Source organism: Peromyscus eremicus, chromosome 23, assembly GCF_949786415.1.
Source record: "Peromyscus eremicus chromosome 23, PerEre_H2_v1, whole genome shotgun sequence".
Classification (NCBI taxonomy): Eukaryota; Metazoa; Chordata; class Mammalia; order Rodentia; family Cricetidae; genus Peromyscus; species Peromyscus eremicus.
Window position 1 is genome coordinate 13444001 of NC_081438.1, and position 60948 is coordinate 13504948.

The 60948-nt window shown below is 48.6% G+C and overlaps 1 protein-coding gene across 1 annotated transcript; it reads left to right on the plus strand.

Moving 5' to 3' along the window:
- Positions 1-6186: 6186 nt before the first annotated feature.
- Mlxip (MLX interacting protein) lies at positions 6187-60641 on the plus strand. The gene is made up of 17 exons (XM_059248811.1): positions 6187-6749; positions 47178-47284; positions 47941-48026; positions 49282-49371; positions 49730-49771; positions 50065-50236; positions 50915-51004; positions 51595-51686; positions 52884-53538; positions 54300-54421; positions 54528-54684; positions 56156-56280; positions 56815-56913; positions 56999-57126; positions 57290-57413; positions 59369-59498; positions 60062-60641. Exons 1-17 carry the CDS (start codon positions 6337-6339, stop codon positions 60181-60183), a joined length of 2754 nt encoding a protein of 917 aa, XP_059104794.1. The 5' UTR covers positions 6187-6336; the 3' UTR covers positions 60184-60641.
- The last annotated feature ends 307 nt before the right edge of the window (positions 60642-60948 follow it).

The window sequence follows — 60948 nt, forward strand, 5'->3', positions numbered from 1 at the left end:
CCTTCCTGCCATGATGGACCATGTCCCTTCAAACCAAGAGTCCAAATCAACTTTCCTTCTATTTGTTGTTGTTGAGACACTATCTCATGGAACTTGGGACACACTGTTTTGCCAAGGATGGCCTTGCATTCCTAATCCTCCTGTCTCTGCCTCCCAAGTGTTAGGATGACATGCATGTGCCACCACAATGCCAGGAGTAGGGTCTCTGTAGACCAAGCTGGCTTGGAAGTAACTTTGTTGCCCAGCCTGGCCACAAACACATGGTAATCCTTAATCTCCTGAGTATTAGGATTATAGATAAATGCCAGGTTGAGTAAATGTTGGCATGTATTTATATATTCGTATTGGGGATTGAGCCTAGGACTTTGTGTGTGTTAGGCAAGTGCTCTCTACCACTGAACCATATCCCCACACCCTCTTTTCATTCACATCCCACATCACTTTACAAGTGATGTTGTAGAATATTTATTTAACTATGTAAAGATGTGTTGCTTTTGTTTAAGTATGTAAAGATGTGTTTCTTTGCCTGCCTAAGGCACCTGATTGGTCTAATAAAAAGCTGAACAGCCAATAGCATGGGAGGAGGTATAGGTGGAACTTCTGGACAAGGAGAGTAAGTAGGAGGAGGAATTTAGGCTCAGAAAAAAAGAAGAAGAAGAAGAAGAAGAAGAAGAAGAAGAAGAAGAAGAAGAAGAAGAAGAAAGAAAGAAAAGGAGATACCAGGGGCCAGACAGACAGACACAGAGGAAGCAGGAGGAGAAAGCAGGAAAATAGGACATACAGAAGAAAAGAAAGGTAAAAATCCCCGAGGCAAAACATAGATGAACAGAAACAGGTTAAGTTAAAAGAGCTAGTAAGGCAAGCCTAAGCTAAGGCTGAGCATTTGTAATTAATAACAAGTCTCCATGTCTTTATTTGGGAGCTGGTTGATGGCCCAAAGAAAAGTCCAACTACAAAATGAAGTAAAATTAGTGCATGGGCCTGGGGAATCTCTGTGGGTTTGAAGCTAGTTTGAAGACAGGCTGGTGAGGAGTGAGTTCCAGGGACTGGAGAGATGGCTCAGTGGTTAAGAGCACTGGCTGCTCTTCCAGAGGACCCGGGTTCAATCTGCAGCATCCACATGGCAATTTACACCTGCTTATAACTCCAGTTCCAGGGGAACTGACACTCCCACACAGACATACATGCAGGTGAAACACCAATGCACATAAAATAAAATAAATAAACATTGAAAAAAGAAGAAGAGTGAGTTCCCAGGCCAGCTTGGGCTACATAGCAAGACTCATCTCTAAAAAAGAAGGATCGATGAAAGAAAAGAGGCCAAGTGTGGTGGCGCACGCCTTTAATCCCAGCATTCAGGAGGTAGAGGCAGGTGGATTTCTTGTGTGTTTAAAGACAGCCTGGTCTACAGAGTGAGTTGTGGGCCAGCCAAGGCTAAATAGTGAGACCCTGTCACAGAAACAAAAAAGAAAGAAAAGGGGGAAAAAATGAAGCTGTACTGCATCATTCTTATATAAATTGACAGATAACATGACCACTCCGTGGTATGGTTAAGGGGAAGGTTTTTATTGTAGATCTAAGAGAGAGAACAGCCAGAGGCATCTGGAAAGAGCGAGAAACAAATAGACTGAACATGGCCCAGAGACTGAACCTGGCCATGAGAAAAGCAGGAGCAGAGCAGAGAGAGTGGTGGGCAGAGGGGTGGGGTAGGGGGGAGATAGAGGAAAATAGGGAGAGAGAGACAGAGAGAGAGAAGGGGGGACATAGAGAGAGGGAGAGGCATAGAGGGAGAGAGGGAGACAAAGAAGGAGAGATGAGGTGGAGACAGACAGAGTATAGCAGGGTTATAAGGAGAATGAGCCACTGTGGGGAGGGGAGCCCTGAGCTGGGGGAGTTTAGGGTAGAGGAGGAGGTGAGAAGAACTAGGATGCTGGCATGGACTGTGAAATGTATAACAGGTCCTTGTGCTACTGAGGGGACCGGAGGCCAGCATGAGCTTTGGTATGCTAATAAGCACCAGAGATGGCCATTTGTCCCTGCTGTCTTTTGGAATTTGGGGGAATTTGGTGTTTCCTTTGGACCTGACAGTGTTAAATTTAGAAAGCTACTGCAAAGGATTATACAAGGTGGTTTCTGTAAACCCAGCACTCAGGAGTTGGAGAGAGGAGGATCAGAAGTTCGAGGCCAGCCTCTGTTACATGAGACCTCCTGTTGGGGAATATTATTTTCAGGTGTGTTACTTTTGTTTATGTTGCATTTGTTTAACTCTGTGAAGCTGTGTTACTGTGTCTGACTAAAACACTTGATGGTCTAATAAAGAACTGAACGGCAACAGCAAGGCAGGAGAAAGGATAGGTGGGGCTGGTAGACAGAGAGGATAAATAGAAGGAGCTAGCTGGGAGGAGAAAAGGAGAAGGAACAAGAGAGGAAGGAGGAGGACTCCAGGGGCCAGTCACCCAGCTACACAGCAAGCCACGGAGTAAGAAATAATGAAAGGTATACAGAAATAGAAAAAGGTAAAAGCCCAAAGGCAAAAGCTAGATGGGATAATTTAAGTAAAGCTGGCTAGCAACAAGCCAAGCTAAGGCCAGACATTTATATTAAGAATAAGCCTCTGTGTGTGATTTCTTTGGGAGCTGGGTGGCGGGCCCCTCAAAAGAACAGAAACAACAACAACCCCCCCCCCTTTTTTTTTTTAAAGATTTCTTTTATTTTATGTGTTTGAATGTTTTGTCTGCATGTCTGTGTACCACATATATGACTGGTACCTGTGTAGTTCAGAAGAGGATATCAGATCTCCTGGAGCTGGAGTGACAGACAGTTGTGAACCACTGTGTAGGTGCTGGGAATTGAACCCAGATCCTTTAGAAGAGCAGCCAACGCTCTTAACCGCGGAACCATCTCTCCAGCGCCAAAACCTCATCTTGGAAAAAAAAAAAAAAAGTGAGGGGCTGGAGATAATGGCTCCCAGGTTAAGAAAGCAGGCTGCTTGTGATATCCAATCTTGGTTGTCATCTCCACACACTTACAAAGAAGGAATCTCAGTTAAGGAATTGTCTATCAGATTGGCCTGCGGGCAAGTCTGCAGGGCATTTTCTTGACAGCTAACTGATGTAGGAGGGCCCAGCCCACCATGGAAGGAAGGTATCATGCCTCAGCAGGCAGCCCTTGGCTATATCCGAGAGGTTGCTGAGCTGGGCGGTGGTGGCACATCCCTTTAATCCCAGCACTCGGGAGGCAGAGGCAGGCGGATCTCTGTGAGTTCAAGGCCAGCATAGTCTACGGAGCTAGTTGCAGGATAGCCAAAGCTACACAGAGAAACCCTGTCTGAAGAAAAAAAAAAAAAAAAAAAAGCCAGGAGAAGCAAGCCAGTAAGCAGTGTTCCTCCATCGCTTCTGTTTCAGGTCCTGCTTTCTGGTTTGTGCCTCGGCGTCCCTTGATGGACAGTAACCTTTAAGCCAAATAAGCCCTTTCCTCCCTAAGCACTTTATCACAGCAACAGAAACCAGAAAGACATGGGTACAGAGAACATGGCGCACTGCTGTGATGGACCTAACCATGTGGCTTCTATGCCTTGGACTATTTTGTGAGAAGAAGCTGGACGATTTTGGAGCTGTAGGTTGAAAAAGTCATTGAGTGCTCAGAGGTGAGGGAGCCATTGTGAGAGGCTGGATAATGTTGAGAGAAATGGGGATAACGGAGGCCTGGCTTGTGAAGTTTCAGAGGGAAGCGAAGACAATTATCAGAACTGTTCCTGTGACATTTTTAATCAGGAATCTGTGAGAGTGAATTTTTTTGTTTTACTGGCACAATGGATACTGGTTGTTGAAAACCACTGTCCCTTGTACCTAGGCTAGTCTTGCACTCTTGCTCAGTGTCCCTAGTAGCTAGGGGGACTACCTGTGCCAGCCATAACCCCACTATGGTTTTCAGGTTTTTGGTTTTGTTGTTTGCTTCTTACTTTATGTATGTATGTATGTATGTATGAATGAATGTATGTATGTATGCATCCATTTATCTATCTATCTATCTATCTATCTATCTATCTATCTATCTGAGAGCTCTGTCTGCATGAATGCCTGTAGGCCAGAAGAGGGCATTGAGTCCCATTATACATGGTTGTGAGATACGTGGGTACTTTTGTTTTGTTTTTTTTTAGAGACAGGGTTTCTCTCTGTAGCCTTGGCTGTCCTGGAACTCACTCTGGAGACCAGGCTGGCCTTGAACTCACATGGATCCACATGTCTCTGCCCCCTCACCCCCGCCCCCAAGTGCTGGGACTAAAGGCACCATGATGCCCGATTTTTCCACTTTCAAATATAATATCACACATGAGAACTGCATTTACATCAGTTACACCCCACCCTCTTCCCCCTCCTACTCCTCTCTTGGCTTCTCACCCCCTCTGAAATATGACCCCTTCTTCTTTAATTATTATCTTGAAACATGTAGGCACACATATGCATATATAAATATAGCCTGCTGGGTCCATTTAGAGTTGCTCTGTGTATTTAGTGGTGACTCTTTGGATAACCTTTCTGTCTTCTCCCAGAAGAAGACTGGTTCTTCCTCTCTCACGGCCATTAATTGCCTTAACTCTTCATTTAGGAGAGAGGCCTTGTGATATTTCCCCCATCCATGTTGGTATGTCAATTGGTGTCGCCATTTTGTAGGTCTTGTTTAGGTCATGGGGATTTCATGGGTGTAGCTTCCCTGTTTTATATAGAAGACATCCTGGACCTCTCCTCTCTTCTAATCTCCCAGCTTCTACTTTTTTTTTTAAAGGTGGATCTTTCTATATGTAGTCCTGGCTGGCATGGGACGCCCTATATAGACCAGGTTGCTCTTGAACTTGGATTGATCCTCCTGAGTGCTAAGATACTGGCCTTATTGTTTATTTAAAAAAAAAAAATCTTTCGGGAGGCAGAGGCAGGAGAATCTTTGAGTTCGAGGCCAGCCAGGTGTACAAAAGGACCTACATAGAGACCCTGTCTAAAAAAGTCTTTTTTAAAATATATTTATTTATTGTGGGAGACACGGATGCCACAGTATGGAGGTCAGAGGACCGTTTGCTGGAGTCCTTTTCTATCATGTGGGTCCCCGAGCTGGAACTAGGTCAGGCTTGGCAGCAAGTGCCTTTACCTGCTGAACCATCTCACTGGACTTCATTTAAAACAAAACAAAACAAAACAAAAACAACAAAACTTGCTTTTTTTTTTTTTTTTTTTTTTTTGAGACAGGGTCTCATGTAGTCCAAGCTAACCTAGGATTTCGGGAACTTCTGATCCTCCGGCCTCTGCTTCCCTCCAGTTGGGATTGCTGGCATGCGCATGCATTACCATGACTGGCTCATTGCTATTTTTAGGTTTGATACAACTTTCTGAGGCATAGGAATTGCTGTAAAGAAAGCCCAGGACTTCCCCTTTAGGAATTTGGTTTCTGGGCCAAACTTCAAAACAATAGCGACAGTATTTTGATTTATAGCTGAAGTTGCTGGGACTGGAGGCAGACTGCTGATCCACCGCAGGGCTCTATGGCGATGCCCAGGGGACATGCCTTAACCTGGGAGAGCCAGTTTCCGCCCCTAAGGATGGAGGGAGGACTCCGTGAGCCATGCTCCCTCCCGGTCGGTCTTGTCGGAACGTTAGGCACATCCCTTAGGAGTTTCAGGCGACTCAACCTTCGCATCAACAAAATGGGGACGGGGGATCTTAACGCCCTACAAAATCAGGAAGACTTTGGAGGACTCAGTTCCGGGTATGGAGGGAGAAAGCAGGCCAGAGAGGGAGGAGGGAGGACGACGGAGCCCCACCCCTACCCACCACGTGGAGTGCCAGCAGGGAGGCCTCGGGGGCGATCCCGAGCTCCGGGCGTGGCGGAGGCGGGGCAGGGGCTGGGGCCAGACCTACCGAAGACAGAGCCAATACCTCCCTGCGCCCAGACACTAGGAGGGGCGCGGCAGCCTGGCTTTCTGGTCCCTCCGCTCCGGAGCCTGCCCGGAGGGGAAAGAGGACAGCCAGGGGCCGGCCAGGGAGGCGTGGCCTCCGGCTTTTTTTTTTTTTTTTTTTTTTTTGTCCGCCTAGATAAGAAAAGGTTCCCCTGCGCCTTTAAGAGGTAGACGCCGGCATCTGATTGGCTGAGACGGGCCGTGACGTCACGAGGAGGCCGGCACCCTCCCCCTCGGGCGGCGCGTTCCCGGGCAGTCTGCGCGAGGGCCGCGCCGCGGCCGGCTACCTCCTCCTCCTCCTCCCCCGCCCCGTCCCTCCTCTGTCCCCTCAGCCTCTTCGCTCCACGTCGTCCCGGCTCCCGGGGGATGCCCCGGACCAGGCTCTCTTCATGGCTGCCGACGTTTTCATGTGTTCTCCGCGTCGGCCCCGCGGTCGGGGCCGCTCGGTGCTGCTCAAGCCTCAGGGGCCGGAGGACGACGACGACTCGGACACAGACGAGCCGTCTCCGCCGCCCCCCTCCGGCGTGGCCACCGCAGCCCGGGCCCACGCGAGCGCCGCACTGTTGCCGCCCCGGGCCGGGCCGGGCCGCGAGGAGCCTCCGCGCCGCCAGCAGATCATCCACAGCGGCCACTTCATGGTGTCCTCTCCGCACCGCGAGCACCCGCCCAAGAAGGGCTACGATTTCGACACGGTCAACAAGCAGACGTGCCAGACCTATAGTTTCGGCAAGACCAGCTCCTGCCACCTGTCCATTGATGCCTCGCTCACCAAGCTCTTCGAGTGCATGACCCTGGCCTACAGGTAAGGGACCCGGTGACGCCCCCTCCCCGCTCCCGGACCTGGCCGAGCCTCCCCCCACCCCCCGGTCCCCCGCGCCCCCCAGCTTCACTCCAGCTTCTCTTTGACAAAACCATCGTGGCCGTTTAAGCTTCACGCTGTCCCTTTGGGGGCTGCTTCTAAGAGGATTTGTAGGTCTGGGGTCTCCCCCCCCCCCCCGGTTGGGGGAGGCGCCGGGGTTCTGGCCTGTAACCCCGTCAGCAGTGTCTGGGTTCTTCCGGCTTCGGTTCCCCATCCAGGCCCTCCCCTCCCCTGGTGCCCGTGGGTCCGGTTTTGGACAAGAATTAGGTGCAGCTACAGTTGGCGTGTTGTTTTACCTGGCTCTGTGGACCCCTTCCCTCCCCTGCTTTGTGTGTGTGTGTTTCCAGCACCACCCAACGGTTAAGATCACCTGTCCAGGGTGTTTAGGGCGCTGGCTGCCACTAATGATTGTGTAACGCCTCGGAGCCTATTTCCTCGTTTATGAAGAGGGGGTGACGGTGGTATCGACCTCCAGAGGGCTGTGCCAGGGGTGGATTGAGATAGGTGGAGTGTGTCTTCGGCACTCCTTAAATGTTAGTGACTTTTCCTGATTGTCCCTGGGTTCTCTCCCATCTTGTACTGGGAAGTTCTGAGGCAGGGCTCCTTGATGCACTTTAGAAGGACTTGTAGAGTTCTCACTGCTGGAGGTGCAGTCCATTTCCCTGGCAAGTTGGAAGGTTTTTCTTTTTCTTTTTCTTTTTTTTTTCTTTCTGAGCCAGGGTCTCGAGTAGCCCAGGCGCCTCTCAAACTTGGTTTTGTAGCACAGGCTGGTCTTGAACTCCTCCTCACCTTCCTGCCTCCACTTCCCCAAGTTCTGGGATCACAAACCTATGCCTCCCATGCCCAGGTCTAGCTCGAGGCTTTTCTGGTTGGCGCTAAAATGATGTATGTTTGAGATGTCTGTTTGTACGTCTGACATCCCAGACACTGTCCTGAAACGGGGATTGGGCTTTGGATAGAGATCCCTTTTTTCAAAGTCACAGGCATGCCTTTCCCGGGAGGGTTAACCTTTCTTTCCACCCTCTTCACTCTTCGCCAGTGCGTCTGTTAGGCATTCAGTTTGGGTAGTCTTTCTCCCTCAGCCACAGGCCTTCTCTGGACCCCTGCTAGTGGTGGGAGCTGACCAGTGTGGTGGTGTAGCTTCTGTTGGGATCCCTGCGGATGGGGCTTCTTGCTGTCCAGCTGGAGCATGGGAGAAGTTTCCCAGGCGACTCTAGAGACCGGGGAAGGAGGAGTAGGAATACTCCTAGTCCTCTTTGTGTTATCTTGAGACCTGTGTATCCAGGAACTCACTCTATAACCGAGGCTGGCCTCGACCTTGCAGGACCTCTCCTGCTTTGGCCTCCCAAGGGCTGTGATTACAGCCCCGTTTTGGTTTTGCTTTTGAATTAATTTTTAAAGTTAGCCTGCAAAATAGTAGGTTTCGTATCACATTTTCATACATAAATATCACACGTTATGGTGTTTATTGTTTCGGTTTTTGAGACTGCTCATGCATGCTTCGGGAGGCTGGTCTTAGATTCGTGGGTTCAAGCAACCCTCCCCCCTCTCCTCCCTCCCCCCCCCTCCCCTCTCAGGGAGATAGATAATGAGCCCTGATAAATCCAAATTAAAAGCATTACTCAATTGCCTGAAGTTAAAATAGTAGATAGTTGGCTCTGGATGGCATTTTCCCTTCTGGAATAAATGATTAGTCAACTTGTTCCTTTGTTGTGTCTCTGAAATGCACCCTCACCCCGTTTCCTCTTGTGGAGGTTTCCCTGATGGCTTACTCCTGTGGCTTAGCTCTTCCGTCTAGCACCCTCACATGGCACATTGGTCAGTCTTGGCTCTGCTTCTTAGACCTTGCCAGGGTGAGCTGGCACTAAGCCTGTGAAGATAGTCTCTTTTTAAACAAACAGACGACAGTGGAGTGGAAGCCCTGGGCAACTTCAGTCTCTTACATTGAGCGCCTGTACTGGAATCAGACTCAGTTCGATTACAACGTTAAGCTACTCTTTGAGAAAGGCTTTTCAAACAAAACCAGAGGCAGGAGACAGGAATGTGTTTTATTAAGAGAGTAATCCTCTTCCCCCCCCCCCCCCCCCCCCCCCCCGCACTTTAATATAAACTTCTCCATGTATAGGGAAAGAAAGCTGTTTGAGCCATTGGAGGCTTGGGCTAGAAAGGTCTCACTTAGTAAGCTCTGCCAAAGGGAAAATAAGCCAGTCTCCCTTTGCGCTCTATCTGGATAACCTAAAGGATTATTCAATAACACCAACAGTAATCCCACCTCCCATTTTCTTTCAGAAATATTTTGGCACCTGGCCATTACTGAGTTAATTTTCTTGATTGCAAAACGTATTAATAGTTTGGTGTAACAAGCTTACCTTGCTCTTTGGTCCCTCCAGCCTCCCGGGCTCACTTGCTTCTCTTACCACACTCTGCATGTCTAGCCTAGCCTCATGTCTAGCAACAGTAACCTAGGTTTACCGCCGAAGGTTCCTGGATGGGCATCTGCTGTTAACTTCCTATGAAGATGTTCTCTGGGTCAATCTGAGGCTGGTGTGGCCCTCGCTGAGTTTAATGGGCAGTGTGGACATTCGGTACATATTAACTGAGGAACTAGAGGAAGCTGGGTTTCTGAAGTCAGCTTACCTGTCGTGGCCACCAGCTGCTTTCAGAGAAGCGAGCTCCCAGTGGGGGAAGGAAAGCGTTCAGAACCGCTTTGGCTTGCCCTTGCATAGGCTCAGAGCCTCCACTTCGTGTCCAGGTTTCTTCTGCGTGGCCTGGGAGGAAAGCCAGCTGGGTCTTCTGTGTGACTGTTTCTGGCCTAGGTTCTTTCTAACTCCAGCTTCCAGCCTGTTCTGTGGGCTCTTGGTTCTACTGCCTAGCTCTCTGGTACACTCTGTGCTTTTTTTTGTTTTGTTTTGTTTGGTTTCCTGTTAACTGCTGCCTCCCAGCTGTTCCCAGATGAGGCTCAGCAGCTTTTTGGAGGAGGAACCAAGTACAGAGGAAGTTGTTATTTTTCACCCAATCCTGAGAGGTGGTCTAAGAATCATGAGCAGGACCTAGCAAAGGCTTTTGTTTTTTGTTTTTTTGTTTTTGTTTGGAGTGGAGTTGGATTTGTTTTGTAGGTCAGGCTGGCCTGAAACTCATTGAAATCCTCCTGACTCAGCCTCCCTAGTGCTGGGATTACAGAGGTAGCTGAATGGTCTGACCAGACTCTGGCGATGCAGTAGGTTTGGGGGTCCTGGGGATTGTGAATATGTTCATTGGTCTGCTTGGTAAGTGGTCATAAGATGGGATTCCAGTTTCCTCAGGGCTTTTTAAAAACTCATGTCCTTCCCACTCTGGTAAGTAGCCCTGTGGGGAAGCGTGTTCATTTGGTTCTAAAACATGTGCTCAATTTCTAGGACATCTTGGGCAAAGAAATTGCCTCTCTTCAAGGCAAACTTGTGTGACGGATGACAGGCCAGAGCAGCCTGGCTTACCTTTCCTAAGCCAGCCTGTCACTGCTCTAGAATGAAGTGGATAAAACCTCCCTGCAGGGTGGAAATGAGGATTAGCTGTGATAATGTCTGACTGTGTCTGGTACCTGGCAAACTACAGGCAAAGGGAGATTTATAAAATTGAGTGTAAAGGGTGGACAGTGTAGAATTTTATTTTTTTTCTTTTCATTTTTCTGTATTAAGAAATTTTCTACTCACTCTATCTACCACCCACAGATCCCCCCTCCTCCCTCCTCCCACCCTCCAGCCCTCCCTCCCAAGCCACCCCACATCCCCACATCCCCCAAATCAAGGTCTCCCATGGGGAGTCAGCAGAGCCCAGCACACTGAGCCTAGGCAGGTCCAAGCCCTATTCCCACTGCACCAAGACTGTACAAGGCGTCACACCACAGGCACCGGGCTCCCAAAAGCCTGCCCATGCACCAGGGATGGATCCCGATCCCCCTGCCTGAGTGCCCCCCAAACAGTTGGAGACAAACAGCCGTCTTCCATATCCAGAGGGCCTAGTCCAGTCCCATGGGATCTCCACAGCCACCAGTCCACAGTTCATGGGCTTCCACTAGTGTGGCCGGTCATCTCTGCACGTCCTCCCATCATGATCTCGACGTACCCCCAGTGTAGAATTTTAACTCTGTCCTCTGTCAATTTATGGTTGAGCTAGACTGGTGCCTACAACCTAAGACAGAAACTTCATGAGTTCAAGGCTAGCTTGGGTTGTCCAGGGCAACCCTATCTCCAAACAAACACCACCACCACCACCCAGACATCTATCAAGACTGGAGTTTCAATGTGTCTAATTGGAGTCTTTCAGTGAAGCTTTCAAAGGCCGGCCTGACAAATACTGTGGAGAAGCATTCTTGATTGGCCTGGGTCTCTCCAAGGCCCTAGAGTGGAGCTGGGCACTGTAGAGCACGGTTCATGGTTCTTGCCCTTTTAACATTTTAGGGAATGTCATGCATGTACGCCCCCCATACACACTCTGAGCACATCTAGTGTGTAGCTTTTTGTGGTTGGTTTTGGTTTCACTTCTCTTTTTGGTAACTTCTTTTGGTGTATATCAGAGAGTAGCCAGTGGTCTTTTGAAAAAAAAATGTATTACATTTATTTATTTATTTAGTAGGTATGTGTGTAAGCTGAGATCAGAGGGCAGCTTGTAAGTTTTCTCCTTCCGTTATGTAGATCTCAGACAGCAAACTCAGATTGTCGGCCTTGGCAGCAAGCACCTTCTATCTGCAAAGCCATTTTGCTGGACCTAGACGGGGTCTTTTTTGTATTTAGGCATAAGTAGTAGTTTTTTGGCAAGTGGCATTTAAGTGGATATTTGAACAGACATCCACTTAATGTTTTCTTTTTAAACATTTATTTAGTGTGTGTGCGCGCGCGCGTGCGCGCGCGTGTGTGTGCGCGTGCGTGCGTGCGTGCGTGCGTGCGTGCGTGCGTGTGTGTGTGTGTGTGTGTGTGTGTGTGTGTAGGTCAGATAGCAATCACTCAAGAGCTGAGTTCTTTCTGCCTCTCACATTGTCAGAGTTTTTTAACCCTCCGAGCCATCTTGCCAGCCCTGGAGATTTTTAATTTAGAAATTTTTAGGATCTAGGGTATGTTTTCAGGATGTAGCTCTCCTGTGTGTCCTGTGTGGTAATTGTTCATGGCCCAGGGTGGAAAGCTGTGCCGGACTTGAGGAATAACAAAGACTAAAGAATTAGCCCACCATGTCCTACAAATTTTAGATGTCCAGTAGAGAAATCTTTTCTCTTTGAGGCAAGGTCTCATATAAACCAGCCTGGCCTTGATCTCATGTAGCTGAGGGGGGAAAAGGAACTATCATTTTTTTTTTCTTTCCTCTGTGTGTGTGTGTGTGTGCGCGTGTGTACATGCAGGTGTTTTGTGTATGTGTTGATGTGTGTGGCAGCCAGCGCACAGCTTGTACCTTGGTTCGTATGTGGCAGTCAGAGGACCAACCTCTGCTGTCTGTCCCTCGCTGCCCATCTTGTTTAAGACAGGGTTTCTTGTTTGCCCCTGAATACACCAGGCTGGCCGGCTTTTGAGCTGCTGGGGATTTTCCCGAACCCCCCCCCCCCCCAGGAGTACTGGGATTATTACAGACCTTTGTTGTGCTTGGGTCCTGGAGAGCAAACGCAGGTCCTCACACGTGCCCACCACACACTTGATCTCCTGAGCCATCTCTCCAACCCCAGTCTTGAGCACTAATCCTTCTGCCTGCGCCTCTGAGTGCTGAGGTTGCAGGTTTGTGCTGCCACACCTGTTTTGTTGTGTTTTGCATGTGGCACTGGAGATCAAACCCAGGGCACTGTGCCGGGGATGTAAGTACTAGGCAAGTGCTCTACCAACTGAGCTACAGATGCCGCTGGAGCAGCAGTTCTCAACCTGTGGGTCCTCATATCAGAGGTTTATATTATGATTCATGACAGTAGCAAAATCGCAGTTAGGAAGTAGCAGTGAAATAATTTTATTTGGGGGTCAGCACACCGTGAGGAACTGTATTAAAGGGTCACAGCATTAGGAAGTTGAGAACCACTGCTCCAGAGGAATCTTAGGATAGGCCTGGTAATAGGAATCATTTATAGATAGAAATGACTTAGTTTTACAGCTCCGCTCCTGTGTCACTGATAAGCTGTTTTTCTTCTCTTTCTTTCTCTTAGTCTTTAGTCACTAGACGGTGGGCCTGCTATTACAGAGTGTTCGCTGGCCTTGGCTACAGAGACAGTAATGTGAAATCACTCAGAAACCAGGGATGAGGGAACAGGCATGTTAGTTACAGGCTAGATGGAAGGGCTGTGATAACAGTGAGTTGACTTAAGTTGGGCAGTATTGGGAGGCGTGTCCACGCCAGGGCAAGTGTGTATGTGTCTGTGTCCATAACCAGTGTGTGGATGGTTTTGCTGACATCAGAGTCTGTGCTTATCCTTTCTCCCCTGTGTTAATTATCGAAAACCATGAATTCTCTTCCCTAAAGAGAAGCCTCTGTTCCTCTTAGTCCAGGTCCAAATTTCCATTTTAAGTAGCGTCTACTCGTTTATTGGCAGCCCAACAGAAGGGTGAGGAAGAGTTAACAGACTTGGAAAGAAAGCTGAGGATGTCTCATTTGGCATAAGTGAGTTACGGTATGGGGTAGACACCTAGAGACCCAGCACCCTTGGGAAACGGGAGCTCAAGCTCATGGCGGCTGTACATTGACTTCAAGGCAGCCTGGTTGCCAGGAGACCTTGCCTCAAAAACAAACAAAGGAACAAATAAATATGGACCTAGAAGTTAAGGATTGAGTTTGTTTGTATGTGTACATGTATATGTAGCATTTGTGTGTGTGTACATGCAATTACACATGTACATGTGTGTGTAGACATGCAAAGGCCAGAGGTCAGAGGTTAGTATCCATTATCTTCCTTGGTTGCTCTCTACCTTATTACTTTTTAAATTCCTCCCCAGCCCCACCTTGTTTTTTGAGGTACGGTTTCTGGCCGAACTCAGAGGCTGGCCAGTGAGCTCCAGGGATGTGCCTGTCACTGCTCCCTCTGCAATATAGTTACAGAGGTCAGAGGACGACTTGGAGGAGTAGGTTCTCTCCTTCCACCATGTGGGTCCTGGGGATTGAACTCAGCTCCTCAGGTTTAGCTGCAAGCCCCTTTATCCACTGAACCATCTTGCTAGCCCTGAATCCCAGGATCTTACGCATTTCAAATGATTGCCTACTGCTGAGCTACACCCTCAGACCAGGAAAAGTCTCTTGAACTGAAAAGCCCCCACTCATCCACTTACTAAAGCCTGGGATTCCATGGTAGAGGAAACGAAGGTGCCCGTTCCTCTGCTGCTGTAAGGCACCGGGGGAACCCAGACGGGAAGGTGGGTGTCTTAGGCTGCTTAGAATCCTATCCCCACTGGCTAAACCCTGTGCTCCTTCAATCGGAGCCTTCCTTCCTCCAGCGAATGACCCTCTGACCCTTTGGAAGGCTGCCACTCTTGTTTGATTCAGCCGTGTGTATGATGATGGCGTGGTCCTGACTAACTACGGTCTTCACCCTGAGTTCCCTTGGAGCCTGAATGCACCTCTACCACAGACTCTGTGATTAAGAACTGGACGTTGACTTGAGAGGGGATCCTCCAGAGTCTGGAACCAGCTTTATAAACTTGCCTTGGTTGAATCCTGCCGCTCTTCCTTTCAGTTCTTTGAAGGTAACTGTGTAGATTGGTGCTTTAGGGAACGCTGCTGTGGAGGGAAACAGGACGAGCCTTTGTTGGCGGATGTTTGTATTGTTGCCTCCTTGGGTGGTATGACAGGCAGGTTCACAGTGCCCTTAAAAGATGTCTGTGTTGGGGCTGATGAGACAGCTTGGTGGATAAAGGCATTTTACCAAACCTGACAACCCACATGATGGAAAGGGAGAACACACTCCCAGAAGAAGAAAGAACCAACTCCTGTAAGTTTTTCTCTGACCTACATGCACGCGCGCACACACACACACACACACACACACACACACACACAGAGTAAATAAATGTAACAACAACAAAAAAGGTGCTTACGTCTCAGTTCCTGAATCCTGTGAATATGTTGTTACACAGCAAAGTGGATTTAAGGCTGCAGATGGAATTAAGTTTGCTGATCAGCTAAGATTATCCTGGATTATCTGAGTGGGCCCAGTGTAATCCCGAGGGTCCTTAACCAGTAGAAGAGAGAGCTGGGGAGGTCACAGTAGGAAAAGACTCACCCTGACGCAGCTAACTTTGAAGAAGAGGAGGAAAGAGACTGCGAGCTGAGGGATGTGGGGAGCCTTAAGAGCAGAGGTGACTGGGGCAGCATCTCTCCTTGCGTCCTAGGAGGGATGCAGGCCTGCTGAGTCCTGGCTTCAGCCCGTGAAACCTGAATTTGATATTTGACCGTGAAGATTATGGAATAGTAAATTCATTGCTGTGTCACAGTGTTATAGCACCAATGGGAAAGTAAGGCATGTTACTTTCGAAAGTTTCTACATGGCCCTGGCTGTCCTGGAACTCACTACACAGAGGCTCCCCTGCCTGTCTCCTGAGTGCTGGATCACAGGTGTGCATCACCATGCCCAGCTGTCCTGGAACTCACTACACAGAGGTTCCCCTGCCTGTCTCCTGAGTGCTGGATCACAGGTGTGCATCACTATGCCCAGCTGTCCTGGAACTCACTACACAGAGGTTCTCCTGCCTGTCTCCTGAGTGCTGGATCACAGGTGTGCATCACCATGCCCAGCTGTCCTGGAACTCACTACACAGAGGCTCCCCTGCCTCTGTCTCCTGAGTGCTGGATCACAGGTGTGCATCACCATGCCCAGCCTTTTTTTTTTTTTTTCCCAGAGAACCCTACTGATCTGCCTATCTCTGTGCCTCACAGTGAGGGATTGGTTGTGTGCACAGCTATACCCAGCGTTCTTATGTGGTGCTGGGATCTGAACTCTGAGGTCGTTAGGCTTGCTGCGCAAGTGTTCTTATGCTCTTACCCACTAAGCCGCCTTCTAACACCCTTTTTCTTCTTTCCATTGACAACTTTTCACTGAACTTGGGACCCTCTTGTCTTCGCCTCTCAAGGGTAGACAGTCCAGTTGTGTGGCACTGAGCCTGGCATAAGCTTCTGAGAAAGTGTTTCTAAGCACTTAACCTCTCTTTTTTTACTCACTGAGCTTGGTAAGAATGTCTTCAAGCCTTCTTCCTCCACAGAAGAGCATGCAGCCCACCGTGGAACGATCGTTACACTGAGTACATTGGGCCCGGCCAAAGGAAGTGCCTGTAAAGTGTATTGTGTCCTTGTTCTCTGCCTGGTATAATTTCTGTAATAAGGTATTGTAGAAAGTCATTTGATGTTTTTGTTTGGGTAACTGGGCATTGAACCTAGGGCTTAATGCACTCTGGGGAAGTATTTTCCCTCTGGGAAACATCTCCAAACTTTTTACCTTTTATTTTGCGACAGAGTCTCACTAAGTTGCCCAAACTGGCCTGAACTTGTGGTTCTCCTGTCTCAGCTTTCCAGATAGCTGGGATTGTAAGTCCAAGCCACTGTGGCTAGCTTCAGCTTGGTATTTTTGTTTGTTTGTTTCTTTTTTCTTTTTTGGGGGGGCGGGGGTTCGAGACAGGGTTTCTCTGTGTTGCTTTGCGCCTGTCCTGGAACTCACTCTGTAGCCCAGGCTGGCCTCAAACTCACAGAGATCCGCCTGTCTCTGCCTCCTGAGTGCTGGGATTAAAGGCGTGTGCTACCACCACCCGGCTTAATTTCCTTATGTTTTTGAGACAAGGTCTCATGTGTGTGTACGGGACGGGGGGAAAGGGGGAGAGAGAGAGAATGTACACGTGTGTGTATACTCAGGCCACATGGAGGCGGCCCTCTCTTGATGTTGGTTCTTGTCTTCCACCTTGTTTGGGACAGGGTCTCTTGTCTGTCACTGCATGTGCAAGGCTACCTGCCTCTCAAGCTGCTAGGGATTCGCCTGTCACTGCCTCATAGCTTGCTCTAGAAGTGCTGGGGTTACAGATGCTGACTCTTTATCCAGCTTTATGGGGATCCTTACTTTACCCATTGAAGCATTGAGGTCATCCTCAGCCTGACCTTTAACTATTTTTAAAATTTATATCTTGACTTTAAATTTTTTTCTTCTTTTAGATTTATGTTCATGTATGTCTGTACCATGTCATGCCTGGTGCCCATGTAGGTCAGAAGAGTGTGTCAGATCCCTTAAAGCTGAGGCCATGAACAGTTGTGAGTTGCTGTATGGGTACTGGGAATGGAAGTGTGATTCTCTGGAAGAACAGGTGCTCTTAAGCACTGAGCATCTCACCAGCCCTCTCACTTTGAACTCTTGGTTGTTGTTGTTTGTTTGTTTTTTTCCAGACAGGGTTTCACTACATAGCCCTGGCTGTCTTGGAACTTACTATGTAGACCAGGCTGGCCCCAACAGAAATCCACCTGCTTCTGCCTCCTAAGTACTAGGACTAAAGGCATTGGCTACTATGCCTGGCTGACTTTGAACTCCTAATCTTCCTGTTTCTATGTCCCAAGTACTGGGATTACTAGCATGGGCCAACACACCCCAGTGAATTTGACTTGTTTTGAAAGATTCCTATAATGGCCCATGAAAGATTCAGATTATTCCTTCTCCAGAATCACATTACCTAATGGGTATAAAATGTGCAGTTCAGGCAACCAGTGTCTGTGGTGATCTTCCGTCTCCTGTTGAAACTTCTTTGTGTGGTTAGAATTCCAGGCCACAAAGGCTTGTGTTTCAGGTCGAGCTGTTTGGGTCACAGCTCTCTGATGCCGACCTAAGGAAGGGTGCTTGTTATTCCACACCAATTTTAGCACCTCCTGGACTACCAGAGGGCTATGGAGACTGGAGCTGGAGCCAGCAGGAGAGAGAACCTTCTTTACTGTTCTATCAAGAAATGACTTTCAGCTGGGCAGTGGTGGCGCACGCCTTTAATCCCAGCACTCAAGGCAGAGGCAGCGGATCTCTGAGTTCGAGGCCAGCCAGGGCTACACAGGAACACCCTGTCTGGGGGAAAAAAAGTGACTTTCCTTGAGAGTCTCACTCCTGCTGTCTACCAGTGCCCCCTCTTCCTTCTCGCTCGTCCTGTGCTGCAGAAGCTTCTGTCTCCTTGAGTCTGCACGGCCAGCACTTCCATGCAGAGCTCGATAAACTTCCTGTTACCACGAGTGCTCTTTGGCCTTAGTAAAGTAACCCTGGAGTCTCCAATCTCGATGCTTGAGAGGGAGGCAGAGAGGAAGGCTAGGTGGCTCTCTCACTGAGCAGAACCTCTCCAGCCACAGAGCTGCAGTCTAGCTGTGATTTGGGTTTGTCCGCTGCCAAATCAAGTGCTCCAGTCACTGCTAGTCTTTCTCTGTAGATTTGTCTTTTCTAGAAATTTCATAACCATGTGATCACATAATAGGTGGCCTTCTGAGTCTGGCTTCTTTGACTTACTATAATGCTTTCTTTTTATTATTATTATTTTTTCCTTCAGTTTCTGACACACTCTCATGTAGCCCAGTTTGGACTCAATCTCAGTATGTATGTAGTACAAGAATGACCTTGAACTCCTGATTCTCCTGTACTGATCTACCAAGTGCTGAGATCACAAGGAAATGAGCCCATACTCGGCTTTATATGTTTTCAGAGTTTGTCTGTGTTGTAGATGCGCCACATACTTTATTCTTTCTTATTGCTAAATAGTATTTTATTCATAGATATACAACTTTTAAAAATGTTTTTATATGTGTGTTTTTTGTGTGCATGTATGTCCATGTGCCACATGTATACCTGCTACTTGTGGAGTTCAGAAGAGAACATCGAATCCCTTGGAACTGGAGTTACAGTGGGTTGTTAGTCACCGTGTGGGTACTAGGAATTAAACCTGGGTCTTCTGGAAGACCAGCTCTTGCTTTTAACTGCTAAGTCATCTCTCTCCCCAATATACACCACTTTTTGTTAATTTATTCGTGGACATACTTCTGTCTCTGTCTCTGTCTCTCTCTCTCTCAAACAGTTTTCACTGTATGACCCAGACTGGCTTGAACTTGCGGTATTCCTCCTGCCTTAGCCTCCTAAGGACTGGGGTTGTAGACATAAGCTACCATGCTTGATGATAGACGTCTGTGTTGTTATTGTTAGACAGAGTCTCAACTACGTAACTCTGGCTAGCCTAGAACTCATTAGTGTAGACCCAGCTGGCCTCAAATTCTCAAGATCCTCTACCTCCTTTGTGCTGAGACTAAAGGCATGTGCCACCACCCCTGGCTACAGACACATTTTGTTTTTAAATTTTATTTTGTGTTTGTGCACATGCAGCGTGGGAGTCAGAGGTTGACATCAAGTGTGTGCCGTTACTGCTGTCTGCCGTATACTTTGAGGAATTCTCTGAACCTGAATCTGATGGTTTGGGTAGACCAGCTGGCCATGAGCACCAGAGTTCTTGTTGCCACCCTAGTGCTATGATTGTAGCTGTGTGATGCCCTTGCCCAGCCTTTTCCTGTGGGTTCTGGGAATCAAACCCAGCTCCTCATGTTTCGTGTGGCAGGCACCTTACCAAATGGACCATCTCCCCAGCTCTCAACAAACATGTTTTCGAGGAGATTTGGAAGTATTTCATTATTTGGATATTGACTTTCCATATTCTGTAACATGATCTCTTATGGAATCAGGTAGGAGCTTTCTTACAGAGTGTGGTGGTTTGAAAGAAAATGGCCACCAAAAGGAGTGGCATTGTTAGGAGGTGTGGCCTTGATGGAGGAAGTGTGTCACTTTGGGGGCGGGCTTTGAGTCTCTTTTGCTCAAGCTTCTCTCAGTGTGACAGTCAGTCAGCTTCTTGTTGCCGAAAGATATAGGACTCTCTGCTCCAGCACCACGTCTGCCCATGTGCCACCATGCTCCCCACCATGATGATAATGGACTGAACCTCTGCAATTTTAAGCAAGACATCCCAATTAAATGTTTTCCTTATTAGAGTTGCTGTGGTCATGGTGTCTCTTCACAGTAATAAAAAAAAACCCCTAAGACACAGAGCAAATGTAAAATATCTATGAAGCATGTGAAATGACATGGGACTAGAAGCCTTAGGTCATGTGGCCCTGGATAGGGGCTTCTTATTTGGCTCCTCTAGGTCATGATGTCCAGGGAGAAAAAAACAAAAACAAAAACGAGCAAGGTAGATTAGAATCATGGTTACCACACTGATTTTTCTTCCACAGATAGTAGTTTCTGAGTGATATTGTCCTAGGAACAGATTGTATTCAGTAATAAAAAAATAGGGCTGGAGAGATGGCTCAGTGGTTAAGAGCACTGGCTGCTCTTCTAAAGGTCCTGAGTTCAATTCCCAGCACCCACATGGTGGCTCACAACCATCTGTAATGAGATCTGGTGCCACCTTCTGGCCTGCAGGCATACATGCAGGCAGAACACTGTATACATAATAAATAAATCTTTTAAAATAATAATAATAATAATAATAATAATAATAATAATAATAATAAAACAAAACAAAAAGCCAGGCGGTGGTGGTGCATGCCTTTAATCCCAGCACTTAGGAGGCAGAGGCAGGTGGATCTGAGTTCAAGGCCAGTCTGGTCTACAGACTTGAGTTCCAGGACAGCCAGGGTTACCCAGAGAAACTCTGTCTCTAAAAACCAACCCAACCAAGCAGCCAAAAAAAAGTAGGGTTGGAGAGTTGCTCAGTGATTAAACATGAGCTGTGTTTCCAGAGGACCTGGATTCGATTCCCAGCACCCACATGGCAGCTTACAACTGTCTGTAACTCCAGTTCCAGGGGATCTGATACCCTCTTTTGGCCTCCTCAGGCACCTGCACACACATGGTGTACACATACAAGTACAGACAAAACATACATATACATGCAGTAATAAAATATATTTTAATAAAAAGAAGTAGAACTGGAAAGATGGCTCAGTGTTAAGAACACTGACTGCTCTGCTGAAGGATCTGGGTTCGATTCCCAGCGCAACATGGTAGCTCTCAACCTTCTGTTCCAGGAGATCTGATGCTTATTATGGTCTTCACAGGCATGAGACATACACACACAGTGCAGGTACATACACGCAAGCAAAGCACCTCTGTACATAAACTAAAATGAATTAAAAATTAAATAAAGGAATGTATAAAAAAAAAAGAAGTAACTACTATGTGGAACAACATGGTTGAATTTAAGAAGCCTGTTGAATAAAATGAGTTTAAGAGACTGGGGATTTAGCTCAGTTGGTAGAGTGCTTACCCTGGCAGTCATTAAGTCCTTGGTTTGCTCTCCAGCTGTATACACTAGCCCTGAGGCAAAGGCCTCTCTTTAATCCTAGCACTCAGGGAACGGAGGCAGAAGGATCAGAAGTTTAAGGTCATCCTTGGCTACATCCTACAGGTTTAGGATTGGCCTGGGATCATGAGAAACAGCCTTAAAAAAAAAAAAAAGCCGGGCAGTGGTGGTGCACACCTTTAATCCCATCACTCGAGATGCAGAGCCAGGCAGATCTTTGTGAGTTCGAGGCCAGCCTGGACTACAGAGTGAGATCCAGGACAGGCACCAAAACTACACAGAGAAACCCTGTCTCAAAAACAAAACAAAACAAAACAAAACAAAAACCTCCTTTAAGTGTTTGACGCAACATAACGCAGTAACCCAGAAGAGTATCCAATTCCATTTATATGCAGTTCTAAAATGGGCTAAAGATCAGTGCTTGTGAATGATAGCATAGGCCTGTAATGCTTGTGCTCTGGACGATCCAGAATTCAAGGCCAGGCTAAACCACATAGTTCGTTCTAGGGCAGCCTGTGCTACACGAAACCCTCTCAAAGAAAAAGAAAAACTAGTATTTACTATTGAAGGAACTAGAGCAGAAGCTGACTGGGAATAGATACAAGAGATGTTTCTGGATGATGCTGATTTATAGCTTATTTGTTGTTTTGATTGTTGTCCACGTTTATTTTTTTTTATTTTGTGAGAGTGCATGTGCCCTACCCGTGTGTGTGTGTGTGTGTGTGTGTGTGTGTGTGTGTGTGTGTGTGTGTGTTTTGCAGGGTACATGTGGAGGTCAGAGGAAGACTTTGTGGAGTCAGTTCTTTCCTTCCAGGAATTGAACTTAGGTCATGGGACTTGCAAGGCAAGAACCTTACCCTTGGAGTCATCACTCTAGCTCTCTTGTTTTTGTTTTTGAGGCTGGGTCTCACTTTTTGTTTTGTTTTGTTTTTTCGAGACAGGGTTTCTCTGTGTGTAGTTTTGGAGCCTGTCCTGGGTCTCACTCAGTCCAGGCTGGCCTCGAACTCACAGAGATCCGCCTGGCTCTGCCTCCCTAGTGCTGGGATGAAAGGTGTGCACCACCACCACCACCTGGCCTCCCAGGTTGATCTGGAACTCCCTGTAACCCAGGCTAGCCTCAAACACAGAGTGAAACTTCTACCTCAGCCCTCCAAGTGCTAGGATTTTAGTCACGAATGACTTGCTTATTGCTTTAATTTACTTTGTCTTTGTGGGGCTGGGTATGAAACCCAGGGCTTCATGCACTGTACCACTGTACCACTGAGTGAGCACTGTACCACTGAGTGAGCACCATACCACTAAGCTATATCCCCAGCCCTACTTTGTTATTTTGAGACAGGATTTCACACTGTAGCCTAGGCTGGCCTTGAACTCATGAGCTTCCTCATTCTGCCTCACAGGTGCTGGGATATGCTTGGCCATTAAGACGGAAAAATAAAACAGTTCAGATATGTCTGCATGTTTTAATATTATCTATATGGACTCTCATTTGGAACATGCAGGACTAGATGTCCTCAATATGTCAATAACTAGAAATTCCATTATTCTGTTTTCAGTGTACCCAGTAAGTACTGAAATAGTTAGGAAGTGACCTTGTCTGAGGCTTCCCCTAGAACAGGGAAATGGGAATTAGTTTCTGCACCTTACACAGGAGCTTGCCAAATTACTGTCTGTAAAATTATCCCTTTATGACCTTTCTCGTAATATTGTTTATCTAGGTCAGAAGTCACGAACTCCAATGTCCACAAGGGCCAGGGTATACAGCAGGCCGTCTCAGAGCAAGAGGCCCTCTGCTGTTTTTTCTTGTCCTCTTTTGGAAGTCACAGTTATAGGGAAATAGTTATTAGGAAAATGTATAAGCTGCAGGAGACTTGGCCTCAGTGATGAGAAGGCAACAGGAAGTGGTGGGAACTCTTGTAAACTAGAGTCTTGGCCTGAGAGAAGTCACCACCTCGTTCCAGGTGTTTCTTGCTATTCGGGAATATGAGCTCAGTGTTAAATCTGGCATATTTGGAAAGTTGGAAGAATAAATCTGGATATTTTTTCTCTTTCGAAATTGTACTCTTTCCCTGGATTACAGGGCTCCCAGGCCCAGAGATCTAGACTCTTAGGAGGGCTCTACTTTTAACTTTTGCTTTTGTTTGTAAAAATCTAAGGTGTAGGCTTAGTTATCAGATACTGGGTGTGTGTGTGTGGGGGGGGGGCGACTGAGTTGAATCTTGGTTGAATCTCGGTTAGATTTAAATGTTTGAGTCTTGACCTGCATGGTAGAGGTGGTGTGCTCTTTGCCACCGTTTGGCCTGGCACAAGACCATTCTGTAGGGTCCCTACTGTTTGTTTATCTTCTTATCTGTTTGAAGTCACAGGATCATAATCTCTGATAATAAATCTGAGGCTGTCTAGTGAACCCCAAAGATGTGCACGCTTCCCAGAGGCCATTATTACACTGAGTTAGGAGGTGCTAAAGCCATGGTCTTGCCCTGGAGACAGAAGGTTCACTCCATTTTGTCAAATTCTTGGACTCTCGGTTGACCTTAGTTTTACGTTATCTCTGTCTCGTTGCCATATGTGACTAGAGTGAGGTGGTCAGAACTTAGATTTCCCTTGGTCACAGTTGAAGCAAAGCTGTGACTTTTAAGTTAGGCTGTGATGGACTCCTGCTTACTTCCCGACCCACATACTTCATGAGAGTCCATGGTGCTGCCGTGCGTGCGTGCGTGCGTGCGTGTGTGTGTGTGTGTGTGTGTGTGTGGTCTGTGCACTTGTGTTTGGGGTTGCTTATACAGCAGTGGGTATGCCCTCTCAGGGTCCCCTCGACATGTGCCATACTTCATGAGAGTCCATGGTGCTGCTGTGTGTGTGTGTGTGTGTGTGTGTGTGTGTGTGTGTGTGTGTGTGGTCTGTGCACTTGTGTTTGGGGTTGCTTACACAGCAGTGGGTATGCCCTCTCAGGGTCCCCTCGACATGTACCTGACTGACTGTACATTCATTCACTTGTGCAGCACACCTTGGAGAAATTCTGTCCTTAGGCTTTCTGTTTCTTTGATCTGATTTATAATGATATTGGCAAATAACTTTGTGACTTTTAAGTGCCGTTGCTTCTGCTTCTGAGAAGATTAAAATAGAATTTGTTTTTATCAGAGATGTAGTGCTTTCTCTGCAGAGATGTGTTCGCTGAACTCTGGGTAGCTTTTCTCAGCTTAGACACTTACTTGGAGTTTGGCTCCATTTTCAGACCTCTTTCCAGACTTAACTCAGCGTTGTTTCTCTGTGTCCATAGTATTTCATTTATTTGGTTTTGGTTTTCGTTTTGTTTTTTAGTGAGGCAGGGTCTTAACATTGTAGCTCATTCTGGTCTGAAACTCACTGTGTAGCCCAGGCCTGTCTTAAACTGTGGCAATCCTCCTGCCTCAGTCTCCTCACTGTTGAGGTTACAGGTATGAGCTGTCAACCCAACCATTGTAATTTTTGAACATTAAGAGATACCCTTTCAACTTTAAGAGATGGCTCAGGGGGTAAATACGCTTGTTACCAAGCTGAGTTTTCTTCCTGGGACCCACAGTGGGACCCACAGTGGGAGAACTGACTTCCCAGAGCTGTCCTCTGACCTCTGTGTGCTTGCTGTGACATGTGACTGAGTGGATAAAATGAATAGATAAAACATTTTATAAACCCACCTTTTCCTTTTAAACTGCACTTTTATTTTACTATAGAAAATTTAGAAACTATGGATATAGATAAAAGAAAAGCTAAAAATTGGAGCACTTAGGAACAACCTTTCAGCTCCCCAGTGTTTATCCTTCTACACCTAGTTTTTAAATTGTTTTTGGCATGCTGAGTGTACACTCTTTTTCCTCTTAGCAGATTGTGAATACCTCTCCAAGTCCCCAAATGCTCATCAGCAATGTTTTTATTGAATCTTGTTGTAGGATATGTTATTATTTATTTAATCTCTGTTGATCCTTGAGAATATTTTCATGGTAATTTTTTGTAGTGCCCCAGGGCCCCTAGTGTTTTATTTGGTTTTGGTTTGTGAAGAAAGGGTATCATGTAGCCCAGGCTGGCCTTGAACTCACTATGTAGCCAAGGATGGCTTTGATCCTTCTTCCTCTTTCTCCTTAGTGCTGGGATTATTGGCATTTGCCACCTCTTGGAGTTAGGCCCTGTTCTGTTTATCCCTGTCATATATTCCGGGTTGGCTCCATTCTCTGAAATGCCCCCTGCCTCTCCTTCCTTACTGATAGGAACATTTTTGGCAGTACCCCATATCACTACATTAGGTACCCTCACCTTGTCACCAAACCCTACCCTCACTTGGGAGTGTGTGTGGTGGCTTTAGGTGCACAGCTGAACAGTGGCCTCTTCTGTGCCCTAGGTGCTGATTTGAAGCTTCTTGTGTTTTCATGCATGTCTCTGCAGTTGGCAGAGGGGCTGGGGACAGTGGCTGCTCATCAGCTTGCAAGTAGCTGCTTTCATGTCCCTGCTGTGACCTGGTGGCTGACAGACCCCAGAGACACTGGAGCAATGTCTTTGGCCCTGAGGACTGTCCCTTGACCTTCCATTGTTCTGGTGGGGTCAGGGTTTGATGAAGAGTGTAGTGGTACAGTGGCTGCCCGGCAGCTAGCCGACCTGTGCTTTTGGCTTGCTGTAGGTTCTTGTTCTGGAGAGTTCCAGGCTGCACTCTGGCTGATTCAGGAAAGGAAGAGCCGACTGAACTCTGAAACTATTTAAGCACTTCGTCGTCGGGAGGAGTCCTGAGACGCTGACTGGCCTCCAGCTTTGGCAGCCATCTTTAGAGCTGCTTAAGGAGTTGTGTGGTGTTGGCTGTCCTACCAACAGCACTCTGGGGAGTGCTGGGCGGAAGGCCTGTTGAGTGGTCTGTGGTTGTCTGGCTTGCCCTGTATTGAGGTGAGGACCCAGGAGAAAGGTTCAGAGCCCAGGTGTCCATGTCCTGCTGTTCTTGTCTTGGCCTCTTGCTGAGGGTTCAGTGATTGCTCTCTTAGGATGGCCCTTGTCTCCTAGACAGGTTTCTGTTACTCTTTAGTTGTGTGTGAGTGTTGTTTCGTGTGTGATGGTAGTGGTCAAACCCAGGGCTTCATACATGCTAAGGGCACCATCTACCCCTGAGCTCTAACCCCAGTGCCCACTGGCGAAATCCATTGGTTTTCCCTCAATGAGAAGCGCTAACAGAGATCAGTGGTGTACACTTTTAATCTCAGCACTCTAGATAGAGGCAGAGGCAGGTGGATCTCTGTGAGTTCCAGGCCAGCCAAGACTACATAGTAAAAAAGGAAAGAAAGAAAAAGGGGAGGTGAGGAGAGCAACCCTGATAGGAAACTGTTAGCAGGCAAATCTGCCCTCACAGAAGCACAGCACACACTTATCAAGTCAGCTGTGGTGTCCTTGCTGTTGCCCTTGCACAGTACCTGAGAGCAGCCAGGCAGGTGAAGCTTGCCTGTGCCATGCACAGCCTCTCCAGCTACCAGAGACCTGTAGGTTGCAGGGAGCAGGTGTGGCCATGTGTGACCACCTGCGTCTTCCAGATAAGTCTGTTTGCTTTTCTTTGTTCTTGTGCCCGTTGCTGGCTCCTTTGGTGCTCTGGGTGTATGTGAAGTACAGGAGGTGACGATCTCATTGGTAAAGTGGGGACACAGTGAGCAGAACAGGGTGTGGTGTGAGAAGTACTACAGTCTGCTTTCCTCCCCCGGCTCCAGAGGGAATGTCCTTCTGTTTTGTGTCTTAGCAAACCCCAAGGCAGAGCTTTTAGGGCCTACAGAGACGAGAGCAGCCACCCTAACTTGAGAGCACACATCAAGGTCTTGACTGTTCCCCTCCCAAGTGCTTGTAACGTAGGTGGCAGTACTGTGGAGACCATAATGTTTCAGCCCTGCTCCCTCTTGGCTAGGATTCCGGAGAATTATCAGCAAGTCAGATTTAAATGTGTCCCGGGAGCCCGAGAAGGGCTTCTGAGGTAGGAGACAGTGCTTAACAGCTGGCCGTGGTGATGTGTCATCTCCAAAGGGCACTCGGAGGCCTCCTGTGGGTTGGCTAATGTTGGTTTATGTGCATAATTTGTTTTCCTCTCTTTTAGAGCGATGTCTCAAAGTCCCAGGGACTAGAGGATAGAAATTAGGAGGGGGCAGGTTTCCAACCAGCTCTCGTCGGCTCTTGCAGTCTCCTGACAAAGCCACCATTGTTTGGAATCAAGCGCCAGTTGGTTTGGTTTGAGTCGCTCTGGTGCCCTGAAACTGGCTTCTTTTTTTCTACCTCCACTGCCCTCTTCCTGGGGGGCAGGCCTGGAGGAAGGAGGTCCAGCAGTCCCCTGGGGAAAACATTCCCTTTGCCATCCTAGAGCAGACAGCTGTGGCTGGTGCACATGGTCATCCCAGTCCTGTCCTGCACCTTGGCGGGGCTGTAGCAGTGTTGCCGCTTATTAATGCCCCTGAAGCATCGAGTTTCCGGGCATCATGCTGCCTGTTGGTGGCCTTGGCCTTACTTGGCTCTGGCCTACTTCATGCAAGGACCACCTGCTCTGGCACGGCTGTCTGCTCGCTGTTCCCACTGCCACCACTGACCTCCCAACCGACTTTTTGGCCTGATGCCTGTCACTATCTTGTGTACATGCTACAGAGATAATCAGCAAAAGCCAGGAATTCCTCTGGCTGAGCTCCTGAAAGACAGAGTGAGAGCCTCAGAGCCCCATTTGGTTTCCGAGCTGACCTCAGAGTGCATTTGCTCATCTCCACTCCTCAGTGCAGTTTCGTGTCTCAAATCTGACTCCAGACGTTTGGGAGCTCCCAGCCCCAGAGGAGAACATTAAGCACTCTGCTGAGTGGAGGTGGCCTCCTATGATGGTATTGGTAGTGGTTTTCTTGTATGTATGGCAAATATAACGGAGCCATCTCCCCGGTCCCCTAATAGAGTAATTTCTAAGAATTTCCCACTGTTAGAATGTGTATGCTTTTGTGTGCAGTGCTCCTGGACTCTTCGGGAGTCTGTGTGCAGTGCTCCTGGACTCTTCGGGAGTTTATGTGCAGTGCTCCTGGACTCTTCGAGAGTCTGTGTGCAGTGCTCCTGGACTCTTCGGGAGTCTGTGTGCAGTGCTCCTGGACTCTTCGGGAGTCTGTGTGCAGTGCTCCTGGACTCTTCGGGAGTTTGTGTGCAGTGCTCCTGGACTCTTCGGGAGTCTGTGTGCAGTGCTCCTGGACTCTTCGGGAGTCTGTGTGCAGTGCTCCTGGACTCTACCGTGAGTCACACCCCAGCTCCTGGCTTTCAGACGCCTGTCTCTCCACAGCAGTGAGTTCACAGCTTCCTCTCTCTGTCTAGAGTCAGCCACGGTCTGTTGGTTTGCACACTTGTTCTTAGTGAGGACTTAGAAACTCCAAGTCAAGTGTCCAAACCTTGATCATCATCTTGAATTCCTTTGACTTATTTGTGTGTAAACGGCTGTGAGATAATGCTTCTTTTCTGTAATAATTAAAGCTGCTACTGTCCAGTCACATCATTCAGAGTGTTGACCAGACAGTGTCTGGTGATAGAGACGATCAAAACAACAAGACCACACACGGGCAAGGGCAGTAACCCCGAAGACACAAGACTCAAGTGGTGCCGGGTGAGATACCTCACAGAGGTCTGCCTCTGTCGGGCATTTTCTTGCCACAAAAGCTAGGATAGTGCTGGTGTTGGGGGTACAGTGCTAGGAACCACTCACTTTGGGGTCCTGTCACAGATGTGACGCCGTGTCACCCTGCGGCTTTTCTTCTTTGGTGGTGTGTGCATGGTCTAATAAACAAGAAAGACGTTGTCTTGTGGTTCTTCCTTTTCTGCCTTGGCTACAGTGGCCCAGATGCCTTTTAATTGTCTTAACAGTTCTAGAGAGCGCAAATAAGTGTCACCTGAGGGCATAAATCCTTGTTCCGAGATACTGGTGTGCTCCAGATGGAACAGCCAGTTTGCTCTAACCATTTGACATCTGTGAAATTTGGCTCTCACAGTCCAAGTGAAATTCAGAAAGGTTAGCTGTCTGCCCAGACCCTAGAGCGACAGTGGGGACACTGATGACCCTCCTCCCCTCTGTCCTCTGGCCAGGCATGACAGCAGGATACTGCAGTGTCTTCCGATTAGAAAAGCTGCCTCTTGCTCCTGGTTAGAAGGAACTCTGTGTTTCCGGGAGTGAAGGATGTCCTGGCTGAGGTTTTGCTGATAGGTGAGGTGGGTCTTCAGGACAGGCTCAGGGGACTAGATCAGGTCCCTGCCAGGTCTGGGACTGTCAGATAAGCTCTTCTGTAGGCTGAGGGAGTGCTGCTGGCCCTTACGCCACACAGAGCTACAGAAACTGCAGTCAGAAGCTTCACTTCAATTAGACATAATGGCTCAGGCAGAGGCAAGAGGATCACTGCAAGTTTGACACCAACCTGGTCTCTCCGCGGCAACTTTTAGTGTAACCACCTCTACATACTGAGACCCTGTCTCAAAGCAAACAGATGGGAGGGGGTGGCTTAGTTGGTGGCATGCTTTTTGGACAAGCATGAGAACGTGATTTCAGACCCACAGCACTCACATAACAATCTCGGTGCAGCTGCATGCATCTGTAATTCCAGCACTGGGAAGGCAGAGACAGGAGGATCCCTGGAATTCTGTGGGCAGCCAGTCTAGCTGAATTGATGAACTCCAGGTTCAGTGAGATACCATCTCCAAAAACAAACTTCTCTTATGTGTTTCCATTATCTATTAAGATGGGAAATATCCATTTATTATTATCTATTAAGGTGGGTTAATAATATCCAAAGGGCTCAGGTTGTAATTGGGATGTGATGATTAAACTGGACGTCAGCTTGCCTCCTAGCTGCTGTCTGAATTGTTGAAAAGGAAGGAATTTATGACGGCAGCCAAGTCTTAGAAACCGTCTGTGACATACTCTAGAGGACCAATTCGGGGGGTGGGGAGGAGATGCTTAAAGACAGGTGCAGATAGCCCAGGCTGGCCCTCCTGCCTGTACCTCCCTCAAGCTGGGATTACAGGTTTGTGCCACTATGCCTGACTAGGAAGGACAGATTTTATTGGAATTTTGGATTGTATGAAGAAGGCAGTGCAAGGTTTATGGTTGTTTGCTTTGCTGAATTGCTCTCCTGGGAGATAGTCAAAAGGCTGTGGTTAGGGTGTTATATACCCAGCTAATACTTTTTTGTTTAATGTTAGCTGGTGTGATCTACCCAGCCACCCCTACTTTGGGCACCTCTTGTTTGTGAGGTGTTTTTGTTGTTGTTGTTGTTGTTGTTGTTTGTTTTTGAAGAATTCTTGCCATGTAGCTTGGGCTGGCCTGCAGCTTTCTAAGTAGACCAGACTGGCCTTGAACTTGTGGTAGTCTGTGTCTCTGCTTTCTGAGTACTGAGATCACAGGGTGTGCTACTGTGTTTGGCTCATTTGTGGTTCTTACATGCAGCATCTCTCTGTGGAGTGTACACTTCCAGGTTCTTAAGGCTGGAAAGCATATTGAATTCTTTCTGGTCTAAAATGAGAAAAGCCGTTAGAAGCCTATTTATAGGTCTTGGCTACCTGGGGAGTGTTACTTTATCCTTGAGACTGATCAGTCAGCTTCAGATTTCCCTGACTGCTAAGTAGGTTATGGAGCTGGCAGCCCTCTAAAGTGACTAATGATGGCGAAGACATGCTAGCTTCATAGGAGCTCAGAAATGTTTTGTATTAGTTGTGGTCCTCTAGAGGAACAGAACTTACAGGTGAATAATATTCAAATGCCTTACAGACTGTGGTCCAGCTAGTCCAACAATGGCTGTCTACCACGGAAGGTCCAAGAATCCAGTAATGGTTCAGGCTACAAGGCTGGATGTCTCAGCTCATCTTCAGTGTATGCCAGTGAAGAGAGCTAGAGCAAGCGGGCAAAGAAAGCCAGCTTCCTTCTTCATGTCCTTTATATAGGTTGTCAGCAGAAGGTGTGGCCCACATTAAAAGTGGGTCTTCCCACCTCAAAAGATCCAGATGAAAAGCGAGTCTTCCCACTTGGAATGATTTAATTAAGGCAAAACAAAAACAAAACCCCTCACAGGAGTATCCAGCCACTGAAGTTTTAGTTAATGACAAATGTAGTCAAGTTGACAGCCAAGAATAGCCATCACAGTTTCCATGCAGGACTTCTGCCTGTTCCTTTCCGTAGCTGCTTTCTAGAGCCTTCTCTCTGCAGTGCACGCTGTTTCTGGACTCACTGCCTCTGTGAGCCAGGTGTCTGGCACTGGGTGGAATCTTAGCTTTTCCCACAGTGGAGAAGTCACTGAATACATAGAACCAGCTCACTTGTGCCTGTGGTTCAGCCTTCCTGTTCCCAGGAGGGTGGCGGTACCTTATCATCCATGTGAGGCTATACTGAACACAATAAATGGGGCAGTCCTTCACTTTGACCAGGTGATTTGATTTTTGTTTTGCTGGTTTCACTTACTAACACTTTTTCATATTTTATTTTGAAGTAATTTGAAAGTAAGGGTAATCAGAAATGTGAAGTCCATACATGAAACACTTTTTAGAAAACCAAACATATGTATAATATGACATGGAGAGAGAAGCAGAAGTGCCTAGAAAGGGTTAACGAGAATGGGGAGAATGAGAAAGGGGAGGAGAGGGTTGTGAAGGACATGTCCAAAGTACGTCGTGTGTGGACGTGCAACTGTCCTTCCACAGCCTGGTGCTGTGGACAATAAGTAGAACCCAGTTAAAACCAAATAGCCTCAGATCCCCCCTTTCTCCCTTCCTGCTCCCTTCCCTACACACAGCCTAAGTAGGTATTGTACCACTAAGCCATGTCTTTAGTCTCTCTCTCTCTCTTCTTTATTTTTGGAAACCCAAGTTGGCTTTGAACTCCTGTCTTAGCCTTCCAGTTACTGAGATAACCTGTGACACCACAGAACCCAGCAAGAATTTTCTTTCTTTTCTTAAAAATTTCTATATGTATGTGTAGACGTATGTGTGAGTGTATGTTTGTTTGAATATGTGAATTTGGAGCTTAGAGGTTGCTATCAGGTTCCTTACTGGAGTGTTTGGCCAGCAGGCTCCACACACCTGCTTTTTTATGTGATTGCTGGGGATCTGAATGCAGGTCCTTATGTTGGTACAGCAGGCACTTTGATGGATGAACTATATCCCCTAGCCCCCACAGGAAGAGTTTTCTTTTGAGACTTGACAATATGAACTGCATGTTCAAATAGAAAAATAATCAAGAATTCTAAGTGTAATTATAATGTTACCCATGTCCCAATGTTAACAGTAGGAGACTAGACACGAATCAGTGGTAAAGCCTGAGCTGGTGTCTTAGTGTTCTGTTGCTGTGAAGAGACACCATGACCACAGCAACTCTTAGAAAGCATGTAATTAGGCCTCTCTCACAGTTTCAGAGGGTCAGTCCATTACCAGCATGGTAGGAAGCGTGGCAGCATGCAGTCAGACGTGAGGATGGAGAGGTTTCTGAGAGTTTTACATCTGGATCCTCAGGTAGGAGAGAGGAGAGAGAGGGGAGAGGGAAAGCCCACCCCGGTGACATACTTCCTCCAACAAGGCCACACTTCTTACCCTGAGGAGTAAGCATTCAAAGATGTGGGAGCCACGGGGGCCGTCCTTACTCAGAGCACCACGGGTGGTATCTATGGTAGGGCTTCGTGTGTGTTTATGGAAGGGCTATGAATTAGAAGGGGTGACTGAGAAAGTCTGTTAGTCACTGGAATTTATTTTGTCATCTCTGTAAAGAACCGTGTTGAGGTGGGCATGTGGTGCATGTCTGTATTCTCAAGCACTCGAAAACTTCAGGCAGCAGAGCGGCCACAGTCCGAGGGCAGCTTAGACTGCAGGGAGGCACTGTCATGAGCAAACAAGGACAGGAAAAAGAACCACGATGATTTTACCTTCTTTCCGTTAATCAGAATGACATGTAAACAGTGAAATCATTAAAAACATGTTCTGCAGGGCGCAGTGGTTCACACTTTTAGTCCCAGCACTCGGGAGCAGAGACAGGAGGATCTCTGTGAGTTTCAGGCCAGCCTGGTCTATATAGTGAGTTCCAGGCCACCCAAGACTACATAGTAAAACTGACTCAAAACAACAACAAAAACAACCCATATGTCCAATTGTCATAAGCAATGGAGCACTTCCAGAAATGGGCCCAGGTAGTATGTGGGAAGGTGGTGTGCATGAGGATGAAATGCTGGATTAAGAAGGGAACCTTGAATGACTTATTACATTGCTAAGAATTACTAATTTAAGCATGATCCCTCCGTTTTCCCACCAACTAAATTCCACATGCATCCAAGAGTTAATGTTAAAAAAAATTAAGATATGAAAGTACTAAAAGGAAACCACTCATAACTCATACATATAATCCTGGTATTTGGGAGGAAGATCTGGAGTTTAGGATCATCTTCAGTTACGTATGAGTTTGAGGCCTGCCTGGGCTATGTGAGACCCTCTCTCAAAACAAACAAAAAGACAAACAACCAAAAATAGGAAGTACTAAATAATAGGTTTTCTGGCCCCCAATAATAGCTTTTTCTGCCTATGCAGTAAGCCAGATCAAGCTGAATTGAAAAAGTATAACAACAGGTGTATTTGAGCAAAGCAATTCCCCGGTGGGTTCTCCAGTCCTAGAGGCTGGAGAAGCCGCATGCCTGAACTAAAGCGGGGAGATTATACAGGTTGTGGATGAAGGGTGCTGATGTGTCCACCACAAGCTGGGTTTGTGCCCAAGTATGGTCAAAAGCTGAGCGCTTTAGGTGGGGACGTGGGCAGCTGCGTCTTCAGGGGAGGAGGAAGCCGCAGGAGCCGCCAGGAATGCGAAACTGGGCTTTTGGGTGCCCTCCCTTTGTTCAGAGACTCTTGAGCAGTTGGGGTTTGGAAAGAGAGAGACGGGAATGGCCTTCCCAGACTGTGCAGGGGCAAGCTGGAGGGCAGGCTGGAGGGCAAGTTGGAGGCTCCGACTGAATACTAAAGTAGGGAAAGTTTTAAAGTACCACAGAAAAAACAGAAACAGAATTTTTGATTTTTGTTTTTTTTAGCTGCATCTCTGACACATTTCTAAGAATTAATAAACTTTAGAGATAAGTCATATAGTCCCATACAGGTATAAATACTGGAATATTCATCACAGCATTGCTGATAGTAGCAAAATCTGTTCATCTAAGCCTCTGTCTGTGGGAGAGTTGTTAAATAGACTATGGCAAATATGTAGATAGGAATATTCTATAACTGATAAAAAGAATATTTATTGGTATAGTGAGATATGACATACAAGTGAAAATTGAGTTATGAAACAAATCAATGAACTGAGCATTATGGTCCTCATCAGGAGAATTGCCAAAATTGAGGCCAGCCAGGGCTACATAGTGACACCTTGTTTCAAAAAGCCAAACAAAATAAAAAGCCCAAACTAACACCCCACACACTCAAAAATAACAAAAGTAAAGCATTATTTCATATGTTTAGACAAGTTTGTTCATATATTACATTTTTATCTGAATATATGTAATGGGATTAATCCACAGAGTCTATTTAACGATCAAAGGAATTTATTTGGGGATAAACTCACAACCACAGGAGATTTATTGTAGGGTCCTGGAAAGCTGAGCTATGTCCCACGGCTTGGTCCAAGATCTCAGCATCCAGAACCATGAGGTAGCCAAGAGAGAGGGCATACATGCGTCCCGGGTCTTAAGGGTCCCCGTGGCCATGCCCCAGGGGCAGGTACCTCAAAGTCATGGGCAAATGTAACAGCTACAGCTGCCTCACTAGGGGCGGGGCTTCAGGGCACGGCTCCAACAGCTGCCACTGCATCTCCCCCTTTAGTCTAAATAAGAGAGTTCTAACCTAATACAGAACTATATACAATAGGAATGATTATCAAGGAGAAATAAAGGGTAATGACATAAACAAATGGAACTACAGCCAACAAGAGCAACGTCAAATGAGAGACTCATACTAAAATCCTGAAATGTCCAGAACATAGGTAAACAGTATGTTAGAGAGATTATTCAAAAAACTGTCATATCCTGAAGAAGCTGTATCTAGTACTTAGTGTGTTCTAGCTAAGATACTAGAAGATTGTAATTGTAACTGTTAGTCTTCAACCCCGTCAAAGACCTGAGAAGGAATATAATAATTCCTGAGAAAACGGGAAATGCACGCAAGCAACTTTCAGAAATGTTATGAGAATAGACAGAGACAGCTGGCAGCCTGGACAGTCACCTAAAGTTTCTCAGCATCATTGGGGCATCCAATTTGACTACAGGCCTAAGTATCTGACAGACCATTTTCAGAAGGAGGAATTCTGAAAGACCATCTTACCCTGTCTTGGCAGAGTTCAGTAGTCACTTTACCTTGTATCCTGCTCGTCCAGAAAGGACAACATTCGTACTGTCAACAGTTGAGGTAAGGGCAGTTCTTTGCCCAGCAGGCCATTATGCACCAGGAAGAAGACAAACTTCCAAACAGAGTGTCTTAAATAGCTACCCACTACATATCTGTAATTCAATAAATATGTAAAATTAGAGGGAACAGTTCACAAGGCTGACTTTAAGAATGCCTAATCAGCATCGTAGAACTTGCAAAGCTGTCCTGACTGGTTCTCTAGAAGGACCCAGAGAACGCACTGAGAACTATTACTGTTACAGTTTGTTGCTGGGGGAAGGATTCAGATTATTATCAGACTGTTGGGAAGCTGTGGCAGGAATTCCAGGCTAGTCGTAATTAGTAGTAATGACCCTGTCCAAAGCAGAGCAAAACCTAGAGTTATCAAAGAACAGTTTTTCCTGCTGACTTTTCACCTCCAGCCCCTCCAGTGTTGTGACCAGTACCTTCAGTTACCTGCCCCTCTGGAGTTTGAAACTGATTGATAGTCCTCACTCCAAAGCCTCCATGACGAGGCACTTACATAGTTATGTGGCTAAAGCCTCAGGCAAACCCAGCACTCATATCAACCAGATCATTCCAAGGGCCTGGAATCGCTACCCAAAAGCCCAACCTTCTCTCTCTCTCTCTTTTTTTTTTTAGATTTATTTATTTATTATGTATACAGTGTTCTTCCTGCATGTGTCCCTGCAGGCCAGAAGAGGCACCAGATCTCATTACAGATGGTTGTGAGCCACCATGTGGTTGCTGGGAATTGAACTCGGGACCTTTAGAAGAGCAAGCAGTGCTCTTAACCTCTGAGCCATCTCTCCAGCCCCCAGCCTTCTTTACTACGAAAGATTTTGTGGGTTTTTGTTTTGTTTTGTTTTTTTGAGACTGGATCTTGCTGTGTCTTAGGCTATTCTAGAACTCACTATGTAGCCCAGGCTGACTTTGAACTTAGGATGGTCTTCCTGCGCACGTGCATTGCAGCTCTTTTCCCATGCCTTCTCTCTAAAATGTGAACAGTGCTCTGAGTGGTAAAATCGCCCAGTTTTGCTTGTCTTCTTACAACGTTCACTGTTGTTTGATATTTCATTCGATGTGGATATTCAATATTTTTTAAAAATTGACAAAATTAGCCGGGCGGTGGTGGCGCACGCCTTTAATCCCAGCACTTGGGAGGCAGAGCCAGGCGGATCTCTGTGAGTTCGAGGCCAGCCTGGGCTACCAAGTGAGTTCCAGGAAAGGCGCAAAGCTACACAGAGAAACCCTGTCTCGAAAAACCAAAAAAAAAAAAAAAAAAATTAAAAAAAATTGACAAAATTGAAAAGATTTTAAAAAGGTAAAAGTGAAAACTAATCTCTGGGCTGGCAAGATGGCTCAGTGGATGAAGGTGCTTGCTGCACAAGCCTGGTGACTCCAGATTGATTCCTGGAACCCACCCAACTGTGAAGGAGAAAACTGAGTGTCTTGACCAGGGTTCTTGACCTCTGGGAAAATGCCATGGCAACATCCACCCACCTACACACTACACGCACAGTAATAAAATTTTATTTAAAAACACCAAAAAGAGCTGGGCAATGCTGGCACTTAGGAGCAGAGGTAGGCAGATCTCTGTGAGTTTGAGGCCAGCCTGGTCTACAGAGTGAGTTCTAGGACAGCCAGGGCTACACAGAGAAACCTTATCTTGAAAAACCAAAAACAAGTGAGGAAGAAATAAACAAAAACAGATCAGAGGGCTATCAAGTTGGCGAGTGTAAAAATGGAACAAGTAAATCTCTGAGTGGGGCAGGTGAGCAGCGAGGGGGGCAGTAAGAGGAATGGTGATGGCCAGTAGATCTAACTGTACAAATGTGGAGCCTTTTAAAACGGCTTTGAAAATAGAGATCATCAGAAATCCAGGCGGGGTGTGTAGCCAGCTCGGTGGGACGATTTTCCTACTGTGCACGAGGACTTGGTTAAAATCGCCAGCTCAGAATAGAAGGGGAAGGGGAGTGGGGGGAAGCTAGCTGGAACATTCGTAGAAACTTCACAAATGGTAATTATTACTATAGGTTTACAAATAGGAAAAAGACTAACATCTCAGTGGACAGAGGGCCTGAAAAGGCGTTCCTAAATGAAACAGATGCACAGCTAAATACACGGGTAGGTTTTAAGATTTTTTAAAAATAACATTTATTTATTATGTGTTCGGGGTGGGGTATGTGTGCATGTGTGCCATGACAAAAGTAGAGGTCAGAGGACAACTTTAGGATTCAGTTCTCTTCTTCAGTTATGAGTCCCGAAGATGAAACCTAGGTCCTTAGTGATAGCAAACGCCTTTATCTGCTGAGCCAGCTTCTAAGACCTCACCTTGAGATTTTTTATTGTTTTGTTTTTTGGTCTTGCTCTGTACCTGTCTGGCTTGCTATTTGCTTTATGTGGCCTATGCTGGCCTCCAATTCATGGTCATCTTCCTGCTTGAAACTATTGGCTTTATGTGGCCTATGCTGGCCTCTAACTCATGGTAATCTTCCTGCTTGAACCTCCTGAGTGCTAGATTTACAGGGACTCATGTCACACCCAGCCTTACAGAGAGTGAATTAATTACTAAATTATTTAACAAATGATACAAACTGAGCCCCCCCCCCCCTCCCAAGACTGGTTCTGTCCCTATTCTAGAGGAATTAGGAGCACCCAGGGTTCTAAGTTCAAATTTACTTTCCTGGTACATAAGCCTCCCACAACTCTCTTACTCGGAACTGAACCTAGAGTCGTGTACAGGCTGAAAACATGCTCCATCACTGAGCAACACCTCTAGCATGAACGTTTGACTGTGACTTTTAAGTGGTGCTGAGCTGTGAGTCCAGTAAGGGCCAGAATGTAATGCCCCCAGAAACAGGAACAGCCCTTGCTCTGTGCCAAACCCACACCTGTGTGTGATCCACCCAGTGCTCCCAGTCAGGGGATAGAATCACCGTGTCGTAGAAGGTGATTTGTTCAGAAATGGACCGCTCTGCTTTCTAGGCACGTACTCCACCACTGGCCATCTCACCTGCCCCTCAAGCCTCTGTGCTCTCTGCGTTTGCTTGGAAGTGGTATGAGTCTGGGGTAGTCTGTCTCCATGTGGAGGACAAGACCACAGGTCAGTAAAAAGGACAGGGTGAAGGGATGGAGGGAGATCATGCCATTGGCTAGGCAGACTGTCTAGTTTTCACTGAGGTTGCCGTACTTTTTGTGCTTGTGGAAATGCTAATTTCCTGCTCCTGCCATATAAGGACAAACAGAAATCCTCACAAATATTTTAGCACATGTGAGCTTGTCTTCACCCATGTGTTCCAGCACACCTGTGTACTCTCGCCCTTGAGGTAGGACAGGTCTGGACTCCGTGTTCCTGCCCTGCTGCCTCAGGACTTCTCCACAGCACTTATACTTCATTTTTAAAGTAAGGATTCCAAGTGACCCAGGAAGATGAGTTTCAGACACACAGGGTGGCTCTGGGAATCTCCCTGGCTTCTATGGAAGGTGCCTCTGCTGGACAGGTGGCTACAAGGTGCCAGGATGATTCTGCGTTATACTCAGGGTAACTGGTCCCCATGTCCTGGTCCTCAATGAGCCTTTGTCCCTCTGCAGCCCTGTTAGTTTTGGCTCCAATAGCCTCTGGATCAAGCCCAGATCCCAGGACAAGCCAACAGAAATGACTCTTTGAAGAAAAAGAGTTGGAGACTGGAGGAGAGACAAGATGGAACATTATCCCTCAGCTCCTCCTTAAAGGCAGCGTTTAATAACCACTAACTGCCCACCTGGGTTTGTGACAAGTTTATCTCTCTGTGTGGCTAATTGCCTTCTGTGATTGACTAGAAGCCTGTAAGGTCATGGCCTGTGCCTGGACTTTTATCCTTACTTTAAAAAATAATGCATTCCTATGTCTAATTAATTAGCGCGCGCACACACACACACACACACACACACACACACACCCGTGTATCTGGAGACCTAGAGAGACAGCTTAGTGGTTAACAGTTTGCTGTTCTTACAGAGGACCTGAGTTCAGTTCTCAGCACCCACTAGAGGCAGCTCCAGGGAATCTGACTCCCTCTTCTACTGTGTGTGTGTGTGTGTGGTGTGTGTGTGTGTGTGTGTGTGTGTGTATGCGTGCTCATGCACACATGCACAGACATACACATATACACATAAATAAATCTTTTTGTTTGTTTTTTTCAAGACAGGGTTTCTCTGTGTAGTTTTGGTGCCTGTCTTGGATCTTGCTCTGTAGACCAGGCTGGCCTCGAACTCACAGAGATCCGCCTGGCTCTGCCTCCCAAGTGCTGGGATTAAAGGCATGTGCCACCACAGCCTGACCACATAAATAAATCTTAAAAACAAAAACAAATAGAACCATGATGTGTAGTTGAGTGGAAGTGCACCTGCATAAGATCCTGGGGTCAATACCCAGCATGGTTTTAAAAACGAAGGCATACTGTATAATTCATTGCTGGTTTTGTTTTCATTTAACAGTGCCCCGTATAGATTTTTGCCTAAATACCAGCATTATATATCAACACATTTATGTTTTTTAGATTACCTCAGAATGTTCAACTATGTAGATATACTTGTGTTTTAATTAACCTTTTTTATTGAACATGTACTTCATTTCCAACCTTTTCCTACAATTTACTATTCCTTTATGGCTTTGTACTCATGTTTAAATGGACCTGCAGCATTAACTCCTGCAGGAGGGATTTTGGCTTAAAGGAATGTACATATAGTGTGAAGAGACAGTTGTCAGCTTGCACGTCAGGAAGACTCAATTGTTTTTGTCTATCGTTGTCCTCAATGGCAGTTCAGGGATGAGCCCCCTCTTCCCTGTCCTGAACTGGCTTGGAAATGCTCAGCTTGGTCCAGGTTTTCCAGAGGTTTGGAAAGACATGGTGGAGCAAAGGTCACCTCGTGGTGGCCAGGGTGCAAAGAGACAGAAAGAGGCTGAGGACAGGGTCTTTCTGGGGTTTCTCCAGATCACTTTCCTCCATGTAGACCGGTGGACCCCGACCTGTGGGTCATGACCCTTTTGGAGGTCGAACAACCCTTTCATGGGGGTCGCCTAAGACCATAGGAAAACACAAATATTTACATTACAATTCATAAGATAGCAAAATGACAGTTATGAAGTGGCAACTAAAATAATTTTATGGTGGGGGTCACCACAGCATGAGGAACTGTATTAAAGGGTCGCAGTATTAGGAAGGTTGAGAACCACTGATTTAGGCACTTCCTCATTTTGAATTTTTAAATTTTATTTTATGTATATGGATGTTTTGCATGCTTGTATGCCTATGTACCACATGTGTGCCTGGTGCCCGTGAAGGTCAGAAGAGGGCATCAGATCCCTTGGAACTAGAGTTACAAATGGTTGTGAGCCATCATGTGGGTGCTGGGAACCAAACTCAGGTCCTCTGGAAGAAAAGTAAGTGCTCTTAACCTCTGAACCATCTCTCCAGCCCCCTAGACATTCCCTCTTAATTTTCATCAATTCCCAGCAATGCCATCAGATTCTAACTTTTTATCAGTGGATTAATCCAGTGATTGAGACAGAGTCCTCAAGATCCAGTCATTGCCCCAAAGGCCCAGCTCTGACCCTGCTATGTTGGGCAGCAGGACTTGAACACTTGAGTCTTCTAGGGAGACACCTGTTTCTGTCTGTTTCTGGCAATACTAATTACTGTATCTCAAAGGTATTGAGATAGTCCCTCACTAGAAGATGAATGGATAAACAGAATGCAGTCTGTTCATACGTTGCGTGGCTTTTGCTGGGAAATGTAAACAAATGTTTATCACCCTAGATGGGGCGCTGATGACAGAGCAGGAGATGTGATTCTGCTCACATGCGCGTTGTCAAGTGATGAGTTTGGTTGGAGATACTTAGAGTGGCCACACCACCAAAAAACGGCCTGCTTCCCCCACCCCACTCCTCAGGGAATGGAAGGGACTGGGGGGTCTGCAGTGCCACCTCGTGAGCCCTCCCTGGGCCCTTTGTGCACTGCCTTGTAAGCCTCCCCAATTGCCCTTTCTTTAAGGGGAACGTTAATGGGCTCGATCTTGTGAGGACCTTGTGCAGAAAGTCACAGCCACTCAGATTTCTGAGGGCCATGCTGAGCCCAGAGGACAGCATTCTACAACACCAAAGAATAGACTCTTTCTTTGTTTTTTCCTTTTCCTTTTTTTTTTTTTCTTTCCCGGTGGCAGTACTAGGAGCCCAAGGTCTTGAGTATACTAGATAAGTGCTCTACTACTGAGCTCCACCTCTAGCTGTAGCTGTAGGAAGGGATGGGATTCAGCCATGAAAAGAAAGGATGCTCTATAATTGCTGCAGTGCAGGTGAACCTTGAGAATGGTATTTTAAGAGAATTCAGACATTGAGGGCCATATACTGAACAATCCCATTCATATGAAGTGTCCAGAATAGACAAGAGTGTGGAACAGGGAACAGATTTGGTGGTTTCCAGTTGCTGAGGGAAGAGGTAATGGAGACTTTGGTAGTCTGAATGAAAATGGCCCCCACAGGCCCATAGGGAGTGGCACTATTAGGAGGTGTGGCTTTGTTGGAGGAAGTGTGTCATGGGGTGGAGGTCTCAGATGCTCAAGCCAGGCCCCGTGTCACTCTCTCTTCCTGTTCACTGCCGATCCTGATGCAGAACTCTTGGCTGCCTCTCCAGCACATGTCTGCCTTCCCACCGAGATGTCAGTGGACTGAACCTCTGGACTCTAAGCTGGCCCCCACTCAGTGTTGCCATGGTCATGGTATCTTCACGGCAACAGAACCCTAAGACGGGCACTAAATAGGCCCGGCAGTTTGAGGATGGCAGGGAGGGTTCTGGAACTAGATAGTAACGATGGCTGCACAGGGTGTGAATGTTATTACTGGCACTGAACGTATTTTAAAATGGTTAAAACTATAAATTTTGTTACGTATTTTATCACACATATGAAAGGAAAAGAAATTGAAGGGTTTTTGTTTTTTTTTTTAAGCTCATTCTTCCCACACCCCCACACCCATATGCTGCTTTGGAAAATTGTAGCTATTACTGTTCTTCTGACCCTTCCCACCTACTGTCTCTGTAAACTTTGAAGAGCCTGTCTGTATCTCTTGTAGTTGGAAATTATTTCATTAAGAATACAACAAGGATTTTTTTTTTTATCTGTTTGTGATACTATTTCTGTGTGTTTTGTCTTCTTGGGTGTTGGAGGCCCTTCTAAATTGGTGATTCTCAGAAGCATGTTCATACTGCGTAGTTACTCTAAAGTAGCCCCCTGGGAACTTGTCAGTAAGTAGGGCTTCTCTTTAGGTAACAGGCAGAATAGGCAAATAACTCATTCCTGGGGTTGAGTCAAGTATCAGATTCTGCAGGACTTTTTCTCTGGAATCACCCAACTTCTCCAGAGCAGCATGTGTGTTGGTGAAGCCTGCCCATTGATATTCAGGAAAATAGGAAGAGTTGCGAACTGGAAATCTCATATGGAGTATCTAGACTTGTACTTAAGCCTCCAGACTTCAAAGAAAAAAACTAGTGAATAAATAAATAAAATGAGCTACCAGATGATGGTCAAAATATTACCTTTAGCCGAGTGGCGGTGGTGCACGCCTTTAATCCCAGCACTCGGGAGGCAGAGCCAGGCGGATCTCTGAGTTTGAGGCCAGCCTGGGCTACAGAGCAAGATCCAAGACAGGCACCAAAGCTACACAGAGAAACTCTTGTCTCGAAAAAAACAAAAACAAGCAAACACCTTTATTGCTAATCACACTGAGGATGGGATTGTAAGCGAGTCACCAGCTGGTGTGTGTGTGTGTGTGTGTGTGTGTGTGTGTGTGTGTGTGTGTTTTTTGTTTTGTTTTGTTTTTTGGTCAGTAGCCAACCAGGGTGAGCATGGGCAGGAAAGGAGAGGTCAGACCTGACCATCTGTGACTGGTTCCTTTTATACTGGTGAGGCAGAGGACAAGTTAGGGTTGGGGGTGTGTTACAGTGGCTGTTCCTCCTGGAAACATCAGGAACAGTGAAGAAGTGAAATTTGGTTGAACTGAACAGATGAATGGACCTAGAGCTGTAATCGGAGCCTGTGCTCGTTCTGTTTGCTTCCTCTTAGAGAGGCTTGAGCAAGAGTCAGTGTCTAATTCCACCCCAGCGAGCAGAGTCCACGACCCACTTCTGCCCTCCCTGTTTTCTTGATTATCCAGAGCCTTCTTTTTGAGGCTTGCACTTTAATTTTCATTCTGAAGCAGTCTCTTGCCAGACCGCTGAAGAGTTCATGGTTTGCTAGCTCCATACAACAGAATGTAAGAGGGGCCTTTGTTGTCCTGTGAACTTCCTGTTTTGTGTCAGGAACCCTCCTTCTAGGAAGGGGGCAGCCAGCGGCAGAGTGTATGAAGACTTCTGCACGGGAACATTAGCCTTTGTTGAATAACTGGGTTTAAAAGCACCTCTAGGCCTGCACTCGCCTGCAGTCCCAAGATGAGTCAGAGCTAGACCCCAGGCGGCCGGTTCAGTGGTGGGGGTGGGGCCGAGTACCTGTAAGTAAGTGTTCCTGGAGTCGAGGCTCGGACACACAGGACAGATGTCCGAAGTATGGGCTGGGAGAAGCTTCCCGGTGCTGGGAAGAGGCCAGCGATCTCACACATCTTCTGTAGTGTTTCTGGGTATGTTTTTAAAGAAGGCTGAGGCTTGGGCTGTCTGAAAGAGCCGTCCTTGTAGGTCACTGTGGGAAGCAGAAGTCTGATCAGAACGCTTGCTTTTGCTCTCCTCTCTCTCATGGAGTGGCTGGCCCGCAGCTGCCTTGTGGAGTCTTTTGGAGCAGCTTTGCCTGGGTTTCTGGGAAACCAGACTTGCAGTACAAGAAGGGTGCCTGTATAGACAGCTCCCCTTCCCTCTGAGGGGCCAAGGGCCCAGTAGGAAAGCAATGGACAGAACTGTGTAATACTTGAGCTGTATCCCCACTCTCTTCGCCGTTTGTGACCTTTGATACTGTGTAACTATGAGCAATGCTGTAGGACCTGTCCGTCATCCGTTCTGTGGACCGGACAGGTTTGGGGTTTGCTTTTTGACTAGTTTCTGTATGTGTCTATAGTGCCATCTGCTGGCCGTAGAGGTGCTACAGAAACTTGATGGTGGAAGTTGAGAAGTCTGTGTTCCTGCTAAAGTCGGACTGTATTTGCCCTAAGTATCCTGAACAAGAGAAAGGTCTCAGCCAGCAGTGGGGGAGAACCAGCGGATCCTCACGCTGTTTATAGCTCAGTATCTGTCTCTCTATCTTCTGTGCCCGTCATGATACCTACCTGAAGGTGCCATGTAGTCTGATGGAGAAAGATTGTCATAGCACACTGCCCTCTTTTCCATAGGTACACAGCAGAGGTAAGATCGGTAAGGTCAGGCCGGGCCGTGGTGGTGGCGTGAGCCTCTAATCCCAGCACTCAGGAGGCAGAGCCAGACCGATCTCTGTGAGTTTGAGGTCAGCCTGGTCTACAAAGCGAGATCCAAGACAGACACCAAAACTACACAGAGAAACCCTGTCTCGGGGAGGGGTGGGGCGGGGTGGGGGAAGGATTGGTAAGTCAGCGTGTGATTAATTCAGCACAGATATTGACAGGGCCCTAGCATCTGTTTCTTCCTGGGACCCGGGGCCCATCACAGCTCTTTGTAGGTCCTTTGCAGCCATCTCTGAGGTACTTAGTACTCAGTCAGATTCTGGTTCTGCTGAGCGTGTGGCACAGCCATGGAATCCTGGCTTCACCAGGAAGGAGTTTCAGTTATAGAAAAGGAGTTTGTAGTCTAGTTTAGTCTTGCTCCTTACTTTCATTTGTAATAGAACCGCATGCCAGCCAGGCCTGGAGTTGCTGGAGGCCTTGCGCAGGATGGGAAGGAGGGGTGACTTTGTTGACCCCTGTCTGCAGCCTTGTCTGGACTGGCCCCATTTGTGTTCCCTCAGCGGAGTGGCGAGCCAGGCAGGAGCAGTGGGGACCCTCCCTCTTCTCCTTGGTCTTAGCTTCGGTTTTAGCCCCTGCACTGAGTGAGTTTCAGAACAGCCAGGGCTTTACAGAGAAACCCTGTCTCGAAAATCAAAAAAAGGAAAGAAAGGATGTGCTGGGACACTCTCTAGGGGTGGGTCACGGCTCTCTTTTGATCTTTTTTCAAAACAGTTTTATTTGTATGTGTTTTACGTGTATGTTTGTAAATGGTTTATTGCATGCCTGGTGTCTGTGGAAGCCAGAACAAGCATCTGATACCCTGAAACCGGAGTTAGGCTGTTGTTAGCCGCCATGGGGGTCCTGTAAGCTTAACGCTGGTCCTCTGCAAGAACAGCAGCAATTACCTTTTAATGGCTGAGCAGTCTTTGAGCTCCTGGGGCCACAGCTTTCTGTCCGACATGATCCAAAGCCTGGGCCCTGATGGTGTGGGAGGAGGGGAGGAAAGTTCTGCCGGGCATTCAGCAGGGGACTTTCCTTCCATGGCAAGCTTTCGGATTCACTGAGTGTCTTGCTCTGGCACCTCTTTTAAAGACTCTGCCACTCATCGGTTCTGTCCGAGTAGGTTTGGAGAAGGGGTAGGGCTGTGACCTGCCATCAGACAGATGCTCTTCAGTACCCATGTGAACTAAAGATAGTGCCTTACTGTCTCAAGGCATCAGAGGGAGCAGCCTAGGAGAGGCCAGCACTGGCCCAGAGCAGGTGGTGTTGACGCAGTGTCTGAAGGCAGAGTGGGAGCCAGGGAGGGAGAGTTCTTTAAAGAGGAAAGGAGCATGTGTCAGACCCCGAGCAAAGGTCATGGGCATCTCAAGACTGGTCTCAAAGCCCCCGTCAGTGCTGTCTTTAGTTGTAAGAGTATACCTCAGATTTCTTCTAGAATTGGGTACTGGAGAGATGACTCAGAGGTTAAGAGTACTTGATACTCTTTCAGAGGACCCGGGTTCAGTTCCCACCACCCACGTCAGCTGGCTCAACTACCTGTAACTCCAGCTCCAGGAGATCTAAATCCCTCTCCTGCCCTCCATGGATACCCACACATAAGACACACACACACACACACACACACACACACACACACACACACACACAGACTTAAAAATAAATCTAAAAAAAGTTCTTGTACAGTGAATTGAAAGCACTCACAGACTAGGCTGATAACGGGCAACATGAGCTCCCTGGTGTCACAGCCTTCATGGTAGTTTAGTTTCCCAGGTGCTGTGCCAGCTGCCAGCTCTGAGCAGCTGAGAAGAATCACTTTCTCAGATGGCTTGAGATGGGCCAGTGGTGACTGAGAACAGAAGTGAGCCAAGCCCTGGCAAAAGGAGCCTGGTTTCCAGTCAGTTGATAGCAGCCTAGGCTGGCTTTGAATTCACAGTCCTCTGCCTCTACCTCCTGAGTGTTGGGATTAAAGATGGATGCCACCACACCTGGCAGCATGTCGTTTAATGTCTGGTTATGAGAAACTTCAAGGGTAAGCAGGAGCCCCAAGTCTGCACAAACCCCAAGTCTGACCCCCCCCCCCCCCATGGCAGCATGTCCTCTAAGCCTGAGTATTGTCATGGCCCGCTCTCCCCGTATGCTCTAAGGAAATCCTGGAGTGACTGTTCATCAGGCCTCCCTTGTAATGGATCAACCCAGGGTTCTGGCATCCGGAATGATTGGGTTCATTTTTGTTTTCTGAAAAGCTGCTGACTCTTTCCTCTTTGTCTTGCTTTCCAGTGGGAAATTAGTGTCTCCAAAGTGGAAAAACTTCAAGGGCCTGAAGCTCCAGTGGCGGGACAAGATCCGGCTCAACAACGCCATCTGGCGGGCATGGTACATGCAGTGTAAGTGTGTTGTCAGCCTGGCAGGGGGTGTGCAGTGTCAGAGCTCCGCATCTTGGAGGCCTGAGCACTTTAGTCTATAGCCTGCTCTTAAAAGATGTCTATAGCAAACTATTTCCGGAGCAGCCTGTGCTAGGAAACCAAATGATAATACATTCCAGGGACCAGGGCATTCACCAGCCATCAGGCAGAGTCAGCCAACAAAGCCTAGAGTCTGGAGGGACAGACGTGTCCCTGACCACAGTGTGTATAGTGCATGCTGGGTACTTGGGCCCTAAGGAGTGAGGGGTTCTTTTCAAGAGAGTTGGGAGAATGTAGCCAAGAGGTGACATTGGAAGAGCCACAGAGCAGTTTCTGTTTCTAGCAGGTTAGGAAGACATGGGTGCCACTGTAGAGCTCTTATTCCTGGCTGGTTTGAGGATGGGGGGATGCGGGCTTGAGGAGCAGAGCGGACTCTCCTGCCTTTGTGTTGATGAGCAGCTCTATTTCTTACTTAGATATCACTGGCATTCTTTACCTTGGGCCTGCATGCTGCTGCTCTTACTTCTCAGAGCTCTACATTTGTCCAGCAGAAGAAGGGAAGACCACTTCCGGGTGTGGCAGTTCGGGTTAGAGTTCCTTCAGGGTCTTAGGGTGTCTTCTCTCTCCTCCCAACCCAGATCTGGAGAAACGCAAGAACCCTGTGTGCCACTTTGTCACCCCACTGGACGGCTCTGTTGACGTAGATGAGCACCGCAGGCCAGAGGTGCTTACCAGCAAGTGACTGAAGAGGGCCGGAGGGAAGGGGGTGCTGGGAATCCTGCTGGAAACAACCCACCAAAGGGCCACATTCTGCGGGAGAAGCTGTGTGGAGTAGGGGAGCCTGAGCTGTGCTCCAGTTGATGTGGCCTCCCGCTGTCCCAGCCTCCAGGAGACTGTCTAGACAAGCTGACCGTGGGGGGCCGCATTCTCTGCTTTCAGTTAAAATTGGTGTTTCTTCTGAGAGTTAGTCGGGGAAGGCTGGCTCCGTAGCAGATAAAGCAGAGCACATACACAACCACTCAGGAAAGTTAGAAGTCAGTGCTCTTCAGCTCTCACTGGATACAGCTCAGCTGGTGGAGTGCTCTCCTAGCACACCAAGCCCTCACTTCCGTCTCTAGCACCACATAAACTGGGTGTGGTGTCCGAACCTGCAGTGCGTGCGTGCGTGTGGGAGGTGGAGGCACCAAAATCAGAGTTCTAAGTCATTCTTGCTAGATAGGGAGTTTGAGGCCAGCCTGACCAAATGAGACACTCTCTGAAAAAATGGGATGAAAAGAGGTTGAAGAAAGAGTGGTTTATTTTATTTTTGTATTTTGTTTTATTATTTGGTACTAAGGATAGAATCCAGGATCTCTTACATGCCTGAAGAGGGCAAGTGTTATACCATTGAGCTATACCTCCTTCCCCAAAAGACTAAATTAAAAATTTTAAAACTAGATTATTTGTTTTCTCGTGTGTGTGTGTGTGTGTGTGTGTGTGTGTGTGTGTATGCATGTGTCACAGCTTACGTGTGGAGGTCAGAGGACAACTTTTGAGAGTCGTTGCCTTTCACCATGTGGTCCCAGGGATCGAACTCAGGTCGTCAGGCTTGATGGCAGGCGCCTTTACCTTCTCCCAAGCCCTCTTTTCACACTTTGAGAGCATGGCAGGTGCTGCTGGAAGGGGGCATTTGCAGGCCACTTGTGAGTTTCCGTAGCATCCTCAGGCACGGAGGAAGCAGCTCCCCGCTCCTCTCTGAGTACCGTGTGCAGTCACCCTTGGTGTTGGGGTGCTGGAGAGACATTTTTGGCTAGGGTCCAGGTTGAAGCTCAGCGGAGAGGAGGCGCCCAGGGAGTGAAGCTGTCGTCTCTGAAGCAGCATTGGGGCTTTCTGACCTGAGACCCACCTGAGGCCTCTTCAGTGATAGATACTGGGTACTCATGGGCTGCGATTGAGTCACCACCCAAGACCTGCTTTTCATTTCGGCCTCTTGGTTGTAGGCCATCACCACAGAGGGCAAATACTGGAAGAGTCGCATTGAGATTGTGATCCGGGAGTACCATAAGTGGAGGACCTACTTCAAGAAAAGGGTATATGTTGGCAAGCGCTCCCCAAGGAGTGTGTTCTGGAAGCTCTGGGGCAGGGGTTGGGTAGGCCAGAGATGGAACAGTATTCAGAATGTGGCCTGAGGCCCTGGGCTCCACAGCTGCCCCAGCAGTCCTGGAGCATGATATGGGAATGCTGTAGCCAACACCAAGCAGTGGCTGTGGTTTCCTCAGCCATGAAGAGGGCTGTTTCCTCCTTTGGGCCCCCGTTCATGGGATGGCAGCCAGCGGGATCCCACTCCCCAACCTCCCGCTTCCCATACAGCTCCCTGGCATACACGGAGGCGAAGTTAGGGCACCCAGGGTTCTTTGTGGCTGCCTCACTTGCCCCCTTTGCCCACAGCTGCAGCAACACAAGGATGAAGACCTCTCGAGTCTGGCCCAGGTAAGTGAGCTCGGGAGCCCTGTCTTGACAAGATGGGATTTCTGTACCCTAGTGAGTCCTACAGTAGAAGGCCAGACCCAGCAGCAGCTCCATCTCCCGTGGAGGTCCTGCAGGTGGAGGTCCTGCAGGTGGAGGTCCTGCAGGAAGCAGGCGCACTCTGCTGGGTAGGCTAAGGGAGTAGCTCTGAATGCCTCCACTCTCTTGCCTCTTTGACGAAGCAACCCTTTAATGAGTGCCAGGACGGAGGATAATAAATCCAACTGCCTCTTGACTCTTCTTCCCCTGCTGGCCAGGATGATGACATGCTCTATTGGCACAAACATGGAGATGGTTGGAAAATCCCAGTCCCCATGGAGGAGGACTCACTGCTGGACACAGACATGCTCATGTCAGAATTCAGTGACACCCTCTTCTCCACACTTTCTTCACACCAACCAGTGGCCTGGCCCAACCCGCGGGAAATAGGTACTAGTCTCTGTCCTTGGACAGCTGGCTTGCTTCTCTGGGAAGATTCCTCTAGGCCAGGCTTTCTTTAGGGCACCTCTGAGCTTGGCACTTATTTAGGCTAGCAAGGGAAAAGAGAAGGATTGCCCAAGCCCCTTGTCTGAGGTCCTGTGCAGTTGTGTGAGAGAGACTGGAGGTGGAGCCTGGCAGGGGTGGCCATTTTTCTCTTAGTTCCACTGTGAGAAAGCAGCAGCTCTGATCTGAACCCGTTCAATGTTTCCAATACTGTTCTCGTAGTGTGGGATGTGTCTGATGAGGACTACACTCATGGCGTCCCTCCTGGAAGCCTGCAGTCCTCCAGGTCCTCAGGGCAGGGCCGCAGCTGAAAACTGAGCAGGGACAGAGGCTGTGGGGATGTAGAGTGGGGTGCAAGGTTGGGACTGCTCGTAGCTCACAGCTTCATGGTGATCCTACTCTGCCTGTCTTTCCTGGCTTCTGAGATTGGTGAGGACATGTCTATCTAAGAACGGCCACAAACCCCCAAGAATGGAGAAATGCTGGCCAGCTTCCTGTAGGAAGTTCTTGGAAGATTCCAGAATGGGTAGGGTCGGGGGGATCTGTTCCAAAACTAGTTGTATATTTTCCTTTGACCTTATTTGAGGTAAAATGATTCTCCTCTCTCACTTGTAACTCTTCCAGCACATTTGGGAAATGCAGACATGATCCAGCCAGGCCTGATCCCTTTGCAACCCAACCTGGACTTCATGGACACCTTTGAACCTTTCCAGGGTGAGGGCAGAGGGGAACGAGATACTTGGATCTCCCTTGCCCATCCCACATCTGACTGGTGCCCCTGGTAGAGAGGACAGTTGGAGATGGGTGTAAAGGAAAGGCTTAGAATTTTTCAAAACTGAAACTTTTTTCATAACAACTGCCAAGCCTGGGGAGGTTTCCCGGGGCACTGGAAGGAAACTGGCGAGCAGTCTGAGTGCTTTCTTCCTGCTGGGAGCAGCCGCTCGGCTGTGACTGTGAGCAGCTCCTGCTCTGGACAGCAGAGGGCGCTGTGACACAGCCACTTCCCTGGGAAGTGCCCGAGGTTGTTAGGCCGGCAGCAGAGGGCGCTGTGACACAGCCACTTCCCTGGGAAGTGCCCGAGGTTGTTAGGTCAGCTCCCGAGCTCTGCCACTGTCCAGGTCTGAACACTGGTATTTCAAATGGTCCAGTCAGAATCTTCCTTCTATAGAAAAAATCATCTTTGGGAAGGGTGAGGTGGGGTTCAGGGCCCTGGTTATGAACCATCATAACCCCTGGTTATGTGCCATCATTTCCAGAAAACGGTAAGCCCATGGACTTCCAAAGACTCCCATGTTCTTTTTCAGATCTCTTCTCTTCCAGCCGATCCATTTTTGGCTCCATGCTGCCTACACCTACGTCAGTACCTGCCCCAGATCCCAGCAGCCCACCTTCTCAGGTAGAGGAAGCTGGGGACACAGGCATGGCAGGTACAGGGCTGTCGTCAACTTCACAGCCAGAGCTAGGGTAATGCTGTGGCCATGAGTTGACAGCACGCTGGGGCCATTGCTGGATCCCTGCTGCATGCATGTGCATATGCAGAGAAGTTATGGGACCCTCTTTGAGCATCTTAACTCCCTACCAGGTGGGAGACTATACCAGCAAAACTGTTTTCCTACCTAAGGTCAAGATCCCACGAAATCTTGTTCAGCCAGCTCTTTTCTTTCTTTTTTTGTGAGGGGTGGGGGTTGTTTTGGTTGTGTGTGTGTGTGTGTGTGTGTGTGTGTGTGTGTGTGTGTTCTTTGGTGTTTTGCTTGCATGTATACCTGTGTGAGGATGTCAGAAGCCCTGCAGCTGGAGTTATATAGACAGTTGTGAGCTGCCATGTGGGTGCTGGGAATTGAACCCAGGTCTTCTGGGAGAGCAGCCAGTGCTCTTAACTGCTGAGCCATCTCCCTAGCCCCCAGCGAGCTCTTTTCTAAGACAAGATTAGTTACAGAAGAAAAACATGCATCACTAATAAAAATATGTTGTGTATTGTCTTTACTTTATGCAGCAATTAATAAAAGGTAATTACAGGTGTTAGGGCTACAGGATTGAGTAAGGCATAGTTCTCTGCTCTGGGGGAGCTCTCAAGATGGTGCTGTAATCAGTTAGTCACCCTGTAACCTGGCACCTTCCCCACCTAGTTCAGATAGTCGTTTCTTCTGTAGAGACTGAGATCTGCACAGGTGGTTCCTCATAACCTGTCCGCTCAGGAAGAGATAGCCTGACTGGAAGTCGATACTTGGAGCTGTCCTGGGAGAACCCCTGAGCAGCTGTGGTCTAGGCTGCTTCTGCTCTGTAACAGAAGATGGCAGGGACCATGGGTAGACCTGGACCAGACTCTAGAAACCAGATATCCCTAGGCTTCTGTGCAGCTTTGTCTGAGCTCTGTGTTATCATTAGTTCCTAATGGAAACAAGACCCCTGCTGACACCCGGGGACACAGATCCATTTCCCCAGCAGACAGTGTGTTGGGTCTGGGAGATAGCCCTTCCATCCCTTGGCCCCTCAGTCCCCATGTCCACAGTTAGTCTTTGTGCTGTGTAGTGCTAAGCAGTGAGCGCTGATTATATAGTCATAGCTTTGTTTCTTCCGTCTCTTCCGTCCTCAGGGGAACATCTTGCCAAACCCAGCTCTTCCCACCGTGAGCCTTCCCAACAGCCTCATTGCATCCTCTGCATCCCCGTCCCTGGACCCCACAGACGGGCAGGCTTGTGAACGCACTTCCCAGACTGTGGACCCGTTTATTCAACCTGCAGACTTTGGTCCCTCTGAGCCACCACTGAGTGTCCCACAGCCCTTCCTTCCTGTCCTCACTATGACCTTGCTTTCCCCTGGCCCTGCCCCGGCACCTGTCCCGACGGCACTGCCCTTGGTTTCTCCTCCTGCCTCTACTCTGAGCCCTTCAGCTCCGCCAGCTTTCCTGCAGCCACAGAAGTTCGCTGGAGTCAGCAAGTCGACCCCTGTAATCACCCACACAGCCTCGGCCACTCTAACCCATGATGCTTCTGCCACCACTTTCAGCCAGAGCCAAGGTCTGGTTATCACTGCACACCACCCAGCCCCCTCGTCATCCCCCTGCGGTCTGGCTCTGTCACCTGTACCTCAACCAACAGCTGTGGGACCTCCCCAGCCTCATTTAACGTTTATACACCCCAAACCTGTGTCCTTGACTGGAGTGAGACCCAAGCAACCCCCCAAAATAGTGCCTGCTCCCAAACCCGAGCCTGTGTCCTTGGTGTTGAAGAGCGCCCGCATTGCTCCAGGTGAGTTGGGTTAGGGTTAGAGCCTGCCAGGATGGCCTAGGGCTAATGGTTCCCTCTCTCAATGGCTTTAAATTCGTGACACCTCCTTCCCCATTTAAATGGAACAGAGCAACGTGGATAATTCAGCGTGCAGTCTGTCTTTCCATTCTGTATGTTCAAACATTAGTCTAGTCCTGACCTGGGTGTGCAGACACATACCTGTGAACCCAGCGTTTGAGAGGAGGAAGATTTGGGGTTTGAGTCCCAGGCCAGCCAAGGCTATACAGTGAGACCTTGTTTAAAGAAGCTAAAGTTGGGCTGGCAAGAAGGCTCAGCAAGTAAAGACACTTGCTGCTAAGCCTGGCGACCTGAGTCCGATCCCCAGGGTCCATGTGGTGAAAGGGGAGAATGGGTTTCCACACGTGTCCTCTGACTTCCACACGTGGACCGTGACGCGCACACAGCCCCACACACATGCACCACACAGAGTGAACAAAATAGATCCTAAAGTAAATAAAGATGAGAACTCAGCATGAAAACACGGTTTGAGGACGCATGGTTGTGGGCAGCTCTTCCGAGGGATTATAGTGAGACTCTTTCAAGAAAAAGGAACAAAAATATTTCAGATGCCCTGGGGCTTTGTCTGCCTGCCCCTTGGTAAGGAGCCGCATGCTTCACCAGCAGGGTATGGGATGCCCGGGTGTTCCTGGCCATGTGCAGCTCAGCAGTTTTGACAGTAGCAGCTCCAGGGTCAGCCCCTCACTTTCTCTTCATCCCCACAGCCGCCTTCTCAGGCCAGCCACAAAAGGTGATCATGACATCAGCCCCTCTGAAGAGAGAAGGGATTCTGGCGTCTACCGTGTCCCCATCCAACGTGGTCATTGCCTCTGCTGCCATCACCCGGGTAAGGAGAGCCAGCCTAGGCGGCCTCTGGTGTCCATCCCTCCCTGTGGGGCCTGTTTGTGTGGCTCTCAGCCGGTGTACATGACCTCCTTCCTGTGTCTCCATAGGCTTCTGGAGTCACAGAGTTCCTCAGCCACAGCACAAGCAGCCAGCCTACCCCTGTCTCTCGGCTCTTCTCCCCAAGTACAGTGCAAGACTCCCTGGTGAAGGGCGAGCAGGTCCCACTACATGGGGGCAGTCCCCAGGTCCCTGCCACGGGCTCTAGTAAGCAGTCTCCGCTGTCCTGAGTGGGGCGGTTGGGGCTTCATGGAGGAAGTCAGCAGCTTGCTCCGGGTGGGGAGGCCATTCACAGGCTCCCAGAATCAAGCCTGGCCTACAGGACCTGCAGTCTGCACAGGCTGGGGAAGTGCTTACTGGGCATCAGGGTAGCTGTAGCCACACCAGCAGGACAGGTACAGGGGGTGGCAGGTGTTGACAGCAGGAGCAGCCGGCACACTCAGAAGGCCTGGCTCAGAGCTGCCAGCTCCATCCAAAAGGGACTGCAGATGCTTGTCAGCAGTCCCGAAACCTTGAGCCCGGGGTGGCTGTAGCTCTGAAGCAGCAGCAGGCTCGTCACACAGTACCGTCTCTCCTAGGCTCTAAACCACTGCCGATCTGTAGCCATTTTCGTAGCTTACAGCTGAGGACAGTCAGGACCGTACTGGTTTTGCCTAGTGACTTGCGGAGTCAGAAGGTCAGGGGCTGGAGGTGCTGCGACACAGAACTCGGGTTCCTTCCGGTGCCGTCCTGGGAAAGCAGCTAGAAACAGTATGCACATCTTGGGCAGGCAGTCGGTCACTATGTCACCTTAATGCCTTCTCTTCTTTGCTAAAACCATGGCTGCTTCTCAGCATCTTACCCAGGAGGACACGCTAAGGAAGGGTTTCCAGCTAAGGGGTGGACTTGTCCAAGGGCCGGTTTTGAAGAAGGAGACTCTTCAGTCTGGAAAGATAGAGACTGAAGAGACAGGAGTTGAGTTTCCCAATTATCCAGGGAAGGGAAGCCGGCCTTCCTGAGGGACTGACTGCAGAGTGCGACCTTGAGAGCTGTGCACTGAAGCCATGTAATGTAGGAGAAAATAGATTAACTGGAAGCATTTGTTAGAACAACGTGAAACAGGCCAGGGAGGCTCTAAAGGGACACCAGTGAGTGGGACATGAGCCCGTGGGGGTCACAGCAGTACTCTGGTCTGTTCTGTGTGGGTCAGAAGGTGGTATACTTTTATTTAACGTTTTCAGAGTGAGTGAGAGAAAGAATAAGAAAGTACGTGTAGAACTGAAGGAACAAAAATAAAGCAGATGCCAGTGTGCTGAGCATGTGGGTTAGGAGCTATTGCCTTACAAACCCGTGAGGGCCCCTGGCTGCCCTGAGGTGGCATTTTAGGGACTGGGTTAGCAGTTCAGCCCTTCCTCTGAGCAATTGCTGACACCTGGAATCGGGGAGCACTCAGGTCATGTTCCACATCTAACTTGCCTGCCTCAGGGGTTGCCTTGGTAACAAGAAATCCCCTTTGGGATATGGGAAAGGGTTTCTCCAATATTCTCTCTGGGGTAGCCATAAAAGGTTCAAAATGGACTTGCACGAAGTCCCTCTGGTTGGTGAGGACTGCTGTGGGGCCAGGACAGAGAAGCCTCACTTCTTATTTTTCCAGTCCCCTTTCCCAAGGATTTGCCTGTTAAGAGAATTTTTTCCTCAGGCCGTGAATGCCCCAACTCAGGGCACGCCTCTCCCTGCCCATCAGAACAAAGTCCCAGTCCTCAATCCCCCCAGAACAACTGCTCAGGGAAATCCACAGACCCCAAAAACGTGGCTGCATTAAAGGTATGACTTATTTCTCTCGGGTCTTGCTTCCCTTGGGGGGATGGGGAGGGAAAGGGGAGCCACAGATCCAGCTGGCGTTGAGAACCCAGGAACACCAAGAGTAAATTGACCAACCATTTCCCGTCCCACCACAAGCCCATGAAGATTGGGGCCTGCTCAGAGCTCTGGGTGCGCCCCGTGGCCAGAGACCAACACCGCGCCCTCCTGACATAGTAGGGTACATGCAACCTTGGCCACACCAGTTGGAAGTGGGACTGTAAGCACTGGGGTGTGGAGAAGCAGCATCGTACATCTGGCTGCCCGGACAAGAGCACATACTGCTTCCTAGCCCATGAGTCCTGCCCACTCCCTGCTGACTCCTCCTGGAGCTTTTTCAGCCATCTGCCTCTCCTGCATAGTTTTCTGGCCCCGGCTTGTCATGTGCCCCAAGACACTAGTCTTTTTCCAGCTACTCAGCGTTACGTTGGGCAGTGAGGAGGGACCCGTGGCTCGCGCAGGCCTGGCCTGTGTCTCATTGACCAGTTGACCCCACAGAACCGGCAGAAGCACATCTCGGCTGAGCAGAAAAGGCGTTTCAATATCAGGATGGGCTTTAACACCCTCAACAGTTTGATCTCCAATAATTCCAAGCAGGTAAGTTACCCGCGAGTGGCAAGGTGGTGCAATAGTGCATCTTTCCTGTGTGCCCCTGGCCAGCTAAGAACTGCCACCTCCCCAGACCAGCCATGCCATCACACTGCAGAAGACCATGGAGTACATCACCAAGCTGCAGCAGGAGCGGATGCAGATGCAGGAGGAGACCCGGAGGCTTCGGGAGGAAATTGAGGAGCTCAACGCCACCATCATGTGAGGTTCCACTTGAAGGCCCGCCCCCGTGCATTTCTGTGTCTCAAGCAGAGGGGACCCTTGGTGGCCTTGGCTGTCTGTATCGAAGCAGTTTAGCTTCCTGTCCCCTCTCCGTCCTCTGCCATCACCTGCCACAGAGCATCCCTGACGACTGTTGTTTCAGTTCCTGCCAGCAGCTGCTGCCTGCCACAGGAGTCCCTGTCAGCTGCCGCCAGTCGGACCACATGAAGGACATGTTTGAGGAGTACGTGAAAAGCAGGGTCCTGCAGAATTGGAAATTCTGGATTGTATCCTTGGGTTCCTGCTCTCCCGCTTCCCCAGTAGACAGTGCTCCCGGGCACCCCTTGAAGAGAGGTTCTCACAGTTGTCAGAGTTCAGGACTAGCAGTGCTGATTTCTGTCTCAGGGAGAGAAGGTTCAGGGCGGCCCTAGGGGCTGGGGAGGCCATCCAGGAGGCTTTGCAGGAAGGGGGCGAGGTGGATGGCCTGCTTTACCCTCCAGTCTTTGGCAAACAAAGGCAGCTAGATAACTGAAGAGGAGCAAAGTGAGAAGGGAGGGACCTGACAGCCAGCCCAGTCCCCTCAGTGACAGAGAGGGCGAGCCCTACCTGCCGTGACAGGTGGAAACCAGGGCTTACTGAATCACTGAGGGTCAACCCCGTGTACTAGTCCCCGTGTACTGAATCACTGAGGGGCCAACCCTGTGTACTGAATCACTGAGGGGCCAACCCTGTGTACTGAATCACTGAGGGGCCAACCCCGTGTACTGAATCACTGAGGGTCAACCCCGTGTACTGAATCACTGAGGGTCAACCCCGTGTACTGAATCACTGAGGGGCCCGTCCCCGTGTGGTGGTGTAGTTTCTTTTCTTGTTGTTACTCTTCAGATTTGTTGGGGGGTTTTAATTATTTTTTTAAGTGTGTGTGTGTGTGTGTGTGTGTGTGTGTGTTAAGTATAAGTGCCTGCAGAGTCTGAAGAGGGTGTTGGGTCCCTTGAAGCTGGAGTCATGCTGTTGTGAGCCTCTTGACAGGAGTGCTGCTCAGGGTGATCTTGAACTCCTGAACGTAAATGATCCTCCTGCCTCAGCCTCCCAAGTAGCTATAGGCAGGGTTTGAAACCTGTTCCCTCAGATTTTTCTCTGCCTTTGTGTCCCCTGGTCTTGAGTGTCATAATAAAGCATGTCCACCCAGGTGCCAGGACCTGTCTTCTGGCCGAGGCTGTTCTGATCTCAGCCTTCAAGATGGCAGCCTTGTTGTTGCAGCGGTTCTTGCCTGTCTGCTCTGAGCATCGTCAGCTTGTGTGACAGGTCACCCGTGGCATAGGACAGTTACTGGAAAGGGGAAGCGTGGTGAGGGAGTGTGTGTGTACTTGAGAAGCCAAGCTTGTTTGTATTTTGTTTGCTTGTTGGTTTTTGAGGCCGTCTCGATTGTAGTGCAGGCTGGTCTGGAACTCGCTTTGTAGTGCAGGACTGCATATCCTCTTCCTCTTGAGTGGACCACCGTGCCTATCCCTGTATTTACAGTGAGGATGAGACTCGAGGCTCCACATAGACTGTCTAGGTAAGAACTCCGTCATTGGTCCTCAGCCTGACTCAAGATGGCCGACAGCAGCCTTGTTCCCTGACTGGCTGCTGTCTTACTTTCCGCCATTAGCGGAGCCTGGTGACGTAAGGAATGTGTCCGAACTGCTTCAGTAAAATGACAGACACATTCTTCATTTTCAGGCCAAAGTGGGTACTGTAGGCCTTAGAATCAGGAAAAACATTTCTGTCTCCACTGGGCCCATCCCAGGGTCGTTTGGGAGCTGCAGGAAGTCGCCAGCCTGCAGGCTGCGGACAACACAGTCAGGCCCGGCTTTGCTTTTGACTGTGTGCTCTTCATGTTCCTGTCAGCCGGCCTGGCCTCTCTGTCCACACAACTGTCTCCTGTGGCTGACTGACCCGTGGTCTCCTGTTCACCCCGTTGTGTTCACCCCTGTACCAGGCTAAGGAAACTTGCTTTTCTGCCTTCTGTCTACTCAAGGTCAGCCACAGCAAGAACAAACAGTTGAGTCTCAGGGTGGGCACACCTTGCCCAGCAGTAACTGACCTGCCCCTTCCTCTCTCTGATCAGTTCTCTGCAGGCAGTTACTTGCTATTTCTGAGGGAAGTCAGCAGGTAAGCCTGGCCTGCCTGAGTCTTCTTTCTTTTCCTGTGTGCTCCTTAGCCCTCCTCAGTTCACCTTTTCCTTAACCGAGTCCTGCAGTTCAGCATGATCATCAAGCCACTGTTCGAGTCTTTCAAGGGGATGGTGTCCACCAGCAGCTGGGAGGACTTTCACCGGACGGCGCTTTCCTGGCTGGACCAGCACTGCTCTTTGCCTGTCCTCAGGCCAAGTGAGTGTGACATAGCAGAGTTTGGGACTTCACACTTCACCTGGGCTGTGCTGAGCAGAGTGTAGACTCCACTGCACACAACCAGGCCAGAGGCACGAGGACACGGAAGGATGCTAGACCAGAAAAGCAGCTGGAGCCAGTGTGGGTCTCTGAGCTCCTGCAGCAGGCCTGCAGTCTAATCAAATCCAGCTTACATTTTTTGAATATTTGCTATTTGCCGGGCTCTGTTCTAGGTGAACTGGATGTTTTCTTACTTAATTCCGTATTTAGTTCTAAAGCCACGACCATCTGTTGAGGTTAGAGAGGTTCAGTGGTAGAGCAAGAGCAGCACTCGGGCAGCGGGAACAGCTCAGAATCCTTGGGCTCCGTGCAGCCCCTGCTAGGATCTGCAGAGGCAGCGTGTGAGGCGGGGTCCAGAATGGCCCCCATCACCTTTCCTTGCAGTTGAGCTCTGGCCGCCATCCTTGATGTGTGGAATCACTACACAGGGATGCAGGTGTGAGGTTTGCATCCTGTCACTCTGATCGATGTCCCAGGCTAACTATGGCCTCCTCTCTCCACAGTGGTACTGAGTACCCTCCGGCAGCTGAGCACCACCACCTCCATCCTGACAGACCCGTCCCAGCTGCCAGAGCAGGCATCAGAGGCTGTTTCCAGGATCGGCAAGAGACTGGGGGAATTGTAAGCGTAGTTGGCATGTGACTGCATGAGATGCCTGAAGACCCCCGTACCCTTCCTGACACACCACCTCAGGGCTGCCCTTGACTCCAGTGGCCCACTGCCCCTGTCAGGATGCTGTGCTCAGGTCTGAAGCAGGTTTGGGGCCTGCCCACAGCAGTATCCCATCTTGGGAACCCTTGCTGTGACCTCTCACTCAGTGACCTCAATCACCAGTCTCCCCTGCATTTGGGGTGGCCCAGACAAAGGGAAACATGGCTGTTCTGCTCCTGCCCTCCTGGTGGCCTGTTGGGGTCCAGGGCCAGCAAGTGCCAGACAAGGAGACAAAGCCCGTTCCTTCAGGTGGGGATCATCCGGGGTCCCTCAGAAGTCCTTTCTTGACTTAGAGACTCGGCCCCTGTCACATCGTTGTCTACTTGTGCTCCTCTGGCAACCCCTGCACACTTTCTGGCCTCTGTAGCAGCAGTGAAGTCTCCATCTCTTGCCACCCTGGCAGCAGCTGACCCTCTGGGCTGCCGTTCTGACCTCTGCAGAGAGGAACGCGCCTCCTCCCTGGTGTCTTCTATTGAAGGGAAATCTTCCCAAACTCTGAGCACACATGGAAAACAAAGGCTGTGGAGGCCAGCTGGCCAGGTGATGGCACAGGCCGTGCAGAGCTGCTCTTCCGGCTCAGAGACCCTCCGAGCAGTGTCCCGTTCACTGTGTCTCGGTTCTGCCTGGCATTGCAGTCACCGTGACGTTCCCAGCGTTGCCAGGGACGTGGCCCAGAGCC

Bases quoted from the DNA above. Each gene is read 5' to 3' on its own strand.
- Mlxip (XM_059248811.1), top strand. From the start codon at position 6,337: ATGGCTGCCGACGTTTTCATGTGTTCTCCGCGTCGGCCCCGCGGTCGG. The intron at 53,539-54,299 runs GTGAGTTGGGTT...TCATCCCCACAG, and splicing joins GAGCGCCCGCATTGCTCCAG to CCGCCTTCTCAGGCCAGCCA. The intron at 54,685-56,155 runs GTAAGCAGTCTC...TTTTTTCCTCAG, and splicing joins GGTCCCTGCCACGGGCTCTA to GCCGTGAATGCCCCAACTCA.